The sequence below is a fragment of the Phoca vitulina genome, unplaced genomic scaffold (assembly GCF_004348235.1).
Source record: "Phoca vitulina isolate PV1807 unplaced genomic scaffold, GSC_HSeal_1.0 scaffold72, whole genome shotgun sequence".
Taxonomy (NCBI): Eukaryota; Metazoa; Chordata; class Mammalia; order Carnivora; family Phocidae; genus Phoca; species Phoca vitulina.
In genome coordinates this window covers 4,395,154-4,454,488 of record NW_022589775.1, presented here as the reverse complement: position 1 = coordinate 4,454,488, position 59,335 = coordinate 4,395,154, and the positions used below count along the sequence as shown (strand labels likewise).

The 59,335-nt window shown below is 40.5% G+C and overlaps 1 protein-coding gene across 1 annotated transcript; it reads right to left on the bottom strand.

The window, feature by feature from the left end:
* Positions 1-17,730: 17,730 nt before the first annotated feature.
* MAP3K7CL (MAP3K7 C-terminal like) lies at positions 17,731-54,502 on the bottom strand. The gene is made up of 5 exons (XM_032393341.1): positions 54,272-54,502; positions 52,114-52,222; positions 39,577-39,638; positions 29,643-29,758; positions 17,731-18,799 (listed from the first exon to the last, which is right to left on the bottom strand). The coding sequence occupies exons 2-5, from the start codon at positions 52,181-52,183 to the stop codon at positions 18,619-18,621; spliced, it is 429 nt and encodes a 142-aa protein (XP_032249232.1). The 5' UTR covers positions 52,184-52,222; positions 54,272-54,502; the 3' UTR covers positions 17,731-18,618.
* Between the last annotated feature and the right edge of the window lie 4,833 nt (positions 54,503-59,335).

Below are 59,335 nucleotides of genomic sequence, written 5' to 3'. Positions count from 1 at the left end.
TTGAAATACTATAATTCAGATCATTCAATAAAACTTGTTTGGCTAAAGTTTCCTTTTCTTTATTAAAAAAGAAGGACTTAGAGAAAAGAAAGCATGAAACGTTATTCCATAAAATAGGTATAATTATACCCCACTGTATGTGGTGGTATGAAAAATAAATTTAAAAATTTATAGGTAAAAGACCTAACACAGTGTCTGGCACATGTTAAGGAATCAGTAAGACTTGGCTGCCATAGTTTTTATTATTATTGCTGGTATTAGCATGCCTATTATTATGGAGGTCGATCTGTGAGTGACAGGGAGGTTGCTGCCAGTTAGAGAACTGGTCTAAATCATTCAGAATGCTTATATTGTATTTCACGGACATGTACAGAAAACAGAATAATATTTCAGTTTTTGCATCAACATATAATTAGTTAGTGCCAGATCCTTGAAAGAATCCTTAATTTTTATGCTATTGTTCAAAATGAATTTCAGTGCCAAATTCCTATGTGTGAGTCTTGGACCCCAACAACTAATTTATTCACTAGTTAATTTCTAAATCTTGAGTTATTTATCATTATAAAGATGTCAAATGCCCCAAAAGCACCCTTTTTAAAAAAGATTTTATTTATTTATTTGAGAGAGAGAGCACAAGCACAGGGTTGGGGAGGGGGAGGAAGAAGCAGACTCCCCTCTGAGCAGGGACCCTGACATGGGGCTCAATCCCAGGACCCCGGAATCATGACCTGAGCCTAAGGCAGCCACTTAACCGACTGAGCCACCCCAAAAGCACCCTTTAAAGAAAGACTACATGAGAAAAAAGGGGGCAGACTTTGAAATTTTCTAAGCATCATCTAGCTCATCCATCTGGGTTATCTATGCTTTTGTTTGCCTCCAATGAGGACATTTCACAACCTTTTAGATACAGAAATTAACTTGTGGAAAATTTATTGTAATGCAAACAATTCCTGTCCATAAAAATGCAAATTGTATTCCTGTGGCTATTGACCAGTTTTACCAGTTTTGCATGTATTTGAGAATTCATGTCACATTCTTTATCTGACTATAAACGTGTGGTTCTCTTTTAAACAGGCTACAACATCTGTTGGTCCCTCATTAATTCCTGAGTTAACTAAAATCTTTGATACATGTTTATTTTATATTGTATGGAAGTCATAATTTTATCTTCATTTAAAATCTCTCCTTCAGTAAGCATAAGCATCAAGTTTATATGACTTCCTGAGGAACACATCTGAAATTCAAGCACAGAACCTTCCCCGCGAATGTTCCAGTCAAGGCCAGAATTAGCCCTTTTTCCTGTCACTTCTGGATAGTCATTGTCAGAAAGTCAGTCAGTCAAAGATGGCTGTCGAAGCTTAACAAGTGAAGAATAGTGTCCTGGGCATTTTTAAATAGCTTTTTCTATATAGGAAAAGCCTGCAAAGTTTCTAAGGCAATGAGTTGCCTTAGCATTGTTGTTCAACAACAATGAGTTGTTGAGGGAAAGTAGGTAAGTATTAACCCCAGGGAAGTAAGATCCCTCGAGAGGGCTTCCTGGAAAGAAAATTTGGAAGCCAGATTTGGGCTCAAAGAGGATTCAGCTCACAAGAACGTATTCAAAGCTAACACTCTTTGAGGTTTTAAACTAAAGTTTGGTTAATGTCTTATGAGAAAGCAAAGCATTGAGAAGCATTTTGTTTTCCTATTTTATCATTATAGTTGTTTAAAATACAGGAATAGAGGGGCACCGGCTAGCTCAGTTGGAAGGGTGTGCGACTCTTGATCTTGGGGTCATGAGTTCAAGTCCCACACTGGGTGTAGAGATTACTTAAATAAATAAACTTTAAAAATAAAATAAAATGTAGGAATAGAACCATTTAGATTCTAGAAAGTATGTTGCTAAAATTTCGGGGCTTTCTGCTTACTTTAATCTTACATAATTACAGAATTAAATATTCTACAACTCTAATACCATTCCACTTATGTAAGTAAAGTTTTATATAATTGAAATAATTATGTGGGAGGAATTTAGTCAACCCAACTATGTAACCATTCACGTAGGTTATAGAATTATAAAGACATTTAAAACATATTTCTATGTGAATGTGTAGTGTTTCTAACAAAAGTGGTATCAAACTATAACCATATAAGTAGCTGAAGATTATAAATAATGACCATTTAACGAATATGACTAATTATATTAGTGGGTGTATAATAAAAAAAGAAGCAAGTATGAGAATTTAAGTATGTGTCATCAAAGTGGAACATTTAATAAAAGATTACAAAAACCTAATGAGAGCTTTTTAGAATTAATACAATATGTTTTTAAACTAAGAATACTTCTTTTATTGTGAGTATTCTCCACACATTGCCTATTATTAATCAGATTAGAAGATGTGAAAATTTTGTCAATCACTACTCAAGCATCACCTCCCCTACAAAGCCGTTCTTGATGCCCATAGGACAGAATTAGATGTTCTTTCCTTTCTGCTCCCACACGGTGTATGCCATAAGGCTCAATAATTGTTATTTATCCATGGGTCTATATCTATAGGTGTAATATAATGGAAATAATATAGCTGTTAGAGTGAAAGCAGATTTGAATTCCAAAATAACTAAATTGCTACTTGAGTGATCATAGATGAGCAAATAAACATGAACTTCAACAAGAGGCGCATAACAACCATTATAGTATTATTGTATATGCTTATATACACAGTAGTGTTATAATGTTATTGCATATGTTTATATATGTACAATAGCACTACAGTAGTGTTGTGATTAAGACTAAGGGAAACTGGGGGCACCTGGGTGGCTCAGTTGGTTGGGCGTCTGCCTTCGGCTCGGGTCGTGGTCTCAGGGTCCTGGGATCGAGCCCTGCGTCGGGCTCCCTGCTCAGCGGGAAGCCTGCTTCTCCCTCTCCTACTCCCCCCGCTTGTGTTCCCTCTCTCGCTGTCTCTCTCTGTCAAATAAATAAAAAAAAAAAGACTAAGAGAAATTGTCAGGGCACCTGGCTGGCTCGGTCCATGGAACATGCAACTCTTGATCACAGGTTGGTGAGTTCGAGCCCCCCACTGGGTGTAGAGATTACTTAAAAAAATAAAATCTTAAAAAAAAAAAGACCACGGGAAATTGTATATGTTGCCACCTGGAGCATAGTAGGTGCTCAGTATGGGTGATATAAACATTTCCACCTCTCACCTACATGTTAAGTAAGCTATTTTATCAATTTCATTATATATTTGCCATATAATGCTAACTAAATGTTGCAAGAGAAAAGTGGAAAAGACAAAATTATAAATGCCTTCGAAGTTGTTAGTATTTCCCATCTTGTTTTGGTAAGTCATTGTCAATATTCACTTTCTCCTCGACTTGGCTAGGGATGCTGTTTTGACACCAGTGTTTGAAAAAAACACAAATGATTGAGCAATTTTTGACCCTCGCAAAATGTCCCTGGTGCTTCTTCTTCATTATTAAGTAGAAAGACTAATGTCCAGTGCTGCTCAACTGGGTAAAGATGAAATGTTGGCCCAGGCAGAAAGATTCTGCCCTGCCTGTTCGCGAAGTCTAGCCGAGGTGAAGGGGCGCAGGTGCTGGGGGTGCTGAGGCTCGGACCCATGCGGAGTCCCCAGACCTGGTCCAACCATCTAGCTGGATTTCTCCCCTCCCATTTCACACCTTCTCACACTGCTCAAACCAGATGGCAGCCAGTCTCTGAAGCCGACTTTCCACCTGAGATGTCTCCTGCCTCAGTTGCATTTCTTCCACGTTTCGGCTTGCATCCTTTGCAACTCAACTCAGTTCCCATTTTGCCTAGAAAATCTCTTCTGAATCGTCTTTCTCTTAGATCCCTATATCGCCTCTAAAAGACAGAGGTAATATCATCCCTTATAGGCCATGTTCCTCTCTTTTAAGGTTGATAAATTACAGGAGGCCAAGTTAAACCTTTATTTTAATAAACAGTGCATAACTATCAGCATTAGTATGCCCCCAATATTCCATGAGATGTATATGGACTCTTAGTTGTTTATCCGAAATTCAAATTTAACTGGGCACCCTGTATTTTTACTGACTAAATCTGGCACTCCTGCTCTCCTGTCTTGTACTACAGTACTGCATTATTTCACTTGTCTTGTGTCACACCATGAGTCACAGCTGTGACCAGGCGCTCAGAGACCAGGCAGAGTGTCCAATTGCTTTGTCTCACCCCCACATCTACCTCACTCTTCCTGCTGCTCCATCACCAAATGCCCAGCACGGTGCCTTACGGGCCATTGAGAGAGCAGGAGTAGGGCCCTCATGCATTCTTTCATTCTTTCAGGTAGCAAATACCCATTCAACTCCTACGCAGTGCCAGGCACTGAAGGATATTCTGGAGATGCAACTTTAAACAAGACACAACCCTTGTCATAAAGGAGCTTCCAGCTCCTTCAGGAAAGCAGATGTGGCAGAAAGCAATCTCAATCAGTACGATAAGTTCTGAAATACGGTGAGTTGAGAACACGGGAGGAAGGCACAAAACCCAGTCTTCAGGGGTCAGAGGTATCTTCTGGGAGGAGAAACAGCTAGGTGAAGACCGAATAATTAACAGGCGTGAACCAGGTAGTGGCAGAGAGAGAAGGCATTCCAGGTTCAGGCAGAGAGAAGAGCATGAACAAAGCCCTAAGGTAAGAAAGACCCTGACATTCATGCTTAACTATTTAATCAAATCTGGCTTTTAGTTCAAGCTTATTTGACCCATGGATGCCACTGTCTTTTAAGCCTCAAGCTTCTTAATAGTTTTTTTCTCAAGGAATTCAGTGATGACAGCTCTTTTTCCTCTCTTATCACCTGAGTCTTCTCCAAGCTCCAGGCTGGTTTCTCTCTCCTTGGTGTAATCTGAGCATCTTCAAGAATGTAGAGATGGGGAGCACCTGGGTGGCTCAGTCGGTTAAGCATCTGCCTTTGGCTCAGATCATGATCCCAGGGTCCTGGGATTGAGCAGGGAGTCTGCTTCTCCTTCTCCCTCTGCCCCTCTCCCCTGCTCATACTCTCTCTCAAATAAATAAATAAAATATTTTTTAAAATGTAGAGCTGACCATGACCAGCCAATCCGGGCTCACCTCACACATTTCACCCCTCCAGCCTTCCTCTCTCTGCTCCCTCCAACATTCTTTCCGATCTTCCCCTCAGCTTACTCCTTCCAACTCTGTTGCCCCGTGGCGATGGATGCCTGGACCCACAGCTACTCTCTCATCCACTTTGAGTGGTTCACCCTCATTCTGTACGTCCTACCTCACCCAGCCTAGTCCATACAGCAGCGGTGATGACCCTCACTCAGTTCCAGTCCTAAAAGGGCAATCACAACAGAAAATAAAGTCATGTCCCTGGCAAGAGAGCTAACAAGTGAAAGAAGGAAGTTTGTAGGTAAAACCCACTTAAATAAAGCTGCTTCTTCACCAGTATTCTTTGTATTAATCAGCTTTTTTGGTTATTTTCTCCTCCCTGGCTTGTGCTTCGTACTCAGTAAACTGTTGATTTAGGAATTTACCTTTTGTTCTAATTAACTCTTCAGTTATGGCCATGTGGTAGAACTGAACAAATGGGATGAACAGTAGCTAGCTTTCTGTACCACGTGTGAAGCCAGGAATTTTAAGTGCTGTACAGAGTTTGTGACAACAGGGTATCCGTGATGGTGAACTTTATGTGACAATTTGCAGGGTCCCCAGGAGATCCAGATATTTGGTCAAACATTAGCTTGGGCGCTTCTATAGGGGTGTTTTGGGATGAGATTAACTGTTAAAGTGATAGACCAAATAAAGCAGATTGCCCTTTCCAATGTGGTGGGCCTCACACTGCACCAAGGGCTTGAATGGAACTAGAAAGGTGGACCCTCTCCCAAGTAAAAGGGAATTCTTCCTGCTTGAAAACCAGCTCCTCCTAGGTCTCCAACGGGCCTGCCTTCAGACAGGAACCACACCACTGGCTCTCCTGGTTCTCAGGCCTTCAGACTCAGACTGGAAATATATTACCAGCTCTCCTGAGTCTCCAGCTTACTGCCTCACCCTGGAGATTTGGAAATTTGCCTGCCTTCATAATTGCACGAGCCCGTTCCTTGTACTGGTTTTTGTTTCTCTGGAGAGCCCTGACAAATACAGTAGCACAGGTCTGAAGCTATTTGGATTAGAATATGTGCCTTTGATTTGCCTTATAAATCTTTCATGATCCAGGTATATCCCATCTCCCTGGGAAATTAGTTCACTTTTCATTACGTGTGGATGATGTGATTCTTATAGGTCATTTTTCCATGTTAAATGTCAAGGGCCTTTGACAAATACTGCTAGTTTATTTGGCAGGAATCAATCCCCTTCATACACACAGCCCCACGAATGTTCTCCATGTGTGTATACATGACCAGGAAGCAGCTCAGAATACTGCCTCCTATTAGAGGCAGTCAGGAGACAGGGAAATGTCTGTGAGTCCTGATATTCAGGAAAGGCGGAAAAAATCTAAAACCAATTAATGTTTTCTCTTTAGACCCTCTCATTTCCTGTAACGTTATACAAAGTAAAGAATTGGGAAGAAAGAGAAGATTCAAGGCTGTGGAGGGAGGGGATAAAGTGGGAGCTTTGTGGAGCCTTCAAGGACATCAAAGTGATAATCATGCAATGCTAAGAGCGGCTGGCTTCATAGATGTGCCACCTGGGCGGTTGCCCAGGATCCACACTCAGAAGGGCCCTGCGTTGGCTCTAAATGCTCCACCATCAGCGTCTTAAGGTTCTTAATTTTTTAACCAAAGGGCCCCAAATTTTCCTTTCACACTTGGTCCTACAAATTATGCAATTAGTCCTGATGCTACATAAAGCTTTCAGTTTGGTAACCAATTACAAATTAAAAGTAAGTATTTATTCAACTTTCCACCTATTGATTATTCTGATGGCCTTATACTAGAATCCAAGAATAATAGCAAACCAAACAGATCTCATACCCCCATGCCCTTCCTACGGCTGGAAAGAAGAGGAGGCAAGAAATGACTTTGAGCAACAACCATCAGGAGTTGTGTACAATTGATCTTTGTGCAAAGCTTGAGAAGAGATGCGTGTTCTTATTAGCAGTTCTTACAAGATCTTGGAGAACTGCTCTGAAAAATCAAGCACTAGACCTCTAATAATGGGGTAACATCTGCACCCAGCCAGTGAAGTGGCTTTATAATCTCTAACCTATGACCCAGCAATTACACTACTAGGTATTTATCCAAAGGATAGCAACATAGTGATTCAAAGGGGGCACATGCACCCCAGTGTTTATAGCAGCAATGTCCACAATAGCCAAACTATGGAAAGAGCCCAGATATCCACTGATGTGTGTGTGTGTGTGTGTGTGTGTGTGTGTGTGTGTGTGGGTGGGTGGTGGAATATTACTCAGCCATCAAAAAGAATGAAAGGGTGCCATTTGCAATGATGTGGATAGAACTAGAAGGTATTATGCTAAGTGAAATAAGTCAGTCAGAGAAAGACAAATGCTCTATGATTTCACCCATATGTGGAATTTAAGAAACAAAACTGATGAAAATAGGGGAAGGGAAGGAAAAATAAAATAAGATGAAAATTGAGAGGGAGGCAAACCATAAGGGACTCTGAACTCTAGGAAACAAGCTGAGGGTTGCTGGAGGGGAGGTGGGTAGGGGGATGGGGTAACTGGGTGATGGGCATTAAGGAGGGCATGTGATGTAATGAGCACTGGGTGCTGTATGCTACTCATGAATCACTAAATTCTACCCCTGAAACGAATAAAAAAAAAAAAATCCCCAATCTAGGAACTGAATAATTTGTCACCATTGTCAAAACCTTTTGTCATCCATCCTTCACCCTTGACAGTTACCTGGTGTAAGAAAAAGAAAATGCCAAGAAGCTGGAGGTATATTACTCGCTCTACAAAAGTAATCGCCCTTACTTCCACTTCAGGCATTAAAACAGACCAAATACCCTATTTCCATGTTTTATACACATATATTCATATCAATACAAATGTGCATCACTGCACAAACAGACAGAGCTTTCTATTTAACATACTTTGGATAGATATTTTAAAAATGAAGGAATGTGGATATGATTAATATTTTCCAAGAACTTTCAGCTGGTAGGACAGAGGAAGACATTGCTGCCCAAACTGATAAATGGAGAGCCTGGCCTGCTGATATGGCCGTGCTCTTGGGTCAGCTCCCCAAATAGAAGACTGCACTCCCATCACTGCTGACTCACACGTACCCTGAAGGGTTTGAGTTTCCTTCCTGTGGCAGAATCTTCTGCTTGCACCCCCACACATTTCACTCCATATACTTGCTCTTTTTCTTCCATACTAATTTCCAGATGATAGGATTGTATTGGTCAGCATTCCCCAGACAAAGTGAACCAACAGGAGATATATAGAGAGGGGGATTTATTATATGGAATTGGCTCATGTGACTATGGAGGTTGACAAGTCCCCAGATTTGTCTTCTGTAAGCTAGAGTCCCAGGAAAGCCAGTGGTACAATTCTCATCTGATTGCCAGCAGGCTTGAAAGCCAGAAAGAGCCAATGTTTCTTTCCTGGTCTAAAGGCAGGAAAGAGTCAACATCCTAACTCAAGGCAGGCAGGCAGGAGAAGGAGTTACTCAGAACCTTTATGTTCTATTCAACTGATCGGATGAAGTCTTCCCACATCAGGGAGGACAATCTGCTTTACTCAGTTTACTAATTTAAAAGTAAATCTCATGCAAAAACATTCTCACAGACACACCCAGAATAATGTCTGAGCAAATATCTGGGCACCCCATGGCCCAGAAGCATCTTGTGGCAACTTCCAAGATAGCCAGCCCACCCTGTCAGCCCCTCCTCTTCTGTGTCCCTTCCTTGATGTAGCCATCTTGAACTGTAACAATGAGCTGCTGCCATTTTGGACCATAATAATGAAGGACATCCCTCAATAACAGAAGAGAAATTTGAGGCTCTGAAGATTTTATGGAGCAGAACTTCCAAATCAACCCAGGACTCTACATCCCCAGTTTTCCACATCATAGAAGAAAAAAATCTTCCCACTGTTATTTGGTGGTGGTGGCTGGGGGTGGGGGACAAGCCAGGGTGGAATGGGCCCTTCGAAGCTGATTCTTTTTTTTTTAATCAATTAATGAATATATAGTGTATTATTAGTTTCAGAGGTAGAGTTTAGTGATTCATCAGTTGCATACAACACCCAGTGCTCATTACATCAAGTGCCCTCCTTAATGCCCATCGCCCAGTTACCCCTCCCCCACCAACCTCCCCTCCAGCAACCTTCAGTTTGTTTCCTAGAAGAGTCTCTTATGGTTTGCCTCCCTTTCTGATATAGTCTTATTTTATTTTCCCTCCCTCCCCCTATGTTCATCAGTTTTGTTTCTTAAATTCCACATATGAGTGAAATCATATGGTATTTGTCTTTCTCTGACTGGCTTATTTCACAACTGATTCTAATCCTAACTGATGCACGTCCCTTTTTCTCCCACTGCACATTACAGAATAAGATTACAGATTGGGCAACAAATTAGCTAAAATACTTAGGACTAGAAAGAAAGAAAACCACAAGACCTGTGTAGCCCACCAACTCTACAGTGAGGGTAATAATAAAACTTCATTCAGCACAGTAATCTTTTGTGCGTCTTTCACAACATTTCATTTCTTTCCAAAAAGAACCTTGTGAAGCAGAGAAAGCTGATATTTTTATCCTCATTTTTCTCTCTGAAAAATCCAGGATTGCCCTTGCTTGGATGGTAATTTGGTTTTAATTGATTGCTCATTTTTAGCTAAGCAAAACCATGCGGTATCAAGTGAAAAATCTAATATCTTATTAAAGAGAATGCTATCACTTTGCAAACATTTATGGGGAGCTTTAAAACCTCTTTATAAATGCAAATTAAGCCTTAAAGCAAGATTCTGAGATACCGGTAAAATTCTGTTTTAACATGATGGGCATCAAAATGACCGCTAAATTTAAACTGCATTTCAGGGGAAACCTCTGGTCACTGTGGAACAAAAGGATCTTGGGCCTGTCATTTGTTGTACTGGGTTTTCAATAAAACAAGGAAACACTATTTTTGGTGTCACAATGCATGGTGGCATTAAAGGCCAGGAGAGGGGCACCTGGCTGGCTCAGTCCATGGAGCATGTGACTCTTGATGTTGGGGTTGTGAGTTCAAGCCCTATGTTGGGTGGAGAGATTACTTAAAAATAAAATCTATGGTGGGCGCCTGGGTGGCTCAGTCGTTAAGCGTCTGCCTTCGGCTCAGGTCATGATCTCAGGGTCCTGGGATCGAGCCCCACGTCGGGCTCTCTGCTCCGCGGGAAGCCTGCCTCTCCCTCTCCCACTCCCCCGCTTGTGTTCCCTCTCTCACTGTGGGTCTCTGTCAAATAAATAAAATCTTTAAAAAAATAAAAAAATAAAAAAATAAAATAAAATCTATGGGACGCCTGCGTGGCTCAGTCGGTTAAGCATCTGCCTTTGACTCAGGTCATGGTCCCAAGGTCCTGAGATCAAGCCCCACATCGGGCTCCCTGCTTAGTGGGGAGCCTGCTTCTCCCTCTGCCTGCCACTCTCTCTCTCTGACAAATAAACAAATAAGATCTTTAAAAAGACATAAATAAAAATAAAATAAAATCTATAAATAAATAAATAAAGGCCAGGAGAAAGCCTAAAGCTGGGAGAACTCTTTAACTTTAGCCCAGTGTTACTCTAACTTATTTGACCATGAAACAGTGTTTTCTTCTCCTTTTCTTTTTTTTAAATGCTTCACATTTCAAACACTGATGTTGCAAGAGCATGGTTTCAGAAATCCTATACCACATTCTACTTCCAGAGCACTTTCTTCTAAACAAACAGCCCTTAAGGACTAGATTGGAGGGGGTGGGATGCGCCTGCCATCTCCACACCACCCTCCCTAATTAGAATTGCCAGATTTATCCAATAAAAATACGGAGTTCTCAGTTAAAACTGAACTGCAGATAAACAGCTCTTTTTTTTTTTTTTTTTTACGCAATGTTTGGGACATGCTTACGCTATGTATATTTATAAATCTATTTATTGTTTATCTGATTTCTGAAATTCAGTTTTAATTGGGCATCTTGTATTTTGTCTGGCAACCCTGCCCCTTATCCATCCTCGGGGTGGAGGAGCTGAGGGTCCTCTTGGTTCATATTTCTGGACATTTAATGGGTCTTTACAGACTAGGAAGGATGCTGGGTTAAAATCATAAGCCTGGTCATCCTGCTTTTTTTATTCGCTTCTGAGGTATTTCTACCTTTTTAACTTGTTGGTCATCTGTGCAAAGACGCTCCATGGGCCCCTGCAGATCCACTGTCCCCGCTTTTCCACACTGCTATGTTTCACCCGGGAACCTGGCTATCTGGACCAGAGCAACATTCGCTTTGCCCTCTGACCTGTAATTGGGTTTGCCCCGTGGGGGCCACCAGCAGAAAAGGAAAGGACAAGTATTTATCCCCCAGGCCCCTCCCTGCTAAGCCCTGGGTAGGCTGTGGCCTCCCGTCCCCACCAAAGCACAAGTTCTTGCGGATGTGATGGGGAGAAGCCTCTCCTCCAGACACAGTCTCTGCCAGGTCCTGGTCCCACTTCTTCCTCCCTTCATCTTCGAAAGCCTAGGAGAGACTTTCCCAAGGCTGCCAGTTCCCAGGGCTTCACCAACCCCCTCCAATTTCCCTTAACTCTGACCCCAACTTTGTAGATATTCTTTTTGTTAGGTCTCTTTTATTGGCCCCTTTTGAATGTATTCCTGTTCCCTACCAGGACATTGATTATACATGGTAAGACTGAGATTTGGGGGGGATACAGAAGTTTCTCACCTGCACCGTAATCCTAAATCTCAAACTGAAACCAGGTTTGCAGAAAGTCTTGCTTTAAGGGTTTTAGCACCACTAATAAAGAGGTTCCTTGCTTCCCATTTCTGGATCAGCTAGCTAAAAATCAGTGAATGCCAATCAGTCAGCTTTTATAGTTATTGCTACTTCAACTATTATTATTATAATTAACACCCTAAATATCTGTATTTATAATATTGCAATGGTCGTGTAACAGTTTGGGGGTGCAGGTCAGTGTATTCAAATGCCACCAACACTCATCTTTTTCTGCGGAAAGAAGAACCTATAACCAAACAGAGATTTGCATGTAGACCACAGTGACTCCTGATAAGTCTTGAGTCTTGCTTCTTGCCTGGGATATGACATCTAACCACTGTATTCACCATGTTAGTTCACAGAAAATCCTAAAATTTAGTTGGGAAACCAGATGTTGTCAGAATCCTTAGGGCTTGACACAATTACAAGTTAAATGAAAAACAACAAACAAACAAACAAAAAAAGGGGAGGAAAAAAAAAAGAAAAGAAAGAAACCATCCCAACTTACCCATGGCTGATTTCTTTCTTTTTCCCAGCTATTTTTAAATTATCAAATCACCATAGTATCTATGGCATTCTGCAGATTGCAAGGCTTGTGAGTCATATCCTTATTTACAGGAATGATGGGGAAAGTCAGCATGTTCAGTATTTACTCCATTTTTGAGAAGTGAGCAGACAATTAAGAAGGGGGGTGCGGGGGACAGTCTGTTTCACACATAATTTTACCTTGTCCTGCTATCTCTTTATCTTTCCCTTTCCAAGACTCAGATCTTAGAGAACAGCCACTGCCCAGACATGTTCAGTGACAGACAAAATCGGTTCAGAGCAGCTGATTGCAAATGCAAATTCTCCCTCTCATTCCACTGTTGAAAAACTTGGTTCCTCCTTTATTCACACTGGCTCGGTCCTTCTGCTCAGAATTCTTGTCCTGAATGCCTTAGTCCAAAAGCCGCCAATAAAAAGTTTTTAAAAGACAAACTCCGGAGGGAACAACTATGTTTTCTGGTTTGTGAGACTCAGGCCACCCCCTCTCCATCATTATCATATTATCTACACTCGCAGAAGCCGCCCACACACAAGGACTGGATAGGAAGGAACATTTTCAAGGTTTCCGAGAGCAAAATGAAACAGATATGATTTTAACACTGTAACTTAAAACCTTGTAAGTATAAGACATTTCTCTTTCAGGGAGCATTTGTTGGTAACTGTGAGAAATAATATATTCTGTCTATGATATAATATAGACAGAACTGGAAGGGTAGTCAAACAATCTAATGGTTCATGCAATCAGTCTCATGGTTATTTCATCTCAGCCTATGTGCATTTCAAGTTTCTATGTTCACGTGTGATATAATTTAACTCTCAGCTCTGATTATTATCGTTCTTTAAAATAACAAGATGAGTAAAAAACATTATCTTAGAAGTTCTAATCACTTAAGAGTATTCTTTCCCCAGTTCTAGGTTTGCAACTTTGAAACACGAGATAAACATTTTAAAAAAGGTGGGGGGTAGAAATATTCATTGAAAAGCAGGATTATTAGTGTCACCCAATTAAATGTATTAATGGTGACTGTGAAGGTAGACTCAGTCTGTCTTTTATTCTGCCAAGCCACATGATACCACTGAGGGCTTATTATTCTCTAAGGAGAAAAATATTCGTTAAAATGACTTGTCAAGTAAAAAGTAATAATCCTATATAACTAACCCTATCATCAGTCTTTCTGGCCAGCTAGCTAAATATATACAATATAAATAACCCTCTAATGCACTCCCAACAACTGAAAGTGAGGTAACTTAAAAAAGAAAAACTCTTAAAACATGTCACTGTAGAAGATGATGTGTTCACATAGTACCCTCTGTGCTTAAAATTCAATGGCTTCCTATTGCTTTCAGGATTAAGACCAAAATTCTTAATGTGATCTTCAAGTTTCTGCTGTATTCTACAACCTCATCTCTTACCACACTCTCCCTACATCTTCATGCTCAGCCACATTGGTCTTCCTTCAAGGCTTTGAACATGCCACAGGGCCTTTGCACATGTTTTCACTCTGTCTAGATGCCTTCCTCCACCAGCCTTCTTTGCCTCTTTAGCTCTTACTCATCCATCAGATCTTAGCTCAGTACTCACCACCTTAAGGAAACCATCCCAGACTCCTTATCTCAGTTAGATTCTCTTTTGTATGTTCATTCATAAAGTATGTTTCTTTTCTGCGTGGCATTTACTTACCTCATGATTATGGTATATCTGTTATCTATTGCTGCATAACAAATAACCTTGAAATTTAGTGGCTTAAAACAACAAACATTTATTATCTCTTGGTTCCTGCTAATCAGGAACCAGGAGCAGCCTGGTTGGGTGGTTCTGGCTCAGAGTCTCATCACGTTGCATCAAGATGTCAGCCAGGGCGCACCTGGGTGGCTCAGTCAGTTAAGCATCTAACTCTTGATTTCGACTCAGATCATGATCTCAGTGTTGTGAGATCGAGACCCTCATTGGGCTCCATGCTGGGTAGGGAGACTGCTTAAGATTCTCTCTCTCCCTCTCCCTCTGCCCCTCCCTACTTTCCTCTCTTAAAAAAAGAGAGAGAGAGTGAAAGAAGAAAGAAAGAAAGAGAAAAAGAAAGGAAAGAAAGAAAGAAAGAAAGAAAGAAAGAAAGAAAGAAAGAAGAAAAGAAAGAAAGAAAAAGAAAGAAAGAAAGAAAGAAAGAAAGAAAGAAAGAAAGAAAGAAAGAAAGAAAGAAAGAAAAAGGAAGAGAGAAAGAAAAAAAATTATGTCAGCCCAGCTGCAGCCATTTGAAGTCTTGCCTGGTGCTGAAGGGTCTGTTTCCAAGTTCACTGGTGTGGCCTCAGTTCTCCTTACCATGTGGGCCTCTCCATGACCTACTTGACTCTCTTCAGAACATGGCAGCTGGCTCACCCCAGAGCAAGTGATCCAAGAGAACAGATGAGAAGGAAGCCCCTAGGTCTTTTATGATCTAGTCTTAGAAGTCACATACTGCTACTCCTTCTCTATTCTGTTTGTTAGAAACAAGTCTTCAAGCCCAGCTCACACTAAAGGGCAGGGAAATTAAGCTCTACCTTTGGAAGGGATTTTTGGTTATATTTTAAGACTAACCCAAGACTACATTTGGGTAATTATCTACCTCCCTTACTAGACAAGGGTACCTTGAGAACAGGACCCATGTTTCTCCTGTTCACTATTGTGTCCCTGGCACCGTCCAGAATGCCTGGCAAAGTACAAGCATTCAGGAAATAGTTAAAAGAATGAATTAAATGATAAAAGAATGAAACTTTGTATTTCAATCCCAGTGCTAGGGAACTCTGGACAAATTCTCTAACATTAGTCACTGGTTTTGGAGAATGGGGTTAATTCTAGCTACCTCTCAAGCTGTTATAAGAATTAAACAATACAGCCTACATAAAGCACCTAGCAACATCTGGCACAGAAGGGACTCATTAAATGTTACTTCTCATCTTCTTTGCTTCCGTTACCTATGCAATCCACCCCAGCCACACAGATTCTACTTCTCACATCCCTCCATCCCACCTAGTCTGTGACTCCCTTTCAATCGCTATGTCTCTCCTTCTTGCTCACTCCTTTCTACTGCCCTTCTGACAATTCCTCATGCCTCTGGTCTCTGTCTCGTGTGATCCATCCCATGCACTGCAACCACGTGAGTTATCTTCAAGCCCTCCACGTTTCAAAACGTTTTTGTCCAAACTCCCCCCACAACCAGAGCCCAGTGGAACTGCACAACTTAATTTTCCACTACCCTCCTGTATATATACTCTACAGGAAGACTACTTACTGCCCCCAAATGTGTGGCTCTCACTCTGTGCTTCCCAACCACTGTCCTTCTGCTCATGCCATTCTTTTCTTCTTTGAGCTCCTACTATAAACTCCATTTATCTTATTGCATTTATGATTATTCATGTGTTCCAGAAACTAGAATGTGTGTGCTATTTCTGTTACTAAATTGGAAGCATATCGATGGCTGGGACTATGTCACTCATTCTTACACCCTCTATTGTTGTTCCTCTGCCCTGCACTAGGAAAGTGTATAATAAACTTTTGTTGAATTGAATTTGAATTCCAGGTGGCTTTTATTTCCTTATTTGTACTGACTTCATGATACATTCCAGCCCAGGTACCAGAAGGAGATAGAGCAACATGCTCTGCCCATACCGATGATGAGAGATTTGACTTCTAGCCACATATAACTACATTCTTTTCATGTCTACATAAACTAAATGATCCACAAATAGCAAATCTTTAGTAGAGCAATTGCAGGATATAATATGGGTTACATTTTCCTTTAATTCTGGCTCTAATGCAAGTATCTTCACCTTAATATTTATAGGACCTCTGTGCTCATTTGTAATGCTCTGTAGCATTTTCACTATTGCTAGTAGCAAGAATATGATAAATAAATTTGAAGATAGAAAATTCTTAAATGATTCTGGGTTATGTCAGTAATATGCCGCGGTAAGTAAGATTGGGGGAAATTGTCAAACGAATGAATAGACAAGACCGGCAATGTAAGAAATTTTGTCTTTAGATTGCTCTGGTAATGCTTCAAAAGTAGATGATGTTTTCATATTTTCAATGAATAAATGTCTGCTAAACACACACACACACACCTAGGGAAATTCTTGCTTTTGAGTCATGAATAGATACCTTTTGGAAACACACAGTAAAATTTCAGGCTGAGACTGACACAAACATGAAAACTATTTATTCAGTGTCTCCTTACTATATTACCAGTGGTGTTCAAACATTTTGACCTCACAAAATTATTTTCATTCTGGTAGAGCAGAGGTACTATATTTCCCCGCCCCCCCTCCCCCGCATTATCTATAAGGGGTCATGACTGCTTGAATTCTGTAAATATATGTAACTCTCTTCAGATGGGCAGTGACCAAAAACTAATTCTTGTGTATAAACGTTGGTAACATACTCTTCATCTTCCCAGTCCATTAACCCTGAATTTATAGAAATTTAGTGGACAATCCCTCCTTTATATTAGTATTTATAAGCCTTGGGGTTACTTAAGAAGTTTCTACCAGGATAATAGGGACTTTCATCTTTGGTCAAATGTTAAAGCAGCTTCAGGGCGAATAGGAGTATGTAACATTAAAAACTTTGAGATCTATCTAAAAGCTTTATTTTACAAATAAGGAAACCGAGGGTCAGGAGATGGAAGGACCTCATGGACTCTGCACCTCATGGCAAGAAACTTGTGACCCCTTGGCATTTGCCCACCCACCCAGTGACTAGTCTGGTCCTCGGTGTATCAAACTTGTCACCACTGGCACACTGGGCCAGATAATGCTTTGTACTTGGGGTATAACAGATGTCCTGTGCATCTGCGACCTCTGGTCTCTAGATGCTCGTTGTACCTCTTCCTCTTGGTCATGACAACAACAACAACAAAACGCCTCTAGACTTGGCCACCTGTCCCCCCAGGGGGTAAAATCATCCCCTGCCCATAACAGCTGGTCTATCCTAAGCCATCTTACTGTCATAATCAACTATTCTCTTTTATGTTTCCTGGGAAAATACCTTAAGACATGAATGCATCATATTGAATATTAGAACTCTGCCTGATTTCCATGAGAAACCACAGTCTTTCCAAGAAAAGGGACTTCACGGCTTACTTCACACATTCAGATACAATAAGAACACAATCTGACGCAGGGTGGCCAAACCCAACTAATCTTTAGCCTAAGAGAAGCTCAGAAAGGGACAAAACACAGGTTGACAGTTTTGATTCATGTTTAATGAAAAAGAAGTTACATGAATAGAAATGGACGTAAAACAAAGAGATCAGTTTGGGGAAATAAGGTGATAGGTGGAACAGGGGAAGAATCATTTTATTCCTGAATTTATTCATATATTCCTATTCGTTATTACTGATCCAAAATATCTCCTGAAACCCAAAACAGAGTCAGAGTTATAGTTTTACTGATGTTTTCATGGGAACTCACGAAAGTCATGTCCAAACAATCCTTTTTCATGCCCCCCCCATGCCCCCAGAACACACACAAGCAAAGGCAGAGATGTTTACTGGTTGGTAAGGTGGCATAAAAGAAATGCAGCCTTATCAGCTTTTTATTACAAAGCAAGTTAGCACTGGTAGATGTGCTTTTGGCACAAACATGCTTTCTGCTAATATTTTCATGAGAAAGCTTTTATGACACGCAACCATTTATTCTTAGTACAATCAATCATTGAGGGATTGGTGAACATAAATAGGTGTGCAGACGTTGCTGACTTCAGGTTCGAGCACAGTTGAAATAGTCAAGACGTGAAATTTAAAAATACACAGATATGAAACTGCAGCGAGCATCTTACTGGTTTGTTTCATGGCTCAATTCTGTTCAGGATTCTTAGCCGAGTCAGTCAATATTCTATTTTTTTGTTTGTTTGTTTTCATTTTCTACCCTGATGTACAGGATGATCACATCTTCCTAAAGAAGAAAAAAAAATCTTTGGAAATGAATTATTGATCTCTGAAAACATATATTGGCAACAGGTTTGCTTTGATCATCTTATTTCAAATAAAATATCCCTTCTCTCAAACTCGATCTGGCAAGCGTTAAATTCATTATAGACGTTTGCCACGTGGGTAATAAAAAGGAACAATGAAACTTTACACACTATCCCTTTAAAATAAAAATCTTTTGGCCAGCACACAGCCGTCACCAACCTTCTACGCTCACACTGACTCGTTCAAAGTTAGGACGAGCCCTGTCTCTTCTGATACTGAATTCTAAGTTTTTCCAGCTGCTCGACACATTGGGACTGAGCCAACTTCAACGTCCGGTTCTCCTCCATCAGCTCCTCGAATTCCCGGGCCAGCTGAGCAGCATCCACCTTCTCCTTTTCTGCCTGATCCAGCTTGGCGATGAGCTCCTTTCTGAAAATTCAGGGGGCAGTTGAGGAAAAGAGCACAAAATTTAATGCAAGCAAATTAAAGGAGGCAGTAACAGCATAATGGAAGCAGAATGTTTCCTTCTGCTTTTCTAAACTTCACCATTTCTACTGGCTTCCAATGCCGTACTTTTAGCTTTTCCAGCTTCGCGAGTTTTAGCCACTTTATTATTTTTTTAATTTTATTTTATTATGTTAGTCACCATACATTACATCATTAGTTTTTGATGTAGTGTTCCATGATTCGTTGTTTGCGTATAACACCCAGTGCTCCATGCAGTACGTGCCCTCTTTAATACCCATCACCAGGCTAACCCATCCCCCACCCCCCTCCCCTCTAGAACCCTCAGTTTGTTTCTCAGAGTCCATAGTCTCTCATGGTTCATCTCCCCCTCCGATTTCCCCCCTTCATTTTTCCCTTCCTGCTATCTTCTTTTTTTTTTTTAATATATAATGTATTATTTGTTTCAGAGGCACAGGTCTGTGATTCATCTGTCTTACACGATTCACAGCGCTCACCATAGCACATACCCTCCCCAACGTCTATCACCCAGCCACCCCATCCCTCTCACTCCCCACCACTCCAGCAACCCTTCTAGCACCCCTACCAGACACATCCAAAATACTAAATATAGACCAAAAAAGCTCAATAAGTCCTTCGACAGTCAAAAAAAAAGTGATTTTTTTTTTTAAAGAGTACAACAAATTGTAAAAGTTATAATTAGTTTGGGGGGAAAAAAAACAGTAAGTCAGTTTATAATTTAAGATGGGATCTATTGTCCTATGGGTGGAACTATAGTTTGTCCTTTACCTTGTCTTTGTCTTCCAAATACAATTACTGTCTTCCTTTGTTTTCTACTTCAGGGCTTAACAAATCTTTATTAGGCTTCTTTGAACTAAAGAATCCAACTCCTTCCTGCAAATATTATTTCCCATGTCCTTCCCTACTGCTTATGTATATCTTGCAGCCCTATTTAACAAAACAATATATCTACATTTCCTGCTGACCGACTCTAGAATTTAGGAGGTAGGCTAAGGTTATTGGAGGGAACTTGTAGTGATAAGGTCTTAAACAAATTCAGTTCTCAGTAATTACATGTAAATAATTCATTGATATAAATACACATAATAAGGAGCTGAAGATTCCCAGTCCACGTTTAGATTTACTAAACATGACAACCCAAAACAGATCCGCTCCCCTTATGTGAGTCAGTTAATCCTAAACTAGATCCAACCAAATTCTTTGCCTATAAGCGTGTGTCAGACTTCTTTCTCTGTAGGCAAAAGCATAAGAAACTTGGAAGACCGCTTTAACCAAGTGATCAACCTTGACATCACCAGTAAGGAGATAAATAGTTATGGCCGGCACCAAGGACACATCCTTTTTCTGGTATTCCTTGCCAAAAATGCATACACTAGACAACCTCAAATTGAGGGAAATTCTACAAAATTGCTAGCCTGTACTCTTCAAATTGCTAGCTTGAACCATTCCATATTTACGGAAACTAAAGAAAAATGACAACTAAGTGCAATGCACAATTCCAGACTGGAAAAAAATTGCTGTGAAGGACATTGTTCAGAAATTGATGCAATTTAAATGTGGATTGTGAAATAATAGTACTGCATCAATGCTAAAATTCTTTTTTTTTTTTTTTGATGTAGTGTTCCATGATTCATTGTTTGCATATAACACCCAGTGCTCCATTCAGTACGTGTAAAATTCTTAATTTGTAATTATTGTACTGTGGTTAAATAAGAGAATGTGCTTGTTCTTAGAATACTGAAGTATTTAGAGCAATGGGGCATGACTACATAGATAGATAGATAGATAGATAGATAGATAGATAGATAGATAGATGATAGAGAGAGAGAGGGGAGGGAGAGAGAGAGAGAACCTCAGTAGTGTGCAGTGTTGATGGAGGGAGAATAAAGCACAACTGGGGAAGCTTTGAATAATTAGTGAATCTAGCAAAGGATATACGATTTTTGCAACTTTTCTGTAAGTTTGAAACTATCAAAATAAAAAATTACCCCAGGAAAAGGACAAAACACAAATCAGAACTGAAGTTCTAGTATATTCTTCCTTCACCCAATGGACTGCCTTGTGCACCTACTTTGAGGACCACTGAGCAAAATCAAGCATTGGAAAGAAAGTGCCCAAAGGGGACAAAGGGAAGATAAGTTGGAATACTGCTATACATATACACAAGGTTCCTTTGGGCTCTTATTGATCTTTGAATTTTCCATGGTATTTAGAATTTAAAGGCTCTCAATAAATATTTGCTGAATGAATAATTAAAGAGTAAGATACCTCAGAGACAAATCACATGTATTTTAAAGATGAGGAAATGGAAATGCAAAGTGCTTAACTTAATTGAAAAAGTCACCCAACTAATAAGAAAGAGCCAGAAATCAAGCCTATCTTTCTGATTAAATGTTTATGGCTCTTTGCCTCTAAGCATAGTTTAAGCAGTAAAGGTCAATCATTAGGTATTAGTAAAGTTCCTTATATAACTTTCCTGAAGAAATTGATTAGTAAAACTTAAAATTCAAATGAACTGTGTCACACAAATAATTCACATGGAAATAGAGCTTGGCTTTCAAATCATGGTCTGGAAATTGGCAGTACTAGGTATAACAATAGCTATTGTCCTGGTTCCATATCTGACCTCTCTTAAAACTCCTCAGGACATCTGTTATTAGTTTTGACTGGTAAGAAAAGATAAATCACAAAATCACAGATTTTACAGCTAAAAGGAATGATCATGATGGTCTAGTGCAGTTTTCTTGTGTTGGAGAAAGTCAATAATAATTTCTTCCTTCCTGGAATGAAGAGGACTCAAATGATAGATTTCTAAATTAGTTTGATGTATCTGATAAGCAATTATACACATATTCAATGAATACTGTCAAAATGTGTGTTGTCTTCTGTCCAAGACCTATTTATATAGATGTGTTTATGTTCATCCATTAGCAATTCATAATTATACCTGGCACATCAAGCTATGGAGACAATTTTATAAATAGATGATCTGAGGAACAAATCAATATCTATAATTGGCTAAAATGTGGTCCTGCCTTTGAATCTGTGTTTATTATTTCTAGCATTCCCTTCAGTGTAATGTGATAAGGGGGTAGAAGACCATTATTACAGGAATCCTATTTCTGAAATCAAGAACCTATAATACAGTTTCCAACATGATGTATTTCACCAGTGAAAAGGCCGCGACCTTGGGTCCATCATAGATCATCTGCCATCCCCATCCTAAGCCATATGCCTGGAAAAGTTTTTATTTGCTACAACAAATGGGGGAAGGGAAAGTGCAAGTGAAGAGAACTTTGAAACTTTGTGGAAACTATTTCCAAAATTAAGGAGATTCTTTATGTTGCAGGAGGTTGGGACATGAATTCATCATTAGAACAAGTATTTCTGTTTCTGGAAAGACCACTACCATTATTCTTGGGACTTTCAAAGTTGACTAAGGCTTTTATTTGGAAAAGACAAAATCCTAGATGTTTTGGCCACAATGAACTAAAGGGTTTTGGATAATAATGTGATAAAATACAATCTCCATCATGGGGAGAAGTTTATTCTAAATAGTGATTTAGGCTGTACTTTCGGTGGTTCTTAAAAGATGTGTGTTCTAGTACAAGCATTGATACACAGGAGAGAAGCAGCAGATGCCTAAAGATGGCACAAAAAGGATGTGAAAGTCTACCTTCATGTCATGTGGCTAGGGAAACAATCCATGGTATTGAAATGGAATTGCAAAGCACAGTCTAGACTGTGGTAATTGAAGCCCTATAAATGAATAATGCATGAGGAATAAATGTATTACATCATTTGGGAGCCAAAGGGCAACACTGCTTGCAGGAAGAAGTGAGATTTGCTCTAGAGTTTCTCTTGGCACAGTTAATCATTTGGGCCAGACATCTCTGCTATTGGAGCCTACCCTATTCCCTGGCATCATAGAAGGTTTAGCAGCACCGTTGGCCTCCACTCACTAAATACCAGTAGCATCTTCCCCCACCGCCGATCATTACAACCAAAAATGTCTCCAGACATTGCCAATATCCGGGGGTTGAGGACTGAGGAATTGGCCCCGTTAAGAACCACTACTCCAAAGGAAATGGAGACTTCACTATTGATCACAACTTTTTTCCACAAAAAGTTAATCCTGGAATAGGAATAGATGAAAGGCAAAATGTTTCCTCATTCTGCTCCCCCAAAGACTGGAGCCTCTTTTCTTAGGCAGGGAGACCTACTTAAAGGCACTCTCATTGAGAAGTGGTAAATATTCTGTCCCTTTTAATATGGTTCAAGGCAGAGATTAGATGGAGAGATACTGAGGAATGAGATTCCAGTTAGAAGTCTCAACAGCAGTTAAGTAGGTGGCATAAAAGGCCTAAATCATTATGACTGAGGCATGAACTGAAAGTGTAATCTCAAAGCCTGAAGAAGTTTGGAACATTGGGATTTCACACAAAGCTAAATCCTAAAATGAAAAAATTTCCTCAGCTATACCTCCGGAGCAAAGTAAAGAGCCAAGACAGTTCTTTGGTTCTATTCATCCACTCAAGTATTTCTTGAAATCCTAGTGCAAAGTAGGCACTTTCCTCAATGCCTGCTAGTGAAGTTGGTCTCAGGACGCATTATCTCCACTGTTGGAAAATGAACGCGAGTCCCATACCCTATACAGAGGCATCTTACCCACCTCAGGATGCCTTAGGGAAGAGGATAGGTCCCTTCCACCATATTACTGTTTACACTGCAAACACTTAGGGGAAATACTCCATTTACTATTGCTTTATGACAGTAAATTTGCTAATTTCTGGGGGCTGTGTAAATTTTTTTAAAGAATTTTTTTAAATGATTGGAATAGAAAAGTGAGGTTTGGTTTTCAATGTTTTCTAGCTGTGATACCATTTTTCAAGGAAAATCTCACCCTGAAGTGAAGCAAATAAAACCGACCAAATAGGACTTTCTCTGGTTGGTCTTTGGACAGTCCCCTGCCTGACACCTCCTCCATCCCCAATCTTTGAAAGATTCCCCAGAACACAGCTTTAAAATCTCTGCCATCAGGAATGTCCTAAAGAAATAAATGTTTCTGATTAAACATCTATTGTTATTGGAAAATTCAGAACAAATTAAATGCCATGACTGAAAACAAATCATAACAGGGCTATTTTTAGACTATGCTGTTACAAATTCCGTATGCTCCTTTTCCCGTATCCTGATATGTTCCCCTCAATGAGATGTTGCTCCTTCAATCATCGTTTTATGTATTTTTTTTAAAGATTTTTTATTTATTTATTTGAGAGAGAGAGAATGAGAGAGAGCAAGCACATGAGAGGGGGAAGGGTCAGAGGGGGAAGCAGACTCCCCGCCGAGCAGGGAGCCCGATGCGGGACTCGATCCAAGGACTCCAGGATCATGACCTGAGCCGAAGGCAGTCACTTAACCAACTGAGCCACCCAGGCGCCCATCGTTTTATGTATTTTTAAAAGATCTGAAGATAAGGGCGCCTGGGTGGCTCAGTCAGTTAAGCGTCGGACTCTTGGTTTCAGCTCAGGTCATGATCTCAGGGTCCTAGGATCGAGCCCCGTGTCAGGATCCCCACTGAGCGGGGAATCTGCTTGTTTCCTTCTCCCTCTGCACCAGCCCCTCTCCATTCAAGTGCTGTCTCTCTCTCTGAAATAAGTAAATAAATCTTTTTTTTTAAAAAAAGATCTGAAGATATAGGTCTGATATTTTTGTGTTATTCCCATATGAAAAGCCTTTTCTAATGTTTTGCCTGGACCCACAAAAATTATATAACATTTTTTTCAATTCCGTAATCAAAAGAGAAATAACCCAAATGAAAAAAATGGGCAAAGGCTATGATGGACATTTCTCCAAGACATAAAAAATGCCAAAAAGCACATGAGAAGATGCTCAACAATGTTCAGCTGTCAGGGAAGCATCAATCAAAACCACAATGATACATCATTTTGCACCCATTAGCATGGCTATAACCAAAAAGACAAAATAAGAGTCGGCAAAGATATGGAGAAATCAGAACCTTGATACATTTCTGGTGGGACTATAAAATGGGGCAGCCACTTTAGAAACAGTCTGGCAGGTCCTCCAAAGTTTACCCATTGAGTTATCACATGACACAGCCGTTCTACTCTTAGGTATGTACCCAATTGAACTGAAAACACACCTCCACATAAAAACTTGTACTCGAATGTTCATAATAGCCCAAAGGGCAAGCAACCCAAATGTCCATCAACTGATGGATGGATAAATAAAATACAGACTCTCCATACAATGGAATATTACTCAGCCATGAAAAGGAATGAAGCCCTGATACACGCTACAAGGTGGATGAACCTTGAAAACATCGTGCCAAGTGAAAGAAGCCAGTCACAAAAGACCATATAGTGTATGATTCCATTTATATGACATATTCAGAATAGGCAAATCCATAGAGAGAAGGTAGATGAGTGGGGGCCACTGGCTGATGGGGGAGGAGTACAAGGTTTATTTCCTGGGTGATGAAAATGCTCTAAAACTGTGATGATGGCGGCACAACTCTGTGAACATACCGAAAACCAGAGTAATTTTTATAAATTATGTAACGTTTTTCATCCTGATGTTTCTAAGAGTTTATCTCTGTTTCTGACATTCTAAGTCAATCTTTTAAACACCGTTGCATCTAGCCCAATGTTTCACATATACAGAAGACAAATGGTTTCTCCTTTGAACAAGATAAAATACCCTATCTGGAGCAAAGCAACCTTTACTAATTGTAAATCTGATTGTAGATCTAATTGTAGCTTAATCATATACTTTAACTTGCTGTCAAAATACTGGTGATAAATTTCAGAAGTAATAAAATGTCTACCTCTCACTTTTTCCCATTAGATCCACAAAAAAACTATGTTATATTTTAAAAGTTTACAACATTTATTGAGAAAAGCATGTACACATTTCATTTTATTATATATGCAATTCTATAAAAATATCGGTTCACATTAAAAAGGCCTAAAAAGAGGCAGAAACAATAGTAGGAATTCTGGATGATGTCAGAATTCTTGGTAAGTTTTTAAAGCCTTCAATAAAATTGTCATTTTTTTCAATTGAGAAGAAAAAAAAAAATCCAATAAAAGTAAGAACAAGCATTTCATAGATCAAATAAGCCAGAAGTGATTCTTTAAATTAAATTCACTGCATGCTGAGTTTATAGTCCTAGAAAATGTTTGACTCTCTTTATCTATCTAATAGACATGATTTAAAATAATAGTTATAATCAACTCTTCTCTCTCCTCTGCAGTCTCCCAAACTTGATCCAGGGTGACCCCCTCTGGAGATGAGAGAGAAGTTCAGCTTCACCTGTGCCCACATGGTTCCACTAAAGAAAAACTCTTTTTTAAAATACCCGAGTTAGCATCTCTCTTTGTGTCTAGCTCACGCTAGCCAATCACCAGAGACAACATAATCACCCACACTTTATGAAATGATGGGAAAGAAATTCTTATCCAAATCATCAAAACACAGAGAGCTAATGACTTGGGTCAGATCCATTTGACCTAATTTATCTTGCTTGAGCACAAAGAAAATATCTGTTACATAATGAATTTTTGCTTCGGTAAAGTGTTAATGAAAACAATGATCACCAATAACCCCTGGAGGACCAGTCTCATTTATTTATAAATATAAGCTATACCATACTTCCTATTTTAACAATTTATCTTAGCAATTCCTTATTGCTGATATCGACACAGTATTTTAAATATGGATCATACAAATTACAAATGACACATCTGTTACAGTGTTTGTATACACAGACCATGTCTTATAATCAGTCACTCAAAATCACCCTCACTCATGTTTGACCCTATGTACCTGTCCCTCTGCTTGGTGACTGGGACACCAAGAGATGTTAAAAGGTAACCATGTTTGTTGGGAATTCTGCACAGTCAGAAAGTCAGGACATAAAGTTAAATAGATAACTATTGATAACACCAGCCCACAAATATGCCAGAAGAATCATTCCAGGGGCTCCTGGGTGGCTCAGTCAGTTACGCTGTTGACTCGATTTTAGCTCAGATCATGATCTCAGGGTCATGAGATCCAGCCTCACCTCGGGCTCTGTGCTCAGTGTGAAGTCTTCCAGAGATCCTCTCTCTCCTTCTCCCTCTGACCCTCCCCCTGAACACTTGCCCATGACTGCTCTCTCTCTCTCTCAAATAAATAAATATTAAATCTTTAAAAAAAAAGAATCATTCCAGTGTATTTTCTTTCACCCAGGAAGAGAGATGAACCCCGCGGACTGGTTGGGCAGGGATACTGGCTAAGCTCTCCTTGAGGGTAGCATTTGGGCATGCAAAGAGGAAGGAACCAGTCCTCCAGACCTAGAGCTTGGTGAGTGAGCAAGGGCACAGAGGCAGGAAGAGTGAATAGACCGATGTAGCTGAAGACGAAGGATGAGGCAGAACATTCTACAGGGGTGCTGAGGCCATCATGAGCTAGAGCTTGCAATCCAGGCCAAGAACTTGGTGTCCTTTTCCAACAATGTGAAAACATAGGCAGGGAAACCAGTTATAATATTACATTGACCAGGATTTGAAGCAGCAAGTCTTGATCTCAAAGAGCAGAAGCAGGAATGGAGAAAAAGGAATTGAGAAACTTTATAAAAAAGAAAGGAAAAGAGATAACAAAAGAATTTGGCCTTTGCCGTGCATCTAGCTAATTATTTAAGAAGAAAGTGGGGGGAGGGGAGGGAGATAACATAGTTTCAAGAAAAGTCCAAAGTTCGAACAGGCTGAAGGGAAAAAATAAGATTAGTTATGTAGAAACAGCAGGAATATGTTTTCAATAAAAGACCACATGAGTCACTATTACATCATTATCCTATTTTTTAATGAAACACCCAAAAATATAAACTTATAAAACATACAATTTAGCGGGTGAGCTTTGCATTGCCAAAAAAAAAAAAAGGCCACCTATGGGTTAATTGAAATAAACGAAGTCTTCCAATACTTTCAATCTGAAGAGTTTACAAATAAATACATAATTACCTGTTATATCTGTCTCAACAGCACAGTTCACACACATACACACCCACACACGCACACGAGGAGATACATTTATAGGCTCCTGATTATACAAGTCCTCCTTTAACTTCCCCATGGGTATTATTAATAAGCTTCTTCAGCTCCTTTAAGGTTTTTTTTAGGACTCAGATTGTGTGCAAATGTGCAATCTGAGCATTCCAACCAATTTATGAGAACTTTCAGACCAAAAAGAAAGTCTCAGATAAATGAGAGGAAGATGTGTTTTTCTGATCTCCTCAAAAACATTTTTTCATCCCCTTTAGCCATAAGTCCAGGTATGATTTTATGTTTGAAGCATAACACAGCAAGGAAGTAAGAAAAGGTTTGTTAACCGAGGTCTTACAGTAAGTGCAGTCTGACCCTACAACCCATACTGCTCCCCACCATGTTATTCTGTCCAACCATCATCCTGGGGGGACAAGGGGCAGGGAGGGCAGTCTTCAAAGAGTCCCAAGAATTTTATAAATTACTCAAAACATATTTCATTTGCTTTGATTTTGAAAACTAAGTAATACATACCATGTATCACTTCAGGAAGAGGAAGTGGGAAAAAAACAGAAAGTTAAAGAATCAAAACATGTTTTGATTATGTGTCACGCACTCAACAAAAACTGATTCAGCCTCTACATCCCATGTACTGTGCTCGGCTTCAGAAATACGATGGTGAGTGACACCTGACTCTCCCCGCCTTCAGGGATTAAAAGCACTTAGTAGTTACCATGTAGTAGGAGATGCAAATATTAATCAAAAGATCTCACTAATAAATACATAAGTATGGACTAAACAATGCTAGGGTAGAAAGGTGTCTGAGGCTTTGAAAGTATGAAAGATATGGGGATCACTGGGGTAGACACTGGTAGAACTGAGTGCAATTAAAAAGGAGAATTCTGCAAGAAAAAGCTAAGTGTGAGTAAAATTAGAATGCTTTAATTAATAGAACTCTATAATTCCCTACAGCAGAACTGGAGTGGTAATGGAAGCTATCAAGATTTAAAAAACCTCCCTGGGCGGGGCGCCTGGGTGGCTCAGTCGTTAAGCGTCTGCCTTCGGCTCAGGTCATGATCCCGGGGTCCTGGGTTCGAGCCCCGCATCAGGCTCCCTGCTCAGTGGGAAGCCTGCTTCTCCCTCTCCCACTCCCCCTGCTTGTGTTCCCTCTCTCACTGTGTCTCTCTCTGTCAAATAAATGAATAAAATATTAAAAAAAAAAACAAACAAACAAACCTCCCTGGGCTATTGGACTAAAAAATGCAGGTAGTCTACCAATACATTTACATTATTCCAAAGATCTGTCCCCCTGGCTTCTTGACTTGACTTGACGCAGAAACTCCACCATTAAGCATTAATCAAAATTCACTCCAAGCCAAAGTTCTCTGGGGCTTTTGGGCACATCCATAGGAAACATAGTGTGACTCTGGCATTCTGGCATTTTTAATTTCCTGAACTAAAAATGCTTATTTAAAAATTAAGTTTCTGGTAGGAAGTCCTCCTGCTATTCTCAGTAATCCATAAAGTAAAGCATTTTGTCTTCAGCAGCTCGATTTGGGTCTTTTCTATAATCAAACATGATATCCACAGAAGTGGCCTAGTAACCTCTGAACCACAGAATGTCACTTGCCCCCATCCCTCCCTCTCACCCTCACGCTCAGCCCATTCCTTCCCTGCCTCCCCGGGTCCATGACCAGTAGGCAGTAGTCGGAGGCCAGAGGGTTCAAAGGGACAGTACTTACTTCCTTTCCTCAAGCAGAGCGATTTCCTTTCTGACCTCATTGTATTCTTCTGCTATTTGGCAGTGTTGTTTGAACACCTGCATGGATTCCACGGAGTCATGACAAGGCGCCAGAGGCTTCACAAACAAGAAGAAGAAGAAATCAGTCCACTTCTTTGCATCGGAATACATTATCAACGATTTCGCTCTACTGATGTCCTTTAGAGGGAGATTTTTGGCATGAGAATAGCATCGTCGGTCAACACTGGACAGAGTTTGGCTGTTTCTACTTGACTGAAAAGAGGGAGGGGGGCTGACCTTTCCCCACATTCATCTTCCAGTATCATTCATGGGCATTCTCAGGCCTGAGCCAGAACCGGAGGCCCATGACATGCTCATTATTGGCCATACACTGGAGTAAAAATAGGTCTTCTAATAATTCTGTACTTCTCCCCAGAAATCTTAAACTCTGCTTTAGAGAAGGGCAGTGGTGGGGAAATATTTCAGTGGTCTGCTTTAGTTACCCCTTGCTTTCTGCACCTTTAGCCCAGAGGCATAATCTCATCTTGGAGAATGGAGTAGCCCTACAAGAAAGGCTCTTTTCTGAGAGATGCAAACAAACTGAAGCAATGAAGCTGGGCTGGAAATAAAGCTTGCAAGGATTAACAAACCCCATGAAAGACCAAACCCCAAGTGAGACAATGCTCGTCACATGTGAGGCCAAAGAGCATGGATTCATGTCTTTGTTTCTCTCCCATCCACAGGGAAAACAAAGGACAGCAGGGCAAGCCTTTAGACCCATAACATGTTGAAAATCCTACTCCTTTCTAGAAATTATTTTTTGAAAAACTAGCTTTCCTTGAGTTTATAATTCTAATTCCTAGTTAGCAACACATTATTAAAAACATTACATTAAGAAGCACTAGCTAATAGTCTTTTAAAGAGTTTTTTAATCACCCTAGTCAATTATTTATAGAAAATGGCATACACTATCTGAGAAATACAATTTCATTGTTAAGTGGGTTCTTTGGTCTAATCCTTTTCTCGTTATAGTCTATATCTGTAAGTATGTGTCTGACTAGGTCATATTTTCACTAATTTTATATTCGGAAATTAGGAAGTGATGCATTTCTTCCTGCTTGTTCCTCTCTTTATATTCTTCAAGGACAAAGATTTCTGTGGGTGTTGTATTCAGCAACCCCACCCAGGGTGTAGTAGAAATTCTATAAAGTTCTATAAAATCCTATAAAGCCTGACTGACAGATAAGATGACCCCTCCCATTTATCATGAGGCCTCTGATTAGAGGTTTTCTAAAGGAAATAAAATTCGAAATAGATTTGCCTGAAAGTTACCTTCATGTGGAACATCTCATGTCCAGATTCATGGAAAATCTAATAATAATTGCATTATGAAGCGTCTTTACCTACTGCCCCACGAACACATTTGTAGCATAAACTCAGCCTGTTGGAACCATTACCATCTTTCTTTATAGAAATAAATTGAAAAGTACTGCCCAGGAGTATTACAGTATAACGCACCCCATGAGACAAAGCTCTTGCCAAAGGAATTCAGAACTCCTGGCTCTTCTGGTCTATGTCCTAGAAATCACCACCCCCTCATCAATTTTCACCTGTTACCCTGGCAAATTACCAGGTATAACAGTAAGGAGAATGAAAACAATTTACTCCGGGCACCCTAGCCAAGTTGCTATTAAATCATCTGTGCCCCATGTCCTCACTGGAAGGCCCTAAGACTCTATGCATCTTATTTCCTGTCCCTATGAACATCACATAAACTATATTCAGCTCATTCCATAACCTGCCACCCCTTGTAGGTCCCTGAGTCGCACAATCAGCATAGTCACCTATGTGATAGCCAAAGGATTCTAGGAGTCCATGCAAAGGGTTTATGTCCTTAAGAGTAAATAAATGCACATAGCCATGTACAGGAAGAAATCCCCTCTGCTGCTAGATTCAAAAGGGAAAAATGAAAGTTACATATATGTATGTGTGTATGTGTACGTATAACAATATGTAATAAAGCTACATATATAATTTTCCTAAATTTACATATATAATTTTCTTAAGAAGAGACTATACATTTACATATATAATTTTCTTAAGAAGAGGGGGGTCTTTTCCCCCCTTAGCTTGCTACCTTGCAATCCTTTTTATTAAGTGGGAAGTTTTTTCATTTGTTCTTTTTCTTTTGGCACTTCTTAATTGTGGGAAATTTGAAGATATTATGTATAGGTAGTGTGATCATGCTGCTAAGGGTATATAATATAGGGAGTATTTCAGGATATATACCGTAACCTCACATGCTCTTAGCAGGATGATCAAGCTACTTACACATAACACTATTTTCAAGGTTTTCCACAATTAAAAAGTAGTGCCAATTAAAAAAGGAAAAGCCAAAAATACTTAGTGTTCAGCGTCTCAGGGAATAAAAAGATGCCAGGTGTCACTTCAAGCCTCCAGCTCCCGCAAGCTCTGTCTTCACCCAACCTAGCATATAACTAGGCACCACTTCTAGTTCTCCCTATTTGTATGAAAGCATTAAAGAGAATAGAGCAGATTTTCTTAAGCAAGGAGGGAAGTTATGTTGCATAACCCACCACAACATTGTAAAGTCATCTCATTAGTTGCCAGGGGCTTGGCAGGGAAGCGGGGGGGAAATGAGGAGCTATTTAATGGGTATAGAGTTTCAGTTTTGCAAGATGAAAAAGTTCTGGAGATTAGTTGCACAATAATGTGAATAGACTTAACATTACTCAACTGTACACTTAAAAGTCACCAACATGGTAAAATTTATGTTATGTGTTTTCACCACAATTTTTTAAAAAGCTAATGCAAAAAAAGAAAATGGTCATTAGAGTTTCTTGCTGCCCCCACTCTTCTTCTAAGAATTGCTGCAAGGATTCACTATCTGAGGCTCACTTCATATGCACCCAAATGCTCTCTCCTTCCCAAATTTCTCTCTAGGGAACATAAAATTTCTCACCCCTTTATATCTAGAGCCATTCACCACAAACCCTAAATGTCATTAGACAAAACAAAGTGCCCCCTGACAGCAGGAAGTGCTGTCGTTAGAAGGTATTTGACGTTTATCCCAGCCTAAAATCCATATCCCATATGGATTTTTTAAATACATATGGTTTGCATCCCAACAGAAATTCTGGTGAAGAACAGTATTAAGATATTTAGGTTTATACCCCCCAAAAAAGTAGAACTATAGGTAATGAGATGTTGTTCTGTACAATATAGAACACTGTTATTGCTTTATGATATACTAGGTGTTTGTGTGTGTGTAGCATCCTAAGGTCTTCACTGAGGGTGACTCTCTCTTACCTTCTTATAACCCCCGCAAAATAAGAGATAATATATGACCACTAGTATTCATTGAATAAAATGAAACTGTTTGCCTGAGGAAAAAGATTCCTAAAATTCAAGCACAATAATCAGGTTTCCAGGGCAAAAATGGAGCTATCGATAAGTTTAAATCATGTGACATTTGAAACATTGGCATTCATGAATTAATCAGTCATGCATAGGCTTAACACATGTTCACACTGAAAACTAAAAAAATAACGTAAGACAATACTGGTGGTAACCAAATGAAAAAAATCTATTAGATTCTTGGAATAAAAATTTACACATATTTTTGCTTTAATGCTCATTGCTTCGTTTTGACTATTCTCATCTGAGAGGCTTTCGTAGTCATCGTTCCGTGCTGGGAACAGGCGAGCAATAAATAAACTCTTCGTGTTGACAGTGAATTTCTTTTCACATCAGGAGAAAAAGAAATTTCCTTATTTTCTCCATAATTACACTACATCTTCCCACACTGGATACACTTCTCCCACACGCTTGCCTAAAGGATGAACTATTGCATTCCGAAGACAGGAGTCCAAAGATACTTGATTTGAAAGTGAAAAGGTAAATGTATTCTTCGTGCACTAGAGCGTGAGTCCTATGGGATCGCAGAAACAACTCTTCAGACTCAATGCCTTGGTATCTAGCCTACTCACAATACAGCCAGTTCTAAGTAGTTTAAATCAAGATATTCTCCTAACAGCAACTCAAGCCAACTTTGAAACACATTTTTCCAAGACCCAGATTGGGGTTGAATGAGGTCAGAGCCCAGGAGGGGGCACTTGCTCCTCACCCCCTTTCCTCCCTGTCCGCCCCATCCCGCGGCTGCCTGAGGATGGAGCTTGTAAGGGCTTTAAATTACACACGGTGTGAGTGAGTTGTTACTACCCCCCGTATCCACCCCAATCAACAGGACAGATTTAACAAGATGAAGTAAGAGAGAAACCGCAGGCTCCTGTTCCAAGAATGCCGGCTTGAGCCACACCATCCCATCTCTGCTCTCTGCCCAGGGTTTATAGCAAGCTCCTCCTGAAATGGACTCCCGTCCTCTGGAAAGTGCCCCGTGGGAAAGGACCCAGCCAAGCATCTCTCTGCAAGGGACAAAGCCAACTTAAGTACTTCCGTTTTCTACTTGGCTTCTTCAAATACTACTGGTCCCATCCACTTAAAAAAAAGTAAGAATTTAATTTTCCTCTCCCAGCTTCCCACACAGAAGATTATATTTAGGAAGCTAAATATTCTACAGTTGCTGAGCAGACTTTTTATTTATTCCTTGAATGTCAGTGTTATCTTTATTTGGGGGGGGGGTGAGGATGGAGGTATCTGGTTTAAATTTATGTTGCATTTTAATATCCCTGAATTAACAGGCACAATTTGTTAAAACTAAATGGAAAAAAACATCGTCAGGACTAATTGCAGTATTTGAAAACTCTGTTATAGTAGAATTTAAAACACTTCTGAAAATATTTTAAGAATTGGCATTTCTATAGTATCTACATGATGGCCAAAGTCAACAATAATCATTATACCACATATCTTCTATAACACTGAAATGAAGGACATTTAAGTCATTTTTATTAATGTAAGCAATATTAAAGGGAGAGATTACTCAAGAGTGTCTCAAAATTTTCCAACAAGGCATCTTGTTGGATGGCTACTGGGCTTCTCAAAAAAAAAAAAAAAGTAAGGTACCATAGTAAAGCTCCAAGGTATCTGCGTATATTTTCCATGTGGTCACAAGCAGCCAATGAATGATAAGATACTTTTCAACATGCGTATGAGGAAGAAAATGCAGACAGTTTCAGTGTTTTCTATGGAATTATTTCTTAATTGCACTTCCAGATGGATGTTCAAGACCAGTGTAGCAGAATCCCAGAATGCTAAGACTTCCCCATTTTCTATCATTTTCCTTTCCAAGACATCAACCAATACACTGACGTAAGACCTGAAAGAAATTTCTGGAGAGACCGCTTGGATAACAAGATATTACAGCACACAACTGAAGCTAGGAAATTGTTTATTTGTGGAGGTGACATCAGTTTCTGGACTTACTAGACTCTGTCTGAGAAAAGGCAAGTTCAATGTGTACCACAGAGACACCTGTCACTGTCTTCTCAGATTAGATGGGAGGACTTTAAGAAGGATTGAAGCTATTGCTCAATTTGGCTTAAAAAAAAATTGTTCAAAGTACCTTAGCTTAATGAAAAGAAGAGAGCATCAGAACCTCTATCCCTAACTCAAATATCCAAAGAGATGCTTCTCTTGTCATTTTACACATACAAAAATAAATTACTAGTTCTTAAAATACTTCATTCAAAAAACGATTTCACTAGAGAAGGAAATTAACATTAAGTGAGCAATTATTTTGCCAAGCACTGTGCTAGATCTACTCATTCTCACATTTAATTCCCACAACAACAATGTGAGATCAATATTGTTGTCTCCACTTTGCAGTTCAGAAAAGTGAGGTTTATTCATTACCGTAATCTCTACCTGATGATAAAAGCATATTATTCATTGCAATGCAATTAAAACCAGATTACAGCTCAGCTTTGGATCATCTATAGGTCAAAGGATGATCTCCAAAACACAGCAACGTGGTTAAATTTCAAGACAAATGTGGTGCCAACTCAGACCATCCGTCAGAACAAAGAGGGAGGTTGGGCATGATCTCGTTTTCAAATAGAAGGAAATTGAAGCCTAAAGAAAATTATTCCTTGAATCTCAGTGTTATCTTTATTTGGGGGGGGGGCGGTGAGGATGGAGGTATTCTGGTAAAGAAAAATAGTGATTTTTTTTCCATCATTCTTAGAAGTGGACATAGAATTGCGCCTCCTTTCTCTGGACAGTGTGTGCTAAACCAGCTCGACCCAACTACAGCCTCTAATAGGCAGAGAGAATTTAGAAACCAAGTTCCAGGAAAGGAATCCGCATAAAATAGAATCAACGTACCCATTGCCCCCATGCTGAGGCCTAAGGCCCACAAACGAACATTATAAAGAGATGCTCCTTTTAACACCTACCTTACCCCAAAGTCTCTTGCCCAACTTTTGCATTAATAGAGACATCAAGAGAAATGTTTGTCACGGCTATTCTTACACAGGGCTTTTTTTGGCTTCTGTGAAAATAGAAGCACCACGAATTACATGCTCCAACATGTCCACATTCTTGGCAAAGCAACAGAAAAATCTAGGGGGTCAAATTGGTGAGAGAATATCTACCAGATAGCTACTTTATAGCTCCATTTTATAACAACACAAGAATGTGTAATGGAGATCAGAAAGTCAGAACCGACTTTACAAGGTTGTCCTATAGGCACATTATGGCAACCTCGCAAACCAGAAACAAAAAAAAAAAACAACCCTCTACTTATCAAAGTAATTTAAGCCCATACGTTTCCCAAAAGCTATAAGGGAAAGAAAGCTACCAAGATGCAGAATCCGAGATCAAGGTGGAAATAGCAAATTGGTTCAGACCAAAATTTGACCTCAGGTTTCTCATCTCTAAAGTGGAGACATTATAGTTAGCTTACACAATTACGGCAAGGCTCACATGAGATTGTTTGCATGGAAGAGTCACTTGCCCAGCAATACGCAATGTGCACAGTGGGATTTAAATCTGAGGCTTATGCTAAGAGTAGGGATGGCAATAATCACCTGGCATCCTTTATCTTTCATTTGGCAAGGTTTTAAGGCTCCTGTGGAGATAGATAATCAAGAGTCAGTTTATCCTCGAGCAAATAGTGACAATCACAAGGCACTTGGCGTACCTTTGTCACCTAACTTTCATTCTCCTGCAGAGGATCATGATGGTCGGTACAATTCCAAGAGCCATTACTATGTGTGGAGAGCACATGACACTGACTCTGAAGAGGGCCTGCTCCACAGAACGGATTGCTCCTTTCCTACATAAAACATTTTCATCGCTTTCAATGCAGAGACGTCCTGCGGCAGAATGACTTAAATTTATAGGCCTATGCAAAGCATGGAAAGAAGAATGTGCTTTTAGATGTCATTTTCTGTGTTAGCTTTCCCCTCTCAATTCCCACCGTTTTGTTTTTGAGCCAATCATGCCCTGGAGTATAGAATAAAGGTAGCAGGCTACCGTCCCGGACTGAGGCAACCCTAACCAAATGGCTTGACAGTTGGTAAATGTTTATAACAAACTTGGTCATATCCTTCATGCAACAAACAAGCACTTACTTAAATGATTTAAGGTGTGAAGCTGGGAATGTTCCCTCCAGTCATGAAGACGTAAAGCAATACCATATTTTAAGGGTAGGGGATGGGGGGATCAAAACCCATGAGCCAGGAAGAAGCCTCTCAACTGCTTATCTTGTTAAGGATCAGTGAAGATGAAATAGTCTCGTTGGATTAAAATAATTAAATAGACCTAATTTCTCGGGGTACCTGGGTGGCTCAGTCATTAAGCATCTACCTTCGGCTCAGGTAATGATCCCAGTGTCCTGGGATCGAGCCCCGAATCAGGCAATCTGCTCAGCAGGAAGCCTGCTTCTTTTTCTCCCACTCCCCCTGCTTGTGTTCCCTCTTTTCTGTGTCTCTCTCTGTCAAATAAATAAATAAAATCTTTAAAAATAAATAAATAAATAAATAAATAGACCTAATTTCTAATATATATGTCAAATGGAATTAAAACCATAAAATCCAAATGGATCTTGAGATGCTCTAACAGAAAAATTGTCTGGAGAATTGCCAGGGGCGCTATGAATCCTGTAAAGAACAATCCATGAACCAGGGAAGACCATTAATGTTCCCAAAGGAAAAAAAAATTTGTCAATACAAAAGAAATAGAATTCACGATCCATCATTTGATGGAAGAACCAGAACCTGAATATGTTTTTACTGTTCTATTTCCAAAACATGCATACTCCTTATTTTCATCTAACTGCCATGATAATAAAATAGCTTCGAGGTGACATTAAAATAAAGGAGAAAAAAAAAACTGGGACTGCGGGGGGAAAAATCTAGTTTTTATCTTACAATCCCAACTATACCACCAGCAGCCTATGCACAGCCCTTTTGTGAGGACAGAATCCAAGTGAGGAAAGTTGTGTGTGTGGTGGAGCACGCCAGACAGAAAAGCACACTGAGAGCTGAGTCTTTCTCCATGGTGAGAAAAAGCGATATTCGGGATATGGTTAGCTATCAGGAGCTAGGGGAACTGGGTTGAAGACCCTGCATGGGGTGCAGGAGAAGGAGGAGATAAGACGGCTGATAGCACAGAGGAAATTTTAGAGGCGAACAGAGCTGTCCTTTGACATCTGGGTGGTGATCAGCATAAGCCTCCCACCTTCTCTACTCTTCAGTAATCTCTGCATAACTGCTACTGGTCTGTTGAGCGGGTTTCTGTTGGAGGACTGACAATGCCCGGGACCGTGGTAAGAGGTAAGCAGGAGGACTCCTCCAAGAAGCCTAGTCACACCTGAGTCATGTTGGGTTGATTTTTTTTTTTTTAGAGACCACTCTAGTACTGGAACACAGGCTCTTCCAATCTAACCTGGCTACTTCCAGGTGTTTAACTCAGTGCACTGGGTACTGAGATCAGAACAGGAACCCACCAAAAAGGCCATTGTTATGGATTGCACAAGGGCTCATTCTTGGTTCTTCCCACCTCTGTCAAGGGCTGTTCAGGACTGGGGGTCCCACATGTGAATGACTTCAGGATACCAGTCACACCCACAAATGGGAAGAACTGCTGGGTGTAAGACAATGGGGGACATCAGGCCTGATAGGTAGTAGAGGTTGCAGACCCCTCCTAAAGGCTTTCAAAATCAATACTTAGAGGAAAAAAAAAAAAGTAGTGACTAAGTAAATGTCTGTGCACAGGATTCAAGACCCCTATTAGATTTGTCTAAGTGTGACTGCAAAGTGAGATACTCAGGAGCACGTCTGGCCCACGGCCAGTATTCAGGTCTTTGGACAGAACCTCTTCCTAAAGCCGTCTTTGCCTGGAATCCCCATATATCATCTAAAGAAAATTGAAATGTCATAAATTAGCTCCTTTCAAATGATTCTGGTGTACTGAAATGGGATCTCTTTGATAGGTCATCTGTAAACTACACACACAAAATAGTTTTCTCGCAGATCAAACCAGACAGTATTCAGAATGTTTAACTTAAAATAATTATATTCTACTGAAAGTTGTCAGAGGACTGGGGAGGGGTTGGGGTGGAGGAGAGAAAAGAAGATTATTCTGAAGCTCCCTCTCCACCACCAAGTCATGACAAGTCACCTCTGCACAGTTTACCACTAAATCACTCATCAAAATGGGCCACAGGGGCAATGGCGGCCAGCCCTGCTCCCAGGCTCCAGAGCTCCTGATACATAGGAGCTTGTTTACGCTGTAAATTCTGCATATTCTGGTGTTATCGCCAGATACGCAGACAGGCATATTACATGCGAGTTAACATGACTTTGGAGCTCTAGAAACGGAATCCCTGATGACTTGAAAACTCCCCACTCTGTCTCCAAGTCAGTCTTTTCTCAGTGAGGTCCCTTGTGCATTCACTATATCTTGTGAAGCTAAAGAGGAAAAAGGAATGACTCTGGATAGATCCTTACCTGTAGCTGCTGGTCTAATTCTGGAAAGACCAGAGGAATGGCGTCTTCAGGAGGTGTATCATCTAGAACATGAAAATAAAAGGATTCTTCACTATAGAGCTCTTTCTCTCCTGGGAGGCGTCCTGCTCTCACCATCTTTGGATTTATACAATTAAATCGTCAGTATATACTGCTTTAATTATTCTCATCACTTCAGGTGCGGACACGGAGAATACAGAAGACAATCTTGTTCATTTTTGGTACAAACAGAAGCCTGGAGAGCATAGCTGGCCTGGCCAAAATTTTGCAAACAAATATCAGAATCCTCAACTGTCCAGTCTGGTAGCTCTATAATTAAGAAGCACAATATTCTCATGGTAGCCAAAACCAGATTCCCTGGCATGCAGGAAAGTGCTTTAACAAGGCGCTAATGAGGTGATCAGAACAACCTCAATGGGACAGAAGAATGTGTTAGTGAAAAATAGAAGCTCTACTCTGAGTGACTCCAATGGGGGCTTTGATGTCCTGACCACAAATCACCACCACCAGGCAGTTACCCAGAGCCTCGTTCTGGGTTCCGGTGAGCGACAGGCAGCAACCCAGGCAGGGGGTTCTTCCCTGCACGGCAGGCAGCAGTCCCCACATGAGGCCCCGTGCACTGCCTTGATGTGGGGGAACCTGAGTGAAGACAGCCATGGCCACTCTGTCCCCAAATGCCTCACACTGACTGACTGGCAATAGGCAGGTGTCACTGGATCAGAAGATGTTCTCAGGAGCATCCGAGGAAACCTGAGAGGTTTGGCCTAAAATATCCAAGTCACCCCCAAATGTCTTCGAGAACATACTGTGACCCAGCCACAGGACTAGAGCACAGCCCCTTGTCAGCAGAACCTCATATGTCCAGGCGGACTCTGGCTCTGCTGGGCCATCCATTCCCATCCCCTCCATGTTGGCAACACCTACCCCGGGACAGATGACTATGAGAATAAGACAAAAGACAAGCTAAAGAATTGTTTAAAAACCAAATCTGTTTTACACTGTAACAAAGAAAGGAAAGTTCGGGCGCCTGGGTGGCTCAGTTGGTTAAGCGACTGCCTTCGGCTCAGGTCATGATCCTGGAGTCCCGGGATCGAGTCCCACATCAGGCTCCCTGCTCAGCAGCGAGTCTGCTTCTCCCTCTGACCCTCCTCCCTCTCATACTCTCTGTCTCTCATTCTCTCTCTCACAAATAAATAAAATCTTAAAAAAAAAAAAAAAGGAAAGGAAAGTTCATGGCTTTCATGTTCTCACTATCATAACCAAATCTGTTATAAAAATGTGCTGTTCTGTTTGAACAAGAGCATGTGCTATGGGCCACACCCGATGCCAGAACAAGTCTCCTCTCCCTACTCCTCGACAGCATGGTCCAGAATAAAATGCAGCATGCAAGCGGCTCCTGGCTTCTAAGGCAGTACAGTTCTTTGAAGGCACCAAAGATAATTACCAGGAAGATAACTCAAACAAGGACAGAATTTGCCTCTGCCAAACACCTCAAGGGTCACAGCAGTTAATAGCTTCTGGTATATTTTAGCCAAGAGTAGTATAATAATACTCCCATTTAAAAGTGGCTTAAGACAATGATAATGCATCGCCCAATTTGCATCCACTTTTTCCTATGCCTATGCCAGACTATGGATGCCCACAGTTTCACTAACTCTGTTCTGCTTCACACAGGAAGTAGAAATGGGGAAAATCTCCCCAAGACCCTTGCTGCAGGCTGGAGGACTGAATCAAGAGGACACAAGGAGATCCGATCCCCAGGCCCTCTCAGGGCCCTCTTCCTACTCAGAATGACAACTTCTGCCGGATACTGTGGCTCTTCAAGTCCACCCCTTCATCTGCAAACAGTTGGCCAAAAGACAGAAATATTCACTTGCTGCTACTGACCCTTTATAGGTAGCCTTCATTATGAAACCTGTCGTTTGTAAAACTGATTTGGGTCTAAGGCACATTTAAATGTACCTCCATAAAATATCAATAAGCCAGACATCATGATTATGTCAGTTCATTGAGTTCGAGGCCAGAACAACTTGGCACAGGTAAATGGGAACATATTATACTTTGGCATCCCACCCCTAATAATCACAGATGAACAGGCACTTGTTAGAAGGAGAAACCACTTCTGTAAAGTACCAGAATAGATAGTGCCTTCCAGAACCCTAAAAGTCAGCCAGGAAGGGAGCTCAAGGCTTCCTGGGATTTAATCCACCTTGCTGCCTGTGAAGTCACACTCCTTCCTGCTTAATTATAAAAAAGAAGAAGCAAGTTACTCAATGGCTTCACTGTAGTAAAGTAAATAGCCAATACAGGTATGCCCCAGAATTAATACAGTGCATTGTAGAAATCCACATCATCACCTATAGTCAAACCGTGGCACTTATAGGTAAACATGCTGATAATTTTGTGGACAAGGCTGAAGATTGGATTTCTTGAGTTAAAAAAAAAATAGTCTAACTCACTGACATAGAAACATGTAATGAGGGGCGCCTGGGTGGCTCAGTTGGTTGAGCGACTGCCTTCGGCTCAGGTCATGATCCCAGGGCCCTGGGATCGAGCCCCACCTTGGGCTCCCTGCTCGGCGGGAAGCCTGCTTCTCCCTCTCCCACTCCCCCTGCTTGTGTTCCCTCTCTCGCTGTCTCTCTCTCTCTCTCTGTCAATTAAATAAATAAATTAAATCTTAAAAAAAAAAAGAAACATGTAATGGATGTTGTAATGACAAGCAAAATAAAGATAAGACTTTGGTTAGAGAATGGTTCACGTTGGATTAATCCAAGCGGGAAACGGCAGCGGAAATAAGAAAACCAAAGACAGATGTAAGGAGACGACCGAGAGTCTGAAAGCCAGGCCTGCCTTCCACTGCCTGATGCCATCTGGTTCGTCTGGCATCCCTGCCGGCCAGAAATTTCAGGGCTTGCAAAGCTGCTTACAAAGCTGCTCTGAGTTGATGTGCGGTGTGTTTTCTTTTAAACAGTGGCTGCCTTCTTTGACTGGTTTTAAAAATAGGCAAGTATTCTAAAAGCAGAATGATGAATCATAGGATTGGGCCAAAAGGAAAGAAGGAAAATGATTCAGACAGACTAGTAGCACAGCTGTTCCACCAACATTTGGCCAAATCGTTGTAAAACATTTTGACAGTGACATTGGATCGGCGTTCCTGAGAGCAGTTAGGTTTGTTTTGACGATTCAGAAGCACAAAGTGGATTGTACATTAGCTATACAAGAGAAGAGACCTTCTCTCTGGCAAATTTGGCTTTTTTTTTTTAAAAGGAGAGCAGTTACCAGATATGCTTATAATAGGACAAAATCAGAATGCAAGTACATTTTTATTAAAATATATTTATTTACCAAATAGTCATTGAATGCCTTTGATGTGCGAGGCAGGGACGCAGGCTCTTGCTAAATTGGCAAATCACTTTGTCATGTTTTTTTAATGTATTATTATTTAAAAAAAATAATTCATCGACTTCATTTTTCAAAATGCCACTGTGGGCTTCAGTGGACCAAGCAAAATGTATCCTAAGGAATTTTTAAAGAACGGAATATAAAGGAAAGAATTTAAAGGGTTGTTTTTTGGTGGTTTTTTTTGTTGTTTTTTTGATAAGCAGATGTTCGCTGCCTGTTTTGCAAAACACGTGACTAAGTCAATGGTACTTAAGATAGAACTTTCTTATTGGTATCCCAACCATTATGACATGCCATAGTACATAGTCTCAGCATCCCTGGAACAGCTGTTGAGTTGCTTTTGTGGTTATTCTGTTTCAGATTTCCTTAAATTGTCTTCTCTTTGTTCCTCTGTGAATCAGATAAGTGGGACCCACTGGGTCTGTAATCCAAATCCTCACTGTTATTTAGCAATGAGAGCTATGTGGTCAGAGTTTTCAGAGAATGCTGCAGCTGGACGGGGCTAAGCCATCATCTGGTCCAGGACTCCGTGCAGAGCAAAGGACAAGGGCCCCAACAAAGGAAATGAGTCTCGTAAGACTAAGGGGTGTTTCCCAGCGCAGGGCTCTTCCCTATACTACTCTGCTCTTCTTCGCTTTCTGGTCCATGAGCTCCCCGACTTTTGTATTTCATGAGACAGTGAAATTTTCCTCAAAACATTGGGAATCATGCCTTAGAGTGTCCAACTTTTTATTCAGCTGGTGAAGATGACTCAGAACACCTACCATGTATCATTAGTGTCTCTTTATGACAGAGAGAACATTTTAGCCCCCAAATCTTAAGACAAACATAATCATAGAAAAGTGTCCATTATAATGGATAAATTTAGCTTTAGAGACAAAAGCAAACACACATCAAGAAAACCTCACTGCCGTGCCCTTATTTCTTTTGTCGTCCTTCAGAGAAGTGACAACTTCATCAAAGCCAGACCAGGCCTGCAAAGCAGCAGTTGAGAACCACTGTTCTAGGCAACGTCTTGACTGGACTTTGGGATCCATTATCTCCCCCTTCCACTGGGCTCTCCAACCCGGGCATAACTGCGGGCAAATCCTTGGCAGGAAGAGTTTAGGTTTCCACACAGAGAAGACCTCAGGACAGAGATAAACCACGCTCAGAGGGCATTCCCAAGCCCCACCCCACTCCCCAGCCAGAAACTCAAGAGGCAGCCCTGCCCAGAATCCATTCCATTTGACTGCATTTTCTGCAGTCAGGGCTGGCCCCATGGGCACGTGTGCTCGCAGACACACAGAGCCCTTCCCCCAGGTGTGGCTCCTGGTGTAATGTTCTAGCGAGAGTACTTGAAATTCTTGGGCAAGTAGCCCTGTGCCTCCACAAATTACATAGCTATCCTGCCCGCTGGAGTCCGGAAGATAATCCTTCGGGCACTGGCAGCAGACTCACACTTAGGAGGCAGATGGGTTTGGGCAACGGCTACGGTGCCAAGGCTCATGCAAAAAGGTTCCTGGAACTGTGAAAGCTTCTAACCACTCAAGACACAGTGGGTTAGTCCACATTCTGTAGGGCTCAGGTCAGCCACTTTTTTAATGTGGACAACCAACGTAATCTCTTCGAGACTTGGTTTCTCCTCTTCTGTCTCGAAAACTTATTAGTAAAGGAATGCATATGTCAATTCATTCAGCCTAAAGCCAGGCACCTAGGAAATAATCAGTAATAATAATGAAAATTTAATATAACTGAGCTTACTTTCCATTCCTTTTCAGCATAAACCCAACCAAAGGGGTAATGGGGGGCAAGGCACCTGCACGTGGATGTGTGCATATGAGAGTATGTGTATGATGGTGAGGGTTGAAGGTATTATTTCTCATCTGAATAATACAGACAGGAGGCAGGGTGAGAATCACTGCTTCTGATTACTTAGCTCTCCCCACGCAGGTTAAGAAAGATTTCCCTGGTGCAGCCACAACCTCACGTCTCCTGGGTTTTCTATCTTCATTTAAATCTGAATTTAAGAAGGGTTTCCCTTTTACTTCCCTATCAAAGCAAACACTTTCCATAGGAAATATTATTTTTAAAATGTTAATTTATGCATGAAAGGTCTTTGAGTACTTTCATTTTAAATCTAAATCAAGATTCGTATTTTAGTTTTAGAAATAAGTGATCTAAGGCTGCCAACTTACATTACTAATACATCAAAAAAAACTTTTTAAACATGTCTGTATACCTTGGGTCTTGTTAGAGCATCACATCATTTTGAGACACATCAAAAGCTTTTTGAAATTTTGCTTCCTGCTTGTTAAACATTGGATGTGTGAACCCTTTAATACACATTGGATTTTCAGGGCCATCAAATTAAAAGTACAGACATGGATATGGGTACAGGCAGCGATTTGGTCTGACACCTAACAGGTTGCCAATTCTTTATAATTAATAGTAATCATCATGTCACCTCAGCCAGTACCTACAAACAAGATCATACATCAAGGGACACCTGGGTGGCTCAGTCAGTTAAGCGTCTGCCTTCAGCTCAGGTCATGATCCCAGGGTCCTGGGACCAAGTCCTCCATCAGGCTCCTTCCTCAACAGGGAGCCTGCTTCTCCCTCTGCCTGCCGCTCCCCCTGCTTGTGTGCTCTCTCTCTCTCTCTCTCTGACAAATAAATAAATAAAATCTTTGGAAAAAAAAAAATCATACATCAAACAGACTGAATGAGATTTCTCCACATAGAGAGACCTGATTCAGTTTAAAGACAGGTTTTATGTTTCTTAGAAACATTCATCTAGCCACTATTATTGTAGCTAAGAGTTTGTGAATCTTACCAATTTATTTTTTGTAAGAATATTTTTACTTATTTAGCTTATAACATATTTGCCCAGAAACATTTGCTTCAAAAAGAGCCAGGGGGAGGTATATTTATTTCTCAGCACACCACCAAATAAAACTTACCTCTACTTTTCCTCTTTCCTGCTCTATGAAAACATACCAGAACTAACCTTTCTCCACCATTTCCCATGACTGTTGAGGAAGCTCTTTGCTGTCAGAAACAATCATGTTTCTCTCTCATTACATGGCCCTTACCTTCAAATGGGTAATCAAGCAAAAACGGCCCCAAGGGCCCGGCTTTGAATCCCTTCCTACTACTTATTAACTGCTTGATTTGAGGCAAGTTCCTTAACCTCCCTTAGCCAATGGTCCGCATCTGTGAAATGGGTATAATGACATCTTCCCACAGAGTTGCTGCCAGTCTAAATTGATGAGATGATATAAGTAAAAGCATCTAGGTATTCAACAAATAATGACTTCCGTCCGGCTTTTGGGGCCTTAAGCACCAGATACCAACTGATAAATCCAGCTGTATCTCAAAGAACCTTCATCTGATATCGGAATAACAAACTCAAAGTGGTTACAGATACTGTATTATTGATTTTATAGTATTTAATGATTACATTTCTACTGTGGTTCTCAACTCTGTGCTTCATGAAAGATGTAAATATAGGAGACTCCTCCCCCTTCAACTCCCACCGGACCTATGAGGGAGTTTGACTGCTTGCTGTCCCAGCGTGCTGAGACAGCTTTGGAGGCAGGGTCAGAGTTAGGAAAGGTGACTTGAAAGAGCTCAGAAAGGCTCCCCAAGCCCCTATTCTCCCAAAGACCATCCTCACTCTTCACTGGCTGGCAAAATTCCAGGGGGAGCTTTAACCCTTGACTTCCTACCGATTCCCCTGTGGATATTTAAAAAAATAATAATAATAATAGAAAAAAGAAAAAACACCCTGAGAGATTTTTTTTTTTTTAAATAAACCTCAATATTCATTCATTTAATGCTTAATGGGAATGAGGTTTTCCAGAGTCTTTCCAGGGAACAAGGATTGAGAGCATGGAGCGAAGAGAAGACAGGACACATTAGGGCCCTGAGGAGGGGGAGGGAAATAATACCTAAAGGTACCAAAGGTAGAAAAAGTTGAAGGAAAGCAACAATGACAAGAGACACTTCACCTGCATCACGATTTTGCTGAGAACCAGTTTGTGCACATTCGACATTCACACAACGTCCAGTGAAATTAGATTCAACGTTCGCTCTTTCAGCTGCCCCACATGATTCCCGCTGCCACACAAACACCCTGATATGTAAGGAGAATAGTGCTACTTAAAAGAGATATCAGCAGAATGGGTCCTGGATTTTTTTTTTTAACTAAATGTCATATGATTAATTCAAGCCCAGATATGAAAAATTCTAATAGCTTGAAAGAATTTTTTAAAAACAAAATGTTGAAAGCTACTGGCTTGGGCTGATACTAGTATCCTTGACTCCTTCTTAAAAAAACCCTAAAAACTTAACAACAACAACCACCAAAAGAATCCTACAGCCAAGGTCTAAATTCACACTTGAGTGTAGCAGATTTTATAGCTTGACTGAAATAAAGAAAACTCTCAAGTAATGAACATGAAATCCTCATGTCAGTCCAACTCTAAATTCTCTCCAGCTGGAGAAGAGCCAGTGATTCTCTAATAACCCAAGAGATGGGATTCATGTTTCTCTTCTGCATATTTTCTATCGGGAAAACTAACTCCATGAATGTCCCAATTTAGAAAGTTAACTCTTTGGAATTCCCAGTTTAGAAGTAATGTCAATCATATCATTAGTTTGTTAAAAATAGCCATTGCTGCCTCCAGGAACTGTGGTTAGCTAAGTGTTACTTAATGAAGGCTTCTGATGATAGGCTAGAAGTGGTGATTGTATTTTAAAGGGCTTTTTCTCCCCCCTTAAAAATTTGCTTCCTGTATTTAAGCCCCTGGAGGTCCACAGTCTATTTGGAGTCTTGTGGCACATTCTGCCATCAATAAGCCATGATCAACTCCCCATCCAGAGCCAGTCTGTCACCGAGTCCTTTCAACCCTCTCTTCCTAATGTACTCTGAATTCAATCATCCCATTCCATCGTCTGATCCAGGCACTCGGTACTTTGTCTCTGTACCATTATAAAAAAGCCTCTTCCATTCTCTCATCTCTACACATCCCAGACTGTTCCACCAATCGAATATTTACCATTTTCATCCTATCATTCCCTTGCTCAAGAACTTTTGACACTCGATTGCTCCTGATCAAATCCAAACTCTGTTGTTGAACTTTTAGGATTATATTGTTAACTCTAGTTGATGGCTATATACACAGATATTCAAAGTAAAGCTCAAAGCATCATTCGTTAAATGACATGCCACTCTTCCACCGTTCAAACCTCTGCTCCAGTTGACAGGAATTTTACTATTTGATGAATATATCATGCTCTTCCTGACTCTTAGGTTTTGCTCAGTCTTTTTGTTTGAAAGGAAAAGGAAGAATGGTTAAAAGTTGTATAGCCCCCATTTTTGGTACCTGGTACCCAGAGATGGCACCTTTCCTACACTGCCTGTCAATACCCCACCTGTCTTCAAGAGCAGGTTGACTATCACATTTCCCAAGAAGCTGTTCCCATCTGCTCTGGGTGACACAGATTTTTCCTCAACTCTCTTTGCCTTATGAAACCCACAGGAGGGATCATGCCATACTTCATATTTGCACATTTCACCCACCTTTGGGAGAGCGCTAAAGCATAGAAACTAAGTTCAGCTAATTGATAAGAGGAGAGGCAGGGGTACCCCAAATCCTTAAAACTGCTTAAGATGCTTATATTTTCCTTAATACTCCAGAATCAATTATCATAGGTACAGGGACCAGTCGAGTCCTTAATTTGTGTCAAGCACTATGCTAAATGCTTTACCTATATAGTCTTATTTAATTCTTACAACCACTGTGTGAATTATCACTATATACACCTTGTGGGAAACTGAAGTTCAGCAAAATTGAGTGACTTACCCAAGATCACACAAATAGTGATGGAGATGGGTCTAGAAACCATGTCTTGAGGACTCCAAGCCCTATGTCCTTAACCTCTACACCAAATCATCTCAGAAAAATATGCAAAAAAAAAAAAAAGCCTAATATAATGAAAAGAATGAGCACTCTTTTCTCATGGACTCTGCTTACCCCTCAGTGATAAATCCATAAATATGGAATTACTTCCCAAAATTCCATCTTAGTTTCCCCATTTACTATGGAAATCTAGGATGCTTGCCTTTGTTTTCCCCCTAAATGTGTGGTCTAGAATGCACTGGAATTCAAAAGGCATGCACAGCGTGCGTGATGGCAAGTGCTGTTCTCCGTGACACTCCACGGGCTCCGTAGTCAAGAATTCAGAGGGAGTGTCTCCAAATATCTGCAAAGCATCTTTCTGTGCTCTCACAACTTCTTATGCATGCGGAAATACAGATTGCTGGACCTCCATCTGTCCCTACTGCCCCAGAATATACAGCAGTAGGGCCTTGGAACATGTATTTTTGGTGAGTGCTCTCAGGTCATTATTTTAAGAAAGGTTGAGAAACGCAGAAACCCACTCCTGCCTTGGATTCTCTAGTTAGATGCCTTTTTAGAGACATGAGGACACATAGATCATAGGAAAAAGTTCTTTTTTAATTTTAGCAGTTTCTTTATAAATCTTCCCAAGCATCTTTTTGTGGAACTAGAGAGTAGGAATTACTTGAAATAAATGACAACCCCTTTTTGAAGCTACCGTATTAAAAAACATGAATTTCAGAAGTGGGCATTCTTGGGACATTTGAAAGACTGGAACGAATCAATCTAAATTGACTGATTAAAAAAACATACAAGAGCTCCTAGTCAGGGTCCGATATCCTTCAAAGGATGGTGGCAAATTAATGACAAGTTGTGTATTTTGTATTTCAAGGAAGAATCTATTTATGCAGCCCAAAGATCAAGATTCACCTCTCCATGGCTCTTTTCTGTACATAAATTAAATTTTGTTAAAATAAAGACGAAGAGGGTGCCTGGGTGGCTCAGATGGTTAAGCGTCTGTCTTTGGCTCAGGTCGTGATCCCAGGGTCCTGGGATCAAATCCCACATCGGGCTCCTGGCTCAGTGGGGAGTTCTGCTTCTCCCTCTGCCCCTTCCCCTGCTCGTGCGTATTCTCTCTCTCTCTCTCCCAAAAATAAATAAAATCTTAATAAATTAATAAAGATGAAGAAACAGTATATTTATTTGTCTCGTCCAAAATTATGATATAATAATATTGCTTGGAATAAATAAGCTTTATATACTGAAATTGTCTTTGTAAGACTGCTGATTGTAACAACACTTGTTCTGCTCACATGGGACGTGATCACAAGGAAGTAAATTATACTTCTTTCTCCCAGATTTGAGAACTTACATGTATCTGTCTTGAAAGCTAGCCACTCAAGCATGAACTATTCCTCAAAATTTTACATTTATGAAATGCATAAAAGCAGGAGGGGCTTTTCTTTTTCTTTTTAGAGTACTAATATAGAATAATAGAGTTCAGATTCATAAGTCTAGAGACCTGCATTTAAATCATAACTCTGTTACCTACTAACAGTGTGGTCTTTGGACCTCAAGCTCTGTGTCTGCAAATTGGCAATACTAATGTCTACATTGCATAGTTATTGTTTTTAATATTTACTTAGTTATTTAAGTAATCTCTCCACCCAGTGTGGGGCTTGAACTCAGGACCCCAAGATCAAGAGTCACATGCTCTACCCACTGAGCCAGCCAGGTGCCCCTACATTGCATGGTTATTTTAGAGATATGAAATAATACATATGAATGCCTAATACAAAAGAGAAATGCAATTAATGTTAGTCATCATTTCTTTGTTGGGATGGATTGGTTTGCCTTTTGGGAGGATTTCCCTTCACCACTGTGTTTCCAGACAACCCGAGCGGAGATACAGGACAACAGCAGGCCATGGGAAGAGGGTTGGAAGAACAGACAATGAAGAGTCAAGGCTTCACCTCATCTTACTCTAGAACAAATCCTCCACTGGGGGCTGCACAATCCAGGAAAACGGGGGCAGACGGGCCACCACCATAATCGCTTGGTATAAGTAAAGCCTGAATTGGCTGTATAATGCCAGACGTCACAGAGCCCAGATCCTTACTTTGCATTATTTTAGGGATAAACTTGCTTCTTGTCAATTATTACTTCTTAAAATATTACCCCTACATGGGCAGTGTAGGAAGAAAAATAGATGACTGATCGATTGATTGATTGATTGATAGGTAAACAGAATCAGCCCTCAAAAGACCCAAGGTTGAAACAGTAATGTTGTTTGAGCGTGTGATTGTGGATTTTAACTGATGACAGACTGAGAGCCAAGGCTGATGCCAGTGACAGAGATCCAAGGGTTCCCTTCCTCACGTCTGTGACCTCACACCACCTGGGGTCCCCGTCACAGGTGGTGTAATTCAATATGTGTGTTAAGAGGTCACTGAAGGGAGTCATGACAAAGGGCTCCAAGTATGGCAGCCTCACCTCAGACCTTACTATTTCAAGAGGGTCTGCCTCACCTGTCCCATTCATCACTCTGGCTGCAGTCTGTTTGTTCAGCCTGAACTGTGGAAGCACCAGTGAGAAACCAGGCTTTAGAACTTGGGCTCCAAGAAATGCTGCTGGAACCAGGACAGTGATATTTTTACATCACCTAACCAACTGCCAGCGCTTTAATAAACGTCTCCTCACACAGTTTCAATGATGACATACGTTGGAATCATTAGGAATTGTTATAGCCCTGGGAATTTTATAATAAAAGAAAGTTAAATGGGGAAAGTAAAAAGGAAGGAGAAATGTGCTAAAGCACCCAGAAGATCGGAGGCTGAGGCGGCATCACCAGAGGCATTTCTGGAAGCCACGCTCCAACAATGCTTGATGAAAAATCACACGCCCCATCATTAGGTCATGCCAGGCATGCATTTTTTCTTTTTGTTAAAGATTTTTTTTTTATTTATTCATTTGCCAGAGAGAGGGAGCACAAGCAGGGGGAGCAGCAGAGGGAGAGGGAGAAGCATGCTTCCCGTGGAGCAGGGAGTCCGATGCGGGGCTCGATCCCAGGACCCCGGGATCATGACCTGAGCTGAAGGCAGATGCTTCACCAACTGAGCCACCCAGGCATCCCCAGGCATCCATTTTTAAACACTCTTTGTGGAACAGGAAAAGATGACCGCAAAGCGGTGACGGGCAGGGAGGTGGCCCTCTCCCTGCATGCAGAGCGTACCTGAGGCATTATCGAGGCTGAAGGCGATGCGTACTGGCTTATCCGCAGGTACCCTGGCTGTGCTGATCATGTGGGCACCTGAGCTTTGGCCTTCCCCTGGGTCTTCCAGCTGTAAGGACAAGAGAGAGCCATTGTCACTTACCCAAGTCATCCCTCAAATACTCAAAGGATCTTGGAAATTGGAGGGAAAGTTAGTAAGCATTACTTCCTTATTTTGAAGATACTCCCAGTTCCTAGCTTTCTTTCCCTACATGGAAAGTATTCACCTGCCCCATTTAAAATTCTTTTTCTGGCTTATAAAAAAAACTTGTTTTGGAAATACATATCTAGAATGATATATACAAGATGGAGCAAAATCTCCACCCACCTCACTTTTTTAGTATCCCTTCACACTGACTAGTCCAACCCTGGCCCTTCCAGGTCTTATATAGTGTTTTATTTTTAATTGAGGAGGATAAAGAAGTCCTAATAGGGCATCAGATGGCTTCATATTAAATTAGCTTGTCACACTCAAAAGCCTAAGTTGGGCCTGAATTACTGATCTGAATTATTGAGTGGTAAAGAATGGGTGATAAAGAATGAGTATCAAGGACCACTTCAAGAATACCAAAGACTATTTTAAAATATCCCACAGTTATAGTATGAATATTATGTGCTTTAAATATCTAATTAACTACCTGTGAATCTATCAAATATGCATCAGGTTGTACATCTTAACAATGTATGATACAAGCAAAAGACAGAACTTAAAAACATGCTATTGATGTTCTACTGTACCTGTGAAATTATCATTAATAATGAATGGAAAAACATCCTACAGATGAGTTGGGATGGGCAAAAATACATGCATATTTCCTTGTTATAATAATAGAATTTAGCCCAAATACATTTTACCAAGGTATTTGGTAACTTTTGTACAATGGGACTAAGGAAAAGAGATTGTTATAAATACATGATATCTTCATTATTTAAATACATATGTGTAACTTTTCTATTTTTAATCATGCTTCCCTAAACTCTCTACTTTCCTTCTCATGTAGACAGTAAACCAAAAACTCTGAGTGGTATTTTTAGGAAAACGTCTCTAAAAATGGCAAAATATAAATCATCTCTTTAACCATCCTCAGCAAGATTCTGGGAACTGTTTATCAGGACATTTTCTCAGAGCAAGGTTTCCAACTCTTTCCCATAACTTTTTTGTATCTAAAAATAGTGTCCAGAACACTGAATTTTGTTTTTACACTTATTTATAGAGCAAACTCAAATGCATACACACACACACACACACACACACGTATATTTAGACGTACATACATATGGAATCATCCTACCCAGTATATGGAAAGAGAACAGGATTATATTAAACACCTAGTATAGCTTTGGAGAAAAACCAGCAGCTGTTTATCACCCAGTTAGAATCATATTTGGCCCATTCATTTAAAACCACAAATAGCAATGAACCATAAAGCACTCCGAGTCATGTCCTTCTAAGTTAAAAAAAAAAAAGTAATAACATGAAACATTCAACGTAAGAAAAGGGTAATATAAAATTGCTGTTACTTGACTCAGGATATGTTTTATCTTAGCTCTGACATACATTTCTGTGTAGTCTCCTCTGCTTAGAATCAACCATCTTGTAGCCACCTGTTCCTAGGGAATAGAACAGACTGTCTCAAATTTAACAAAACAAACAGTAAAAAACCCGTTAAAGTTGTAGCTAAGAGAAAAAGTCTGATTGTTATGCACTGTCCCATCACCGACCCATTTTATCCTAACATCAGAGGATGAAAAGCGCTCCTCTTTTGGCTAAATCTCCCAATGCTTTCCTGCACCAAGAAATAAAGCGTGAGAGGTGGAAATCTGCCTCAAGGTTTCCAGCACCCGGGAAATGAAACTGGTAAACACAGCTCATTAGAGCCCCTCCCCTGCACACAACGGAGAACATCTGCCTGCCTCGGAAAGGATGACAGCAGCCAAGGGGGGTGGATTTTGAGTTCCACACGGTGTTGGCCAGGAGAGCTCCTAAACCAGCTTGCCTTTTCATCACACCGCCTGTGGGAATGGACCACTGCTGTCCTCCTCTCGGCTGTTAACAGAGCTTCGGTTAAGTTGCTGGTGCCCCGAGCGTCTAGTTCGGTCTTCACACCTGCTGCCTTACCTCACTTAGTTGAGTGTCTGCACTTGTGTAATCCAGGGCCAGCCACTGCCTTGGCCAGTCGTCGCCTTTGTGGAGCGAAGACCTAGTAAGAGAGCAGCCTGCACCTGCCGCATAGCAGCCAGTGACAGTCTGAGGGGCAACGACAGCTGTCAGGGCAGTCCGCTGCTACCTGCTCTCCTCCAGACCCCTGCGTCCCACGGGCCTCCCTGCTCCGCTTCCCTCCGCAACCCCTCTCTCCTTTCCTTGCCTCTCCACCAGCCAGGATGTTGTCATGCTTCTAGAAAAAGCAAGTGCAAAAGAAAACCCTCCTCCTGTCAGAGGCATTGATAAACAGCAAGTTGTGGAGAGTCCAAATGTTTTAATTCATTAGTCCTGGCAAACCTAAAATACAAACAGACTTGCTTCACAAGACAGGAATGTCTTCAGCGTGACCCAATCGGTGTCTGTGTCTATTCCAGCAAACTGGCAAAGACAGCATGACTCCAGTCAGCAAAAATGTCGGCAGCTCCAATCAGCTCAGCAAGACCCGGCCAACTCCGACAGACCGCGGGCTGACTCTCAGATGATAGCAGCAAGGATCCCGGTTAAGAACGTGAGGTCTGAGATGGAGCCGCTGATGGGCTTGATGACTTGATCCCATCTACAAACGCACCCGACTGCAAAACCAGTCAATGGTGAAAAGGAATGGAGCATTCGATTTGTTCATCCTCTTTAATAGCTATAAACCTGCAGGTACCTTAGTACTTTAAAAGAGTTGGATGATGATGTTGAGGTTAAATAATTAAAGATAAACAAGTATTAAGAGAATGCAAAGACAAGCCATAGATGAGAAGAGTAGCCTTTGCAAACTAAGTACCAGATAAAGAGCTGGTCTCCAAAATATAAAAAGAACTCTTTAAATGGTAAGAAAACAAACAACCCAATTTTTAAAAATGGGCAGAAGATCTGAACAGATACCTCACCGAAGATGTACGAAGGCAAATAACCATACAAGAAGCTGCTGAACACCATAGGTTATTCGAGAATTACAAACAATGAGTGACCACTACACACATATTAGAATGGTCAAAACCAAAACACTGACAGCACCCAAGACTGATGAGGACGCATAATGGCACAGACACCTTGGAAGACAATTTGGTAGTTTCTCACAAGACTAAACGAACTCTTACCCTATTATGCTCCATCAGTCCCGCTCCTTGGTATCTACCCAAAGGAGTTGAAACCTACTGTCCACACAAAAACCCACACCCGGATGTTTATAGCCACTTTCTTCGTAATTGCCAAAACCCGAAGGCAAACAAGATGTCCTTGGAAGGTGAACAGATAAACCAACTGTGGCCCATCCAGATAGTGGAATCTAATTCAGTGATAAAAAGAAACGAGCGCTCAAGCCACAAAAAGACATGGAGGAAACTTAAGTGTATATTATTAAGTGAAAGAAACCAATGTGAAAAGGCTAAGGACTACATGATTCCAACTATGCAAAATTAAGGGAAAGGCAAAATTTAATTAAAATTAAGAAGACAGTAAAAAGATCAGTAGTTGCCAGAGCTTCAAGGGAGAGGCAGAGAGGGTTAAACAGATGGGACTTTTAAGGCAGTGAAACTATTCTGGATGATACTATAATGGTGAATACATGTCTTATACATTTGTCAAAACCCACAAAATGTACAACACCAGGAGTGAACCCTAACCCAAATTGTGGACTTTAGTTAATAATAATGTATCTATACTAGCTCATCAATTGTAACAAATGCACCACACTAAGGCCAGATGTGAATATCAGGGGAAATAAGTGGGAAGAAGCATTGGGAGGGCATAAGGGAAACCTGCTTTTCATTCGTTCTTTTCTGTAAACCTAAAACAGCTCAAAAAAAAAGTTTAATAAATAAGTAAAAGGTCTTAGCAGGTTGTCTTGATCTAATGAATAAAAGACTAAATTTTGGGGCACCTGGGTGGCTCAGTCAGTTGATCTCAGCTCAGGGCTTGATCTCAGGGTTGTGAGTTCAAGCCCTACATTGGGCTCCATGCTGGGTATGAAGCCTACTTAAAAAAAAAAAAAAAAAAAAAGGCTAATTTGTTATGATAGCCACAGCAATAAGCTGCACAGATTCAGATAATTAGAACATTCACATATAAACCTATTTGCATTTCTAACTGCAAATCTTTTCAGGAATCATTATTACTGTTTTGATGTTATTTTATGGTTAATAACATCACCTTACATAATGCATTATACTTCATCAAAAGAGTCTTATTCACCATCTCATCGTCATCTTCCCTGTAATCCTGTAACATAATCATGGTCAATATTGTCACCCTATCCGACAGATGAGCAAACTGAGACTCAGACAATAGAAGAAACAAGCTTAAGGGTAAATGATCAGTATGGAATAAAGAACCCAGATAGGATCCAGGTTTTCTAATTTTTGGTTCATGCTATTTCCACTATACCAGGATGCACTCTGTATGAAATATCCAACTGAATTGTTTCATTAACGATGACTGACTCTTAACTTTTGGCTTGGAGGAGACAAAAGTATAACTTGCTTCAATGGTCTGGCATCCAGGTTCATCTGACCCCAGCCATATTTATCATGACTCTCCAAGGAAATCAAAGTTGTGCATCTTATCTGTGCTGATGGCGAAGTGGATACCACAACCGCACTCGTACCCAAATCAACCCCTCAGGGCACCTTGAGAAATGCTGGTGGTGACATCAATATGGACTCCAGTGAAGCATCTGGACTCCAGTGAAGCTGACCCTTCAGAATGGGAAGACCCGAAATGAGGTAGCACCTTCCTCCTCTGCCCCAATCATCAAAACTCTGGAGGAACCACCCAGAGATAGAAAGGGAAAGTTACACATTAAATACAATAGAACTATTATTCTTTATTTTATTGTCAGAAGCACCTGACAGTTGCAACATAGATCTTTATGCAGAGAATTCCCCAGCGTCAATTAAAGCAATCCTGGGGACTGCCCAATTTGTAGGCTTCGGTGTCAATGGCCCCATCCTCATAACATCAAAGATGACATCAACAGTGACGCGGTGGATGCCCAGTTGGCAAAGAGCTATAAAGAGAAAGATTTCATTAAAGGATAATTTGACAGCAACCAGAAAGGAAAAAAAGAATACATCCAAATAATCTAAATGTGCTCCGTGCAAGTCTCATCATATAAATTCAAGGTTTTAAACAGTAATTAATATTCACTAACTCTTCTGTTCCCATAGGAGCAACAGTGTATTTCTTGGCTCTTTATCTAAACACTTCCAAGAGAGTAACAAATCTAAAACCCAAGTGAAATCCCTTCCCACAACTGTAACCCAAAATAACTACATGGTATTTTAAGAATTCAATAGAATTGTACTAATTCAATCAAAAAGGATTGTGAGTATACATCAAAATAGTAACAAATTAACAGTATGTCTCTGGGTAAAAGCAATATGTATAATTTTTATTTTCTTCTCTTCAGCAATAAATGTATTTTCTTATTAGGCGAGAAGTTAGTTTTAATAGTATTCAAGGAGCTTTTCAAATAATGAAATCTAGACCTGCTTCTGAACGGTGGTCCATAATATGCACAGAGGCTCATGGGACAGGTCATTGTTACAATTAATGTGGTCTGAATGTCTCAATACAATTCAATCAGCATTTGAGGAAGATTTACTTACTTACTTACTTACTTTACTTACTTACTTATTTATAGTAGTCTTTACACCCAACATGGGGCTCAAACTCACAACCATGAGATCAAGAGTTGCATGCTCTTCCGACTGAGCCAGCCAGGTGCCCCTCATTTGAGGAAGATTTAGTATGCTCCAGGCTACTTGCCTCATCACTGGGCTCATGCCTTTGAAAAATACCTATTCCCAGGCTCTCCCATGGCAGTGACTCAGTAGGGCTGGGATGGGCCCAGGGTTTTGTAAATTTAAATAAGAAATACTAATGCCTATGCATGGTGTTTAGGGAATGGTTTATAAGACATTCCTGACCCACGGTTCTAAGGGAAGACTGATTATTTCACTGTCATGGAATAACCAACCCTTGAACTACATGGGGGTTTAGGGGCACCATCTCCCCGGCTGACAGTCAACCATCCACATGTAGCTTTTGATTCCCCAAAAACTTAACTATTAATAACCTACTGTTGCCCAGAAGCCTTACTGTTAACATAAATAGTTGAGTAACACATATTTTGTATGTTTTGTGTATTATATACTCTATTCTTGGACAAGGAAGTAAACTAGGGAAAAGAAAATGTTAAGAAAATCATAAGGAAGAAGAAATATAGTACCGTACTGTATCGAAAAAAAATCTGCATCTAAGTGAACCTGCACGTTCAAACTTGTGTTGTTCAAGGGTCCACTGTATTTTGTGCGGGGGAGAATTCAGGCTTAAGATAGCAGAACGATCAACTTTATATCACTAAGCTCAAGAGAGGGGTGAATAGATGGGAACTATTAAACCACTCAATGGGTCCTTCTGTTGCCTTGTGGCTCCCTCATTGCAAGAGACAGAACGGTGTGTAGCGGACAGCCTGGCTCCATCTCTTGCTGGTATGGGACTTCAGTAAAGTTGCTTAACTAATCTGTGCCTCAGTTTCCCCACGTATGGTATATATGTCATAGGCTGTTTTGATTATTAAAAGATCAACAATGCCAGGAAGACAATAAGCACTGTGTAGGTAAAAATTATTTTGAGGGGCAAAAACATAGGGAAAACCATACCCAAAGGGTATCTAGAGTTAGAAAGCCTAGGTTTGAATTGTGATTCTGTGCAATTTTACACTAGCCACTTGACACGCCCAGCCTCAGCTTTATCACAACCTAGAGTAGGGGCTGACACACTTTTTCTGTAAAGGGTCAGAGGGTAAATATTTTAGGCTTTGCAGGCCATATCACCTCTGTTGCAATGACTCACCTCCGTCATTTCTGTTGTCAAAAGAGGCAATAGACAACATGTAAATGGATGGGTGGATTCCAGTAAAACTTCATTTACAAAACAGTAAATAAATGAGCACAGCTGTATTCCAGTAAAACTGTACTTACAGACAAT

Excerpts from the sequence above, each read along its gene's own strand:
- MAP3K7CL (XM_032393341.1), bottom strand. The coding sequence starts at position 52,183 with ATGATCAGCACAGCCAGGGTACCTGCGGATAAGCCAGTACGCATCGCC. Across the intron at positions 29,759-39,576 it reads AATTAGACCAGCAGCTACAG|CCTCTGGCGCCTTGTCATGA; the intron begins GTAAGGATCTAT and ends TTGTTTGTGAAG. Across the intron at positions 18,800-29,642 it reads GCTCTGCTTGAGGAAAGGAA|AAAGGAGCTCATCGCCAAGC; the intron begins GTAAGTACTGTC and ends CTGAATTTTCAG.